At 37.1% G+C, this 67,395-nt stretch overlaps 13 protein-coding genes, 1 non-coding gene and 1 pseudogene across 20 annotated transcripts; 6 read left to right on the top strand and 9 right to left on the bottom strand.

Annotated features, from left to right (window-relative positions):
- Nucleotides 1–6,624: 6,624 nt before the first annotated feature.
- LOC111794176 lies at nt 6,625–6,760 on the bottom strand. Its single transcript, XR_002815066.1, has one exon. It is a non-coding gene; the product is annotated as a small nucleolar RNA Z247 (small nucleolar RNA).
- Nucleotides 6,761–9,229: 2,469 nt separating this feature from the next.
- LOC111793203 (cytochrome P450 71A6-like) lies at nt 9,230–11,478 on the bottom strand. Its single transcript, XM_023674980.1, has 2 exons — nt 10,532–11,478; nt 9,230–9,979 (listed from the first exon to the last, which is right to left on the bottom strand). The coding sequence occupies exons 1-2, from the start codon at nt 11,429–11,431 to the stop codon at nt 9,350–9,352; spliced, it is 1,530 nt and encodes a 509-aa protein (XP_023530748.1). The 5' UTR covers nt 11,432–11,478; the 3' UTR covers nt 9,230–9,349.
- Nucleotides 11,479–12,210: 732 nt separating this feature from the next.
- LOC111793205 (elongation factor Tu, chloroplastic-like) lies at nt 12,211–14,091 on the top strand. The gene has a single exon (XM_023674982.1). It carries the CDS (start codon nt 12,371–12,373, stop codon nt 13,793–13,795), a length of 1,425 nt encoding a protein of 474 aa, XP_023530750.1. The 5' UTR covers nt 12,211–12,370; the 3' UTR covers nt 13,796–14,091.
- Nucleotides 14,092–18,171: 4,080 nt separating this feature from the next.
- LOC111793200 (pentatricopeptide repeat-containing protein At3g48250, chloroplastic) lies at nt 18,172–20,575 on the top strand. Its single transcript, XM_023674978.1, has one exon. It carries the CDS (start codon nt 18,210–18,212, stop codon nt 20,121–20,123), a length of 1,914 nt encoding a protein of 637 aa, XP_023530746.1. The 5' UTR covers nt 18,172–18,209; the 3' UTR covers nt 20,124–20,575.
- A 1,264-nt stretch (nt 20,576–21,839) lies between these two features.
- On the bottom strand, nt 21,840–22,414 carry LOC111793221. The gene has a single exon (XM_023675003.1). The coding sequence runs from the start codon at nt 22,376–22,378 to the stop codon at nt 21,995–21,997; it is 384 nt and encodes a 127-aa protein (XP_023530771.1). The 5' UTR covers nt 22,379–22,414; the 3' UTR covers nt 21,840–21,994.
- A 315-nt stretch (nt 22,415–22,729) lies between these two features.
- On the bottom strand, nt 22,730–26,234 carry LOC111793204 (annotated as a pseudogene).
- Nucleotides 26,235–26,661: 427 nt separating this feature from the next.
- LOC111793202 (plant intracellular Ras-group-related LRR protein 9-like) lies at nt 26,662–30,140 on the bottom strand. The gene is made up of 3 exons (XM_023674979.1): nt 29,264–30,140; nt 27,969–28,135; nt 26,662–27,709 (listed from the first exon to the last, which is right to left on the bottom strand). The coding sequence occupies exons 1-3, from the start codon at nt 30,029–30,031 to the stop codon at nt 27,064–27,066; spliced, it is 1,581 nt and encodes a 526-aa protein (XP_023530747.1). The 5' UTR covers nt 30,032–30,140; the 3' UTR covers nt 26,662–27,063.
- Nucleotides 30,141–31,848: 1,708 nt separating this feature from the next.
- LOC111793377 lies at nt 31,849–32,289 on the bottom strand. Its single transcript, XM_023675219.1, has one exon. The coding sequence runs from the start codon at nt 32,287–32,289 to the stop codon at nt 31,849–31,851; it is 441 nt and encodes a 146-aa protein (XP_023530987.1).
- Nucleotides 32,290–40,720: 8,431 nt separating this feature from the next.
- Nucleotides 40,721–46,780, top strand: LOC111793197 (copper methylamine oxidase-like). 2 transcript variants are annotated; one of them, XM_023674974.1, is made up of 12 exons: nt 40,721–41,299; nt 42,307–42,416; nt 42,515–42,820; nt 43,124–43,236; nt 43,336–43,666; nt 43,776–43,991; nt 44,108–44,344; nt 44,834–45,019; nt 45,372–45,512; nt 45,844–46,112; nt 46,243–46,324; nt 46,424–46,780. In XM_023674974.1, exons 1-12 carry the CDS (start codon nt 41,056–41,058, stop codon nt 46,556–46,558), a joined length of 2,370 nt encoding a protein of 789 aa, XP_023530742.1. In that variant the 5' UTR covers nt 40,721–41,055; the 3' UTR covers nt 46,559–46,780. The 2 variants fall into 2 exon arrangements, with proteins under 2 accessions (XP_023530742.1, XP_023530743.1); XM_023674975.1 differs by lacking the exon at nt 40,721–41,299 and adding an exon at nt 41,789–42,159.
- A 1,235-nt stretch (nt 46,781–48,015) lies between these two features.
- On the bottom strand, nt 48,016–49,748 carry LOC111793210 (myb-related protein 308-like). Of its 2 annotated transcripts, none has more exons than XM_023674989.1 (3): nt 49,547–49,748; nt 49,235–49,364; nt 48,016–49,152 (listed from the first exon to the last, which is right to left on the bottom strand). In XM_023674989.1, the coding sequence occupies exons 1-3, from the start codon at nt 49,677–49,679 to the stop codon at nt 48,384–48,386; spliced, it is 1,032 nt and encodes a 343-aa protein (XP_023530757.1). In that variant the 5' UTR covers nt 49,680–49,748; the 3' UTR covers nt 48,016–48,383. The 2 variants fall into 2 exon arrangements, with proteins under 2 accessions (XP_023530757.1, XP_023530758.1); XM_023674990.1 differs by lacking the exon at nt 49,547–49,748 and adding an exon at nt 49,456–49,498.
- Nucleotides 49,749–52,526: 2,778 nt separating this feature from the next.
- On the top strand, nt 52,527–55,703 carry LOC111793206 (histone deacetylase 6-like). Its single transcript, XM_023674983.1, has 6 exons — nt 52,527–53,183; nt 53,461–53,901; nt 53,987–54,129; nt 54,336–54,423; nt 54,537–54,664; nt 55,360–55,703. Exons 1-6 carry the CDS (start codon nt 52,641–52,643, stop codon nt 55,412–55,414), a joined length of 1,398 nt encoding a protein of 465 aa, XP_023530751.1. The 5' UTR covers nt 52,527–52,640; the 3' UTR covers nt 55,415–55,703.
- A 299-nt stretch (nt 55,704–56,002) lies between these two features.
- LOC111793216 lies at nt 56,003–57,294 on the bottom strand. Its single transcript, XM_023674997.1, has one exon. It carries the CDS (start codon nt 57,067–57,069, stop codon nt 56,269–56,271), a length of 801 nt encoding a protein of 266 aa, XP_023530765.1. The 5' UTR covers nt 57,070–57,294; the 3' UTR covers nt 56,003–56,268.
- A 1,634-nt stretch (nt 57,295–58,928) lies between these two features.
- On the bottom strand, nt 58,929–66,204 carry LOC111793219. Of its 4 annotated transcripts, XR_002814893.1 has the most exons (6): nt 65,880–65,961; nt 64,001–64,120; nt 63,835–63,910; nt 62,028–62,267; nt 59,965–60,101; nt 58,929–59,653 (listed from the first exon to the last, which is right to left on the bottom strand). XR_002814893.1 is itself a non-coding variant. In XM_023675002.1 (5 exons), exons 1-4 carry the CDS (start codon nt 66,176–66,178, stop codon nt 62,208–62,210), a joined length of 555 nt encoding a protein of 184 aa, XP_023530770.1. In that variant the 5' UTR covers nt 66,179–66,204; the 3' UTR covers nt 58,929–60,101; nt 62,028–62,207. The 4 variants fall into 4 exon arrangements, 2 of the variants coding, with proteins under 2 accessions (XP_023530770.1, XP_023530769.1); XM_023675002.1 differs by having other exon boundaries at nt 58,929–60,101; nt 65,880–66,204; XM_023675001.1 differs by lacking the exons at nt 58,929–59,653; nt 59,965–60,101 and adding an exon at nt 60,643–60,727 and having other exon boundaries at nt 63,835–63,925; nt 65,880–66,204.
- On the top strand, nt 58,953–61,903 carry LOC111793215 (protein LATERAL ORGAN BOUNDARIES-like). 2 transcript variants are annotated; one of them, XM_023674995.1, is made up of 2 exons: nt 58,953–59,289; nt 60,328–61,903. In XM_023674995.1, the coding sequence occupies exons 1-2, from the start codon at nt 58,973–58,975 to the stop codon at nt 60,899–60,901; spliced, it is 891 nt and encodes a 296-aa protein (XP_023530763.1). In that variant the 5' UTR covers nt 58,953–58,972; the 3' UTR covers nt 60,902–61,903. The 2 variants fall into 2 exon arrangements, with proteins under 2 accessions (XP_023530763.1, XP_023530764.1); XM_023674996.1 differs by having other exon boundaries at nt 59,172–59,289; nt 60,332–61,903.
- LOC111793218 lies at nt 64,800–66,211 on the top strand. The gene is made up of 2 exons (XM_023675000.1): nt 64,800–65,527; nt 65,681–66,211. Exons 1-2 carry the CDS (start codon nt 65,095–65,097, stop codon nt 65,902–65,904), a joined length of 657 nt encoding a protein of 218 aa, XP_023530768.1. The 5' UTR covers nt 64,800–65,094; the 3' UTR covers nt 65,905–66,211.
- Nucleotides 66,212–67,395: the final 1,184 nt, after the last annotated feature.

Genomic DNA, 67,395 nt, shown 5'->3' with positions numbered 1-67,395 from the left:
TGATTACACTGATACTTTTAGCCCTGTGATCAAACCGTCAACAATCAGGGTCATTCTTTCGCTAGCAGTAACCAAGGGCTGGAATATGAGACAAGTTGATATCCAAAATGCATTTTTGCATGGAATTCTGAAAGAGGAAGTGTACATGCGACAACCACCAGGATTTCAAGACTCAGCCAAACCAAAGAATTACATATGCAAGCTCAAGAAAGCCCTTTATGGCCTGAAACAAGCCCCAAAAGCTTGGCATTCAAGGTTGACTGGAAAACTTATTGAGTTAGGCTTCAAGGCTTCAGTAGCTGATTCATCTCTTTTTATTCTCAAAAACAGAGAGATAACTATCTATATGCTCATCTATGTTGATGATATAATTATTGTGAGCTCCTCTGATCAAGCAACCGAAAGGTTGATTCAGAAATTGAAAATAGATTTTGCAGTAAAAGATTTGGGTGGTCTTGAGTATTTTCTGGGTATTGAAGTCAAGAAAACACGAGATGGTATCATACTGTCACAGAGACGATATGCCTTAGATTTGTTGAAAAGAGTAAACATGGAAAAATGCAAACCTATGTCTACACCAATGGGTTCTGCTGAAAAATTATTCAGAGAACAAGGAATACCCTTATCAGCTGAAGAACAATTCAAATACAGAAGTACAGTGGGAGCACTACAATATTTGACAATGACTAGGCCTGATTTGGCATTTGCTGTCAATAAAGTGTGTCAATATCTTCATACACCTACTGATGCTCATTGGGGTGCTGTGAAGAGAATTCTTCGTTATGTTAAAGGCACACTAGCATTAGGAGTGAAAATTCAGAAATCAACCATGATGTTGTCGGGGTTTTCTGATGCTGATTGGGCTGGTTGTCCCGATGATCGACGTTCAACTAGCGGCTTTGCTGTATTTCTTGGAGCAAATCTAATCTCATGGAGTTCCAGAAAACAGGCTACAGTGTCAAGATCAAGCACCGAAGCAGAATACAAGGCCATTGCGAATCTTACTGCAGAAATGATTTGGATCAAGTCATTACTGAAGGAACTGGGCGTGTATCAATCAAAGGCTCCTCGCCTCTGGTGTGACAACCTCGGAGCTACATATTTAACTTCAAATCCAGTATTTCATGCTAGAACGAAACATATTGAAGTTGATTTTCATTTTGTTCGAGAACAAGTAGCACGTAAAGCAATGGAAGTTCGGTTCATTTCATCAAGTGATCAAGTAGCTGATATCCTGACAAAACCACTGTCTAAAACTCCTTTTACTACACATTGTAACAATCTCAACATGTACAAGACTTGTTGGGATTGAAGGGGACTGTTAGAATTGGTCAATCCATTAGAATAGCTTGAAGTTAGTCATGCCATAAAGATAGGCTTACTTCGTTAGTTTCCTATGAAATCGGATCTATTAGTTAATCTTTTGCCAATATAAATAGAATATGTCCTCAATAGTGTGAGGCACAGTTTTGCATAAACTTGATATCCTTATGGCGAATATTGGAGGCAGATAAGAAGTATTGGCGTGCTCCACCTTTTGAGCAACAACAGGGTCCAATCATTTCGTTGTGTTAGAGAACAAGAAGTCAAAGCCATGATCCACAACATCCAACACAATCCCCTTTCGGTTAACTTGACTGAACTCTTCTCTGGACTGACCAACGACGTGATTTGCAGGGTGGCTTTAGGGAGAAAATATGGGATTGGTGAAGACGGGACGAAGTTTAGGTCCCTTCTCTTGCAATTTGGGGAATCAATGGCGAGTTTTAGCATTCGAGACTTCATTCCATGGCTGGGTTGGATCGATGGCATTACTGGGTTAGACGTCCAAGCGAAGAGGGTAGCCAAAGAGCTGGATGTTTTCTTAGATAGAGTGATTCAAGATCATGTCCATCCGGAGAACAGAGATGAACACAATGACTTGGTGGATACTCTACTCTGTATCAAAACAGAGGACTCCGTTGGTTTCCCTCTTGAAATGGATAGCATAAAAGCTTTAATCTTGGTAAGGCCCCGCCTCTGTTCTTCTCAAGCTATCAACTTATTACTTGGCTCACTTTAGTTTGGTTGTGATTTTGATTACAGGACATGTTTGCAGCAGGCACAGACACGACATACACAGCATTAGAATGGGCAATGTCAGAATTGTTGAAACACCCAGAAAGCATGAAGAAATTGAAGAGTGAGATGAGGGAAATAGTGGGCGAGAAAGGGTATGTGGAGGAGGAGGATATAGAAAAGATGCCTTACTTGAAGGCAATAATCAAGGAAACATTGCGGCTACACCCACCAATCCCACTTCTTCTCCCCAGAGAATCGATTCAATACGTTAAGTTGAAGGGATACGATATCAATCCCGGCACTCGGGTAATCATCAATGCATGGGCCATCGGAAGAGACCCAGAGGTGTGGGAAGAAGCAGAGGAGTTTCGACCGGAGAGGTTTATGAAGAGTTCGATGGATTTTAAGGGTCAGAATTTCGAGTTAGTCCCATTCGGTGCAGGGCGCAGAGGGTGTCCTGGAATTGCGTTTGTGACGCCAATAATTGAGATAGCTTTAGCAAATGTGGTGCATAAATTCGAGTGGAAGTTGCCTAATGGAGCGGCTGGGGAGGATTTGGACATGTCTGGATTGCCCGGGGTAGTCATTCATAGGAAGTTTCCACTCGTGGCAATGGCAACTCCTTGTTAGAGGCACCCGACACCAAACATGAATTGCTTACTGTCCACTCACACATCAGTTGTGGGGTTTTATTGTACTGTGTGGTTATATCATAAACTATTAGATAAGTATGTTAGCGGGTTTCAATTCATGATCTCTTGCATCCATCGTAACACGCTCATACTGTATGGGATGTATAAGAATGTTGGGAATCACCATATCAAGTTTATGCAAAACTGTACCTCACACTATTGAGGACATATTCTATTTATATTGGCAAAAGATTAACTAATAGATCCGATTTCATAGGAAACTAACGAAGTAAGCCTATCTTTATGGCATGACTAACTTCAAGCTATTCTAATGGATTGACCAATTCTAACAGTCCCCTTCAATCCCAACAAGTCTTGTACATGTTGAGATTGTTACAATGTGTAGTAAAAGGAGTTTTAGACAGTGGTTTTGTCAGGATATCAGCTACTTGATCACTTGATGAAATGAACCGAACTTCCATTGCTTTACGTGCTACTTGTTCTCGAACAAAATGAAAATCAACTTCAATATGTTTCGTTCTAGCATGAAATACTGGATTTGAAGTTAAATATGTAGCTCCGAGGTTGTCACACCAGAGGCGAGGAGCCTTTGATTGATACACGCCCAGTTCCTTCAGTAATGACTTGATCCAAATCATTTCTGCAGTAAGATTCGCAATGGCCTTGTATTCTGCTTCGGTGCTTGATCTTGACACTGTAGCCTGTTTTCTGGAACTCCATGAGATTAGATTTGCTCCAAGAAATACAGCAAAGCCGCTAGTTGAACGTCGATCATCGGGACAACCAGCCCAATCAGCATCAGAAAACCCCGACAACATCATGGTTGATTTCTGAATTTTCACTCCTAATGCTAGTGTGCCTTTAACATAACGAAGAATTCTCTTCACAGCACCCCAATGAGCATCAGTAGGTGTATGAAGATATTGACACACTTTATTGACAGCAAATGCCAAATCAGGCCTAGTCATTGTCAAATATTGTAGTGCTCCCACTGTACTTCTGTATTTGAATTGTTCTTCAGCTGATAAGGGTATTCCTTGTTCTCTGAATAATTTTTCAGCAGAACCCATTGGTGTAGACATAGGTTTGCATTTTTCCATGTTTACTCTTTTCAACAAATCTAAGGCATATCGTCTCTGTGACAGTATGATACCATCTCGTGTTTTCTTGACTTCAATACCCAGAAAATACTCAAGACCACCCAAATCTTTTACTGCAAAATCTATTTTCAATTTCTGAATCAACCTTTCGGTTGCTTGATCAGAGGAGCTCACAATAATTATATCATCAACATAGATGAGCATATAGATAGTTATCTCTCTGTTTTTGAGAATAAAAAGAGATGAATCAGCTACTGAAGCCTTGAAGCCTAACTCAATAAGTTTTCCAGTCAACCTTGAATGCCAAGCTTTTGGGGCTTGTTTCAGGCCATAAAGGGCTTTCTTGAGCTTGCATATGTAATTCTTTGGTTTGGCTGAGTCTTGAAATCCTGGTGGTTGTCGCATGTACACTTCCTCTTTCAGAATTCCATGCAAAAATGCATTTTGGATATCAACTTGTCTCATATTCCAGCCCTTGGTTACTGCTAGCGAAAGAATGACCCTGATTGTTGACGGTTTGATCACAGGGCTAAAAGTATCAGTGTAATCAACACCAAATCTTTGCTTGAATCCTTTGGCAACTAATCTTGCTTTTAATCTTTCAACTGACCCATCTGCTTTTCTTTTCACTTTATACACCCATTTACTATCAATGAGATTTATTCCAGGTTTGGGTGGAACTAGATCCCAAGTGGCATTTCGTTTTAGCGCTGAGAGCTCATCATTCATTGCTCCTCTCCATCTTGGATGTTGCATGGCTTCCTGCAGGTTTCGAGGTTCAGTAGCAGTCTCTATGATCGGAGTTGTGATAGTTACAGCGCTTGCGAATTTTCTTGAGGTTTCTGAATATCTGATAGTTCCATCAGTGAATTGTTTAGCTTGTACAATGTTATTTCTCAACCTTGTTCGCATTGGATGTTGACTAGCTGCTTCAGTTGGTTGATCAGACACATGTTCATGAGTTTGGTTTTGAGCATTGATCGAACTGCTCTCAGCTTCATATTCTGCAATTTCCTCTGAACTTCTTGTATTATCTGCAGAAGATAAGCTGACACCAGACAAGTTGTCACTAGCAATATTATCAGTTTGACCATCATTCATATGGGAATTACTAACAACTGGTTCAATATCTGTAAGAGCATTTTCAGTGTAAAAACTAGCAAGTTTGGCTAAGGCTGGAAGTAGAACAGGATGATGTGGATTTGTGGTTTTGTTTGGTGGCTTAGATTCTTCAAAAGGAAAAATATTTTCATCGAAAACCACGTCTCTAGAGATGTAAATACGTCCTGTACTTCTATTTAAGCATTTATATCCCTTATGAGAAGAACTATAACCCAAGAATATACATCTAGTAGTTCTGAAACTCAGTTTCTTGTTGTTGTAAGGCCTTAAATTAGGCCAGCAAGCACAGCCAAACACCCTAAGCATGGAGTAGTCTGGACTTTTACCAAACAATTTATGAAGTGGTGTGTCTTGTTGTATGGTTCGGCTGGGCATTCTATTTATAAGAAAGCAAGCTGTGTTGAAAGCTTCATCCCAGTAGGATAGAGGCATGTTGGCTTGAGCGAGTAAAGCAAGGCCAGTTTCTACAATGTGTCTGTGTTTTCTTTCGACTAACCCATTCTGCTGGTGTGTGTGAGGACAGGAGATATGATGTTCAATGCCTGTGGATTTGAAATAATTGTGTAACCGATGGTATTCACCCCCCCAATCTGATTGGACGGAGCGAATTTTGGTATTTAGCATAGTTTCAACATGTTTTTGAAATTGAAGGAACACAGACTCAACATCAGATTTGCATCTCAGAAAGTAAATCCAAACATAACGACTAAAATCATCAACAAAGGAAACATAATATTTGGAATTATTTACTGACGCAATGGATGGACCCCATACATCAGTGTGAATTAATTGAAGGGGTGCTGTAGATACATGCTGAGAAGAACCAAATGGCAATTGATGTGCTTTCCCTAATTGACAAGCATTACAAATTGAGGAAGAGGGAATATTAGTATCTATAGCTAAATTATTATCTTGTAGAATTCTAATGGTAATTGGAGATGCAGGGTGCCCTAGCCTTCTGTGCCATTGTTCTTTCGAAAGTTTGGCTGTCAGCAAGGCTTGACTGAAATTATGCGGTAGAACGTATAGGCCATTCTTACATCTACCGTGGAGCAGGAGTTTCTTCGTGACTCGGTCCTTAACCAAAAAATAGTTTGGGTGAAATTCTACAACAGCATTATTATCAGATGCTAGTCTTTGTACTGAAATTAGGTGCTTATTGATTTTAGGAACATATAGGATATGTTTCAGAACAAGAGATGAACCAGAAATTAATGAATTCCCAATATGAGAGATAGACAAACCTGCGCCATTTGCAACCTGAATTTGGTCGGTGCCAGTGTAGCGTTCTCTGGTGGTAAGCCTCTCTAGGTCATTGGTGATATGATCTGTGGCTCCAGTGTCAACATACCAGTTTGTGTCACTAGTGTATCCACTTGTTGCCAAAGCTGCTTGTTTGAGATTATTTTCGGCTTGATATGCCTGATCAAATCTGTGCCAGCATTGCAAAGCATCGTGATTGGGCTTACCACAAATCTGACAGACAATGCCTGAGCTGCTTTGTGTCTTTGATGGTTGACGTCCAGGATTGTTCACAGTACGCCTTGATTGTCCATGACCACTATTTAACTGACGACTACGACCGCGACTACCTCGACCTCCATTGGCACCTCCACGAATGGATATCCTATTGACATTGTTAGCAGATGAAAGTTGCTCAAATGTACCCTTACGCAAGTGCCGCATCTCATAGCTCAGCATGTGAGCATACACGTCGCTGACAGTGTATACATCTGTTCTGGTTGTAATGCTTGTGACTAGAGGATCATAATCTGGACCAAGTCCTTGCAGCATGTAGGCGATGAGTTCTTCATCCTCTATTCGCTTGCCAATGGCAGCAAGTGTATCACCAAGATGTTTTACTTTACGAAAGTAGTCAGCAATTGTCATGTCCTTTTTCTGGATAGTAGAGAGTTCCATACGGATCTGCATTGCTCTTGCTCGAGATGTGGAAGCAAATTGTCGCTCCAGCGTAATCCAGGCTTCTCGTGCAGTGGTGATTCCAACCATCGTGCTGAGAACCTCCTCAGTGACTGATGAGTTGATGAGGCTGAGTACCAGCTGGTCCTGGGGGTACCAGACTGTGAACTCAGGGTTGATGATAATTTTGCGATTCCCTGTTTCTTCACTTGGTTCAACGGCGATCGTCTGGCTTGGTGCAGGCATGGATCCATCCACAAAACCAACAAGGTTTTGGCTACGCAAGTAGGGAAGGATTTGGGTAGACCACAGTAGATAATTTTCTTGTGTAAGCTTAACACTAATCACCTGACTGATCGACGGAGAAGACATTGTGTTGTTTGGGATTGACATGTCTAACAGCAGAGGCTATGGATCTCGTGGATCTTATTTCGGCTCTGATACCATATCAAGTTTATGCAAAACTGTGCCTCACACTATTGAGGACATATTCTATTTATATTGGCAAAAGATTAACTAATAGATCCGATTTCATAGGAAACTAACGAAGTAAGCCTATCTTTATGGCATGACTAACTTCAAGCTATTCTAATGGATTGACCAATTCTAACAAAGGAGACATCGATATATCTTTTGACCCATAAAGAAGCTTATCAGCCATTCTTGATTTGGGTCGATTGGCAAAGATAAGGTCGTGGGTCTTCATGATATCACGAGCCAGTTGGGGAGAAGAGACCACGATGGTGGGCTTGGCGCCCAAGTGAAGGAGAAACAGAGGACCATAGCGGCGAGCATAGTTTTGGAGAGTGATATGAGGAAGGCGGCCGAGCTTCAAAAGGTGGCCGAAGATTGGATGCTTTGGCGGAGATGGTGGTGAGGCTTTTGATGTGTTTTGATTGGAAAGCAGCCATTTTTGGAGAAGGAAGATCAGGATAAGGACGAAAGCAGTGAACGAAATTGGATGAAGAAGAAGAGTCTGAAGAGTTTGAAGAGTCTCCATTGCTCTCTCTCTCCCTCGCCTGATTTAGAAATGGAAAGATGTGGCTGTGTGTGTGTGTGTGTCTATATATATATATATATATAATGATTTAAGGAATCAAATCCGAGGAAATTGAGAATCTAGGCTTTAGAATGGTCACCCCATAATAAACGCTCTTATGAGACTATATGGTGTCTTACGTGTCTTACTTAAGGGGTGAGTTGGCACCTCTTAGGTTCATAAAGTCACCCATGTTGAAGACGCGACCCCTTCACCCTTATCCCATCTAGCTAATGGCTTGTATTACGTGGGTCAAATTGTCCTTAGAACAAGAGATTTGACAAGGATGCCTAATTTAACTAACGCCATTCATTTGTGGTATGATGGAGGTAGGGATGTTCTGATATGTGCTCTAGGTGATTGATAGATTTTATCTCCCCGTTGAGCTTGTTTGATTGTGTGATTTATGTTATAATTTTCATGCAACGGTAGATACCTTTTTAAATAATATATGTGAACAGGTAGACATGATTTATATGTTAGAGAGGATTGATAGAAATATTTTCCTAATAGAGAATGCATCAAGATCACAGTTAAGATTAGGGCGCTATATCTAGTCAGTTTACATGCAGAACTAGAGGTTAGACCTATGTGCATCAAAGGATTGGTTAAGCCGAGGGCTAACCTAGAATGTCCTGTAAATGAGAAAATGGAATTTAAACCGCATGAACACCCTAAGAACCTAGTAGACCTCCACAATGTATTAACATGATTTAAGTACCCTACAGAATCACGAAACTAGTTAAGTAACTATTGAGTGTAGAGTCAGGACAGGGTTGACGCTCTAATCATGTTAAACCAGTTCTCGAAAGAAATTAGTGACTACAAGGGTAGTTAGCTCAAGACATGGACTCCTATTGAGTGTAGAAACATGCGAACCTGTAAACTAGTCTTGGTTGGACTAGGGGCTACACGAGAAGGTGTCAGCATGAGAGCCCCTATCGAGTGTAGAAACGAGTCAACGCCGACGTTGCAACTTCGTAAATCGGTGTTGGAAGAGATTAGGGACTACGCAGGTAGGTGATTTAGTATGAACACGTCTATTAAGTGTAGGAACAAGTCAAGGTCGACGCCGTGACACCGTAAACCAGTCTCAAAGAAGGATTAGGGACTACACGGATAGACAATCAATTGGAATTTCAAGACCTACACAATAGCTCAGAGCAATGTAAGAGTGAGCTCAATCTTCTTATAGACCAAAGAAAAGTCAGTGGAAATCTACTCGAAGAGGAGCCTACAAGTAGGTTGATTACTGAGTATATTTTTGTACTCACCATTCTTTCACTATCTTTTTCAGGTATCGGTCGAGGTGCGAAGGTACTCGGGAACTGCACTGTCACAGAGGAATGTCGTTCTAGAGCGTCAATCCGCTTTTATTTAATAATATTTTATAGAAAGAAGATCAAACAAGAAGATAGTCGATGAGAAGTAGATAAACAGTTGATGTCCACGTACTATGAGTTGTACGACGTCGAGTCCCTCTGACAAGAAGTTGCGATTGCCACAAGTGGATACTCCCTATGAGTGGCTAACCCAAACACTCCAGACATGTCCAAATCCTCCCCGGCAGCTCCATTAGGCAACTTCCACTCAAATTTATACACCACGTTAGCCAAAGCCATCTCAATCATTGCCATTGCAAACGCAATTCCAGGACACCCTCTTCGCCCTGCACCGAACGGGATCAACTCCAAACTCTGACCCTTAAAATCCATCGAACTCTTCATGAACCTCTCCGGTCGAAACTCCTCTGCTTCTTCCCACACCTCTGGGTCTCTTCCGATGGCCCATGCATTGATGATTACCCGAGTGCCGGGATTAATATCGTATCCCTTCACCTTAATGTATTCACTCGATTCTCTGAACAGAAGCGGGAGTGGTGGGTGTAGCCGCAACGTTTCCTTGATTATTGCCTTCAAGTAAGGCATCTTTTCTATATCCTCCTCCCCCGCATAGCCTTTCCCACCCATTATTTCCCTCATCTCACCCTTCAATTTCTTCATGCTTTCTGGGTGTTTCAACAATTCTGACATTGCCCATTCTAATGCTGCGTACGTCGAGTCTACGCCTGCTGCAAACATGTCCTGTAATCAAAATCACAACGTTGATAACTCGAGAAGAACAAATGCTGGGCCTGTTATTAGGAGTGAGTTCCACATTGCCTAATTTAGTAATGATCCATTGGTACGAGTCATTTTGGGGAAACGCAAAGCAAACCCACTAGAGTTTATACTCAAAGTGGACAACATCGTACCATTGTGGAGAATAGTTATTCCTAAAATGTTATGAGAGTCATGCTCTTAACTTCCTCACGTCAATATAATACTCATGTGTCGAACAAAGAAGTTGTGAGCCTCGAAGGTATAGTAGTGTCGAACAAAGGGTGTACTTCGTTCGAGGACTCTAAAGAAGGAGTCGAGCCTCAATTAAGAGGAGGCTATTCGAGGGCTTCAAGAGAGGCTTTATAGTGTATTTTGTTCGAGGGGATAATTTATGGAACGATCATAGGTCTATAAGTAAAGAATACATCTCCTATGAGCCGTTTTGGGGAAGCCCAAAGCAAGGCCATGAGCTTATGCTCAAAGCGGAGAATATCATACCGGTGTGGAGATTCGTAATTAGTAACCGGGCCTTACCAAGATTAAAGCTTTTATGCTCTCCATTTGAAGGGGGGAACCAGTGGAGTTCTCTACTTGGATAGAGAGTAGAATATCCACCAAGTCCTTGTGCTCTGCTCTGTTCTGTAAATGAATATGATCTTGAATCACTTCATCTAACAAAATGTCCAGCTCTTTGGCTACCCTCTTGGCTTTGGCGTCGAACCCAGTAATGCCATCGATCCAACCCAGCAATGGAACGTAGTCTCGAATGATAAAACTCGCCATTAACTCCCCAAATTGCAAGAGAAGGGACCTAAGCTTCGACCCATCTTGACCAATCCCATATTTTCTCCCAAAGGCCACCCTGCAAATCACGTCGTTGGTCAGTCCAGAGAAGAGTTCAGTGAAATTAACCGACAGTGGATTGCGTTGGATGTTGTCGATCATGGCCTTCACTTCTTGTTCTCTAACACAACAAAACGATTGGACACTGTTGTGGCTCAAAAGACGGAGCACGCCGATGCTTCTCATCCGCCTCCAATATTCACCATAAGGAGACATCGCTATATCTTTTGACCCATAAAGAAGCTTATCAGCCATGCTTGATTTGGGTCGATTGGCAAAGCTAAGGTCGTGGGTCTTCATGATATCACGAGCCAGTTGGGGAGAAGAGACCACGATGGTGGGCTTGGCGCCCAAGTGAAGGAGAAACAGAGGACCATAGCGGCGAGCATAGTTTTGGAGAGTAATATGAGGAAGGCGGCCAAGCTTCAAAAGGTGGCCGAAGATTGGATGCTTTGGCGGCGATGGCGGCGAGGCTTTTGATGAGTTTTGATTGGAAAGCAGCCATTTTTGGAGAAGGAAGATCAGGACAAGGACGCAACCACCGAACAAAATTGGATGAAGTGATGATTGAAGAAGAAGAAGAGTTTCCATTGCTCTCTCTCTCTCTCTGCTTTTGCCTGAACAGAGAGGTGGCTGCATATATAATTGTTGGATTGGATGATCAAAGACTCCTAATTTAGAGAATGATCATTAGTTTATGGTCCTGAACACTATTATATCATTACGGAGAGTTGTGTTCATCTAACACAAGGAATCAAACCAGCTTTGGAAGACAAGATATATATATAAAAAAAAATTTCTAATTTTAATCTTAAAAATCAAATAACAAGAAATAGAAAAATAAAAAAAAAAAAAGTAAAAAAATATGAATGAAAGAGTATAACCGTCACGTTAACTATAAAAATAAATTATACCCTTTATTATTATCTGTTAGTTAAATGGTATATGTTTGCTTCTTTAATAAGTTAGTTTCAAATTGTTAAGATATTTGTTTTATATATATAAACATATTAATTTTGAAACTTATTTTTGAAGGTATTTTTAAGAGTATTTTATTACTTTAACCAAAAAAAGAAATAATTAAAAGCTTACTCGGATGGAGAGAGTTGTTAGTTTTTCTTTCCTAAAAAAAGAAAAGAAAAAGAAAACTATAATTGTTATATCGTTAAAATAAAATAAATAGCACGGAAAGTGTATGCTACCGGAGGTGCGATAGGAAACGGGAGGTGGTGATAATTGTGGAGTAAAAAACGACACCGCAGCGCAAAAGGAGTGTTTGGTGATTTTAAAATTGTAAGAGGGAGAAAATAGGAATTTCAGAAGAAGCCCTAGGCGCCCTTTTTTGGAGCAGTAGCGCACAAACTCGGGGGTACCGAAGAGTTGTGGTGGTGGCAGAAATGGATAGAACGCCCATTTGAGGCTCTCTTTCGTCTTCCCATTTCTACAAGATAACGCTCCATCTCTCCTCACTCCTTCAAATCTATCCATTCCCTTCTTCCACAGTTTCTCTCTCGGATTCCTCGCTCTTCAATGGCGGCCATTTCCTTAGCTTCCGCTCCCACTTCCACTTCCTCCAAGCTCGCTTTCCCGCATCCCTCTCCTTCGCCCTTTTCCTCCAAACCCTCCTCTATCACCAAGCTTTCTTCCTCTTTCTTGAATCCTTCTTCTCTTCGCCCTCTAACCTTCACTTCTTCCTCTTCCGCCACTGTTAAACGCTCTCCTTCCTTCACTATTCGCGCCGCTCGTGGCAAATTCGAGAGGAAGAAACCCCATGTCAATATCGGCACAATTGGGCATGTCGACCATGGTAAGACCACTCTCACCGCCGCTTTAACCATGGCTTTGAGCAAAGCCCCAAAGAAATATGACGAAATTGACGCCGCACCTGAAGAGCGAGCTCGGGGTATTACGATTAACACCGCCACCGTTGAGTACGAGACTGAGAGCCGACATTACGCCCACGTTGATTGCCCTGGCCATGCTGATTACGTCAAGAACATGATTACTGGTGCTGCTCAAATGGATGGCGCAATTTTGGTTGTTTCGGGCGCTGATGGCCCAATGCCACAAACGAAGGAGCATATTTTGTTGGCTAAGCAAGTGGGTGTCCCCAATATGGTGGTGTTTCTCAACAAGAAGGATCAAGTTGATGACGAGGAGCTTCTGGAGCTTGTGGAATTGGAGATGCGTGAGTTGCTTTCGTCTTATGAATTTCCAGGTGATGATGTCCCAATTATTGCTGGTTCTGCTTTGTTAGCTTTGGAAGCTCTAATGGCTAACCCCAATATTGTTAGAGGCGAAAATGAATGGGTGGATAAAATTTTTGAACTTATGGATGCTGTTGATAGTTATATTCCCATACCCGAAAGACAAACAGATCTTCCATTTTTGCTTGCTGTTGAAGATGTGTTCTCTATTACTGGTCGTGGTACTGTGGCGACAGGGCGTGTCGAGAGGGGTACCGTTAGGGTTGGAGAGACAGTGGATATTGTAGGATTGAGGGAAACTAGAAACACAACAGTAACAGGGGTGGAGATGTTTCAGAAAATTCTTGATGAAGCTTTGGCTGGGGATAATGTAGGATTGTTGCTTAGAGGTGTTCAAAAGGCTGATATCCAGAGAGGGATGGTTTTGGCCAAGCCTGGCACCATCACCCCACACACCAAGTTTGTTGCAGTTGTGTATGTGTTGAAGAAGGAAGAGGGTGGTAGACATTCACCCTTTTTCGCCGGTTACCGACCACAATTTTACATGAGGACGACCGATGTCACCGGTAAGGTGACTTCGATTATGAATGACAAGGACGAGGAGTCAAAAATGGTTATGCCAGGAGACCGAGTGAAAATGGTTGTTGAACTGATAATGCCAGTGGCTTGTGAACAAGGAATGAGGTTTGCCATCAGAGAAGGTGGAAAGACTGTTGGAGCTGGTGTGATCCAATCTATAATCGAGTGAGTGGTAAGGAGAAACAAACTTAAATTGTGGAAAATCAACTGAAATGTTCGTTACTCCTTTAAGTTAGGCTAAATTTGAACCAACATCAATGATTTCTTTTCTTCATTTTCTGTAACTTTCTGGATTTTCAATGCCATATATTTGTAGTTTTGTTATTATCTTGTTGGTTGGCGCGGACATGTCCCGTGGCTGGACACTGTTTTTATGATGGTATAATTTGCAGATACCTTTTTGTCCCCTCTCTTGTGCTGCTTAGTTTTGTGGAGGTCTTTCAATGAAGCATCTGCATTTATGCATTCTACCATTCCTTTGTGATAGTTCTTCTTCGTTTCTCTCTGAAATGGTACCACAATGATTTGTTGTTGCCATCGTTATTGTTTGAAGGTAAAAGCATTCAGAGGTAGCTTCATTTGTAGCTCATCAATAGCATTGAAATTCTTGTTTTTTGATATTGCCATGAAGTTATTGAAGAAGGCATTAGGTTGTTGGGCTTTTGCCGATGACTCTGTTTTCATAAAAGCTATAATCTATCAATTGCTCTGCCTTCACTGAATTACAACACTGCTAGTTTGGATGTTTATGTTACTGTTTGTGGGTGTTGCACAGTGGCTTTAGGCTGGTCATACTTGCGGCAGTTAAATTGCTTGAAGGTAAAGGTGTAATTTTTGAAAGTTTTGATTACTGTTCTTATGTCTTGGTTGAGTATTCGTTTTGCTTTGTTCTCTTCTTTCAATAACTAAGCTTTTTCTGATTTTACCATTCATTGAGACGGAAGGATACGAGATTCTCAGTTCTTGTATTGGTCTCTCGCTATTCTCACAATATTCACCAGAGACACTACAGATTGTACTATAACTGAACTGAGTACAAGAAAAGAAAAAACATCTGGTATGCGTTCAACACTTTTCAACCCAAATGTGAACTTGGAAAACTTTGATCCAATTGAAACATGTTTGGAAAAACATCGTCACCTAGTTTTTGTAAGAGTCCAAGTCCATCGGTAGCAAATATTGTCTTCTTTGGGCATTTCCTTTTGGACTTCCCCTCAAAATTTTAAAACATGTATACTCAGGAGAGGTTTCCACACCCTTATCCAAGGTCCTCGCACCCTTATATGGAATTCTTCATTACCTTTTCCAACTGATGTCGGATCTTGCAATCCACCCCTTTAGGAGTCAGCGTCCTCATTGGCACACCACTTGGTGTCTTTCTTTGATACTATTGTTATCTTTGAACTTTCCTTCTTGGGTTTTCTCGTTTGGTGAGAGGTTTCCACATTCTTATAAGAAATGCTTTGTTCCCCTCTTCAACAACGGTGGATATGTTTTGTTCTCCTCTCCATCTAATGTGTAATATCAAAGTTTCACTTTCAGGAATATTTTGTCCCGGAATATCACAGCTTCACTCCCATGCTAGGTATTAAAAACGTGTACTAAGATGAAGACCAAAAACCTGTAGCTATGCCTACGAAACCTTATGACCCAAATTGGACATGAAGGGCCTATTTGGGGAATTTGGGGCCTATTTGGGGAATTTGAAGCATTTGGAGAAAACAACAAAGTTAGGTTAAAAAATATTCAAATTGGATGAAATTTATACACACTTTCACTAGAAAACACTCTGAGGGTGGTTTATTTTTCAAAGTTTTTTCATTTCTTGAGCGAACATACATGGAAAATTGATTCTTACGGGGTCTTTATCTCACAATTGTTACAATGGTTAGATACCTATGAGTAGCTTTAAAATTGATTCAAATGGATACTAAACATATCTCTCCTTTTTATTCTTCATTTTAAAAATTGTGCTAGGTTTCCATTTATCCTGGTTTACTCTTTCATACCCGATCTAAATAGTAAATCTAAATAGTAAATCTAAATAGTAAATCTAAATAGTAAATCTAAATAGTAAATCTGGGCTCTGATGTATGTATTGAAAAGAAAAAGAAAAAGAAAAAGAAAAAAAGAATATGGTTGGGTGAAAAGGGAAGGTCATGGTTGGCTTTAAACAGAAGCAGAATGGGCGGGCAGGTAAAGTCCTACTCTTCTTTCCCTTCCTCCACTTTCATTTCACTCTTCCTTCCTGTTTGTTTCTAAGTTTGATGCATTCAGACCTCGATATATATATGTATATATATATGTAATAGAAAATGACCTTTTCCAACTCTCCAATTTCAACACAAATTTTGGATCTTGTCTCTATGTTCCAACTCACTCTTCCTGCTGTTCTTCCTGTTCTTCCTCTTTCTCAGTGCGCATACACACACACACACACACACACACATCCAAACCAACACAATTCACTTCTTTCTAAAACTCTAATAAATACCAACAATTATTCAATATCATAGCTTCTATTACATGTGACATATAGATACTACAACAACAACAACAACAAGATTAAAGGACATACATAGATTTATACATATATATTGTCGGACCAGGGCGCTCGATTCCCCCTACCTTGCTTGGATGAGCTCAGGCAGCTGCTACACCAATTCTCCCCCGCCAAGCACCTCCAAATTCTTCAAACCATCCTCCATTGAGGGCTGGAAGAAGAAGAAGAAGAAGAAGAAGAAGAAGAGAAGAAGAAAAGGGCAGCGCTCCATTGCAGAGAGAGCAGAGAAGGAGAACATGAAAATGGGTTTATATAGTGAATGAAATTATTCCCGCATGCATATTGGGATTGGCTTTACAATGTTAGAGTGGGTTTAAAAGGGATGGAGGGATGGTGCCCTAAAGATGTGCCTCTATACGCCCTCCTAAAACCAATACCAACTTTCCCCTTTTTCTCTTTCTGTCGCTTCTTTCCAATTCTTTCTTGCTCTCCTTCCACGCTTTCCCTCCTCATATTTCAATCATTTCCTCCTCTCTTACTTTCACACCTCCCTCCCTAATTCGTAATCCTTCCTTTCTAATACTTCAACCTCACTGTTAGCAGATATTATTCGATTTTGTCCATTACTATAGTCGTCACCCTCATGATTTTTGAAACGCATCTGCTAGAGAGAGATTTCTATGCCCTCATCAGAAATATTTCATTCTCCTCACAATTCACCCCCTTGGGATGCCAGCTCCTCGTGCTTAGTATCTAGCTCTGACACCATTTGTAATAGTCCAAATCCACCACTAGTAGATATTGTCCGCTTTGACTCATTGCCCTCACAGTTTTAAACGCGTAAACATTTTTGTGTAGAAATCTCTCCTAAACAAACGCGTTTGCAAAACTGTGAGACTGAGGACCAAAACTGACAATATCTACACATTGGCTGGCGGATGAGTAGAGGGTACGCCCTCTTCACGTTATAAGCTTACTATTCACACATATTGGCTGAATTATGAAGAATGATAGTTGTGTCATCTCCTACAAAATGTAGGGTTTATGATCAGAATCCATTGTGTTTCCACCAAACCCTAAATCCAAAGACCAGAAGTGCGTCCAGAGCAATGGAAAAGGGACGCGTAAGAGGGGTGTCTGGCATGATGGGTAAGCATAGGCAGTGTGTTAAACCAAGCTTTGCAATGAAGTCAATGGAGGTGGAGCCTGTTCGCTGACACATGTGCTGCGTCTGCCGGCCACCAAAATTCCCCACTCACCGGAATTCCCTTATTCTTTTTCTCATTGCCTTTCTCTGTCTTTTTCACTTTTTCATCTCCCATGTTTTACCTTTCTAAGAAATTATACCAATTACGAGTTTACAATACATCAACTTTAGTTTTTTTTTTTCTTTTTTTTTTTCTTTTTTTTTTTTGAATGGGCCAATGCCGCTACGCTCTTTTGAGTTGGCATTGATATCCATTTCAAAATGGCTCGAGAACAAAGCTCTTGTGATGTATTACTAGTAAGCGTATTGATGATAACTTAGTTGGCATCCCATACTATTACCTTGTAGGATCAACAAGCTAATTTTTACCGATAGAGAATAGGAGACTAAAGAAGTATAGCATATTGATGCCCGAGACTATAACCTTATAGGATCAACAAGTTGGTTTCTACTGATAGGGAATAGGAGACTAAAAAAGTGTAACATATTGATCGAGACTGTAACCTTATAGGATCAACGAGCTAATTTCTACTTAGCATATCGTATCACGATCAAGCTCAAATATAAGCTATTTGTACCAAAAGAATTGAGCTCCACCCACTCACTCACCAGGGTAGATTTCAATTAATTTAATTTGTATTTTTTTTTGAATAAAAATAAAGATTAATTAAATACAATTTAGCCTTAAAATGTATATGAAATGAAAAATTAAAAATAAATAATAATAAATAGTGAACATACCCGAACCGACCCGACCGACCCGACAGCGATAGTGGTGAAGCCGTGCCGTTAAACCCTCAAAGAACCCCAACTCGGAGATCTTCTTCATCTGAACATCATTTGGAACGCCGATTGGAGTTTCCCTGAGCAACCATGGCGAGAAGAAAGGCAATTCTGACTTCCCTCACGCTGGCAAACTCGCTCTTTTCGACTCGGTCGAGCCATTCCCAGGTGACTCGGTTTTTGCCCTCTTCTCTTTCTCATCAATCCCGCTTTCCCCCTTTCACAACAAATCATCGTATAATGTTTTTCTCATCGAAGCCTCATTCGCTTCTCGAGCTTGTTTTGGCCAACGATTGGTCGGAAATTTTAGAAACAGAGTTAGAGACTTTAAACCCTACACTCACACACGAAACTATGGTCTATGTCTTGAAAAGACTCGATAAAGAACCCCAAAAGGCCTCGGATTTCTTCAACTGGGCCTGCGGGAAAAATGGGTCTACTCAGAGTTCTCCGATTTATAGCATTTTGCTTAGGATTTTTGTTCAAAATGAATCGATGAAGCAGTTTTGGATTACGTTGAGGGTCATGAAAGAACGGGGGTTTTACCTTGATGAGGAAACTTATTTGACCATTTTGGGAGTCTTGAAGAGGGCAAAGAAGGCCGCTGATGCCACGGCTTTGACTCATTTTTACAATCGGATGCTGCAAGAAAATGCCATGGATAGTGTGGTGCAGAAGGTGGTTAACATTGTTTTACAGTCAGAGTGGAATAATGATGTTGCTGAAAAACTTGAGGGGCTTGGTATTGTATTATCAGATAGCTTTGTAATTAGAGTGTTGAAAGAACTTAGAAATTTTCCATTGAAAGGCTTGAGCTTTTTTCATTGGGTTGGTTGTAGACCGGATTATGATCACAACACAGTTACATACAATGCAATTGCTAGGGTTTTGGGACGGGATGACTCGATTGAGGCGTTCTGGGGTTTGGTTGAAGAAATGAAGAATGCTGGTCATGAGATCGATATCGATACTTACATAAAGATCTCTAGGCAGTTTCAGAGGAGCAAGATGATGGGTGATGCTGTCAAGCTTTACGAGCTTATGATGGATGGGCCTTACAAACCCTCATTGCAGGATTGCAGTGTGCTTTTGCGGAGCATCTCTGCTAGTGATAATCCAGATTTGAGCTTAGTGTTTAGAGTGGCCAAGAAATTCGAGGCGACAGGGTACAGTCTCTCCAAAGCTGTTTACGATGGAATCCATAGGTCATTGACAAGTGCGGGAAAGTTCGATGAAGCGGAGAATATTGTAAAGTCTATGAGAAATGCAGGGTATGAACCAGACAATGTTACATACAGCCAATTGGTATTTGGACTTTGCAAGGCTAGGAGACTTGAGGAAGCCTGTGAAGTGCTGGATGAGATGGAAGCACAAGGATGCGTTCCTGATATCAAGACTTGGACCATTTTAATTCAAGGACATTGTACTGCCAACGAAGTCGACAAGGCATTAGTTTGTTTTGCAAAGATGATAGAGAAGAATTGTGATCCCGACGCCGATCTTTTGGATGTTCTAATTAGCGGTTTCCTTGGCCAGAAAAAGTTAGATGGTGCTTACCAATTGCTGATTGAGTTGGTGAATAAGGCTCATTTAAGACCATGGCAGGCAACATACAAACATCTAATCGAAAAGCTCCTTGAAGTAAGGAAACTTGAGGAAGCTATTTCTCTTCTTAGGTTAATGAAGAAACAGAACTACCCACCTTTTCCTGAACCATTTGTTCAATATATCTCCAAGTTTGGTACAGTGGAGGATGCTGCTGAATTCTTGAAGGCTCTGAGCTCCAAAGAATATCCTTCCATGTCTGCCTATCTTCATATTTTTAATTCATTTTTCAACGAAGGTAGACATTCTGAGGCCAAAGATCTGCTCTTTAAATGCCCACATCACATTCGAAAGCATAGTGAAATTTGTAAGCTCTTTGGATCTGCAGAAAGCAAAAGCACTACTCCTACTACTACTACTACTACTACTCAGTCGTCTCCCAATCCAATTGGAACTTAATCATCACGATTAACAACACATCGGACGCAGTTTCAGTTAGGCCGACGAGGATTAAGTCCACAGACTGGAGAAGTCCAAGCTCATGAATGCTTATATCTGCTCATGTAGCTGTTTTGGTTTGCAAAAAACTAGCAGGCCTGCAGTTGGTGGAGGGAAATAGTTGCCTCCTCGTCTTCGTCTTTTTCGATTCTTCCCATCAGTTTGGATCATTCACTCATCATAATTTATCTGCCTGCTGATATATCTAATTTCGTACCGCAGCAGCAAATAGCGAGTTTTTTGGTTTAGGAATGAGAATAATGACTTGTCTCTCTTCCCTTTTCTTTTGGTGCCTGTTCTTCTGTTTACATTCTTTTTGTAATCCAATGTTGCCATAAACGTGTGTTATGAATACTTCATATGCTCCTTAGCACATGATGTTAATGTATGAAGGGTTTGTCATTTTTTCTGTTCCTGTTTAGTTCATCCTATGCAAATATGCCCTGATGCTTGTTTTAGGCATAGAAATACTCTTAAATACGATGTTTTTAGCAGAAGTTCTTTGATGTTAGTGTTACGATTCCGCATGTCTAAACTGAATTTATGTGGATCTTAAGGAGAATCCTTTGGCTTAGTTTCGTCAATCATCCATGGCCATTTCTTTTGCTCTGAACAGGACCATTTCAATACTACTTACAATTGATCCCCTGTTTGTCTGGTTCAAATTGAACTAAGCAGTGTAGAGGATTCCATTAAAGAATTCCTAGTCAATAGAAATGCGAATCTCTGTGCTGTTCTTGATCCACTGAATTGAACCATCCTATACGATATATAATCAAATTCAGGATCTTTCAAGCTCCTATCTCAATTGAAATGGAGAGATTTTGATATTGAGACAAGGATTGAGAATTATGGTTGCATGGTTGATATTCCTGGTCGAGATAGCCTACTTGAAGAAGCCCATCAGTTCATTGACAGCATGTCCACTGCACCCAATGATGTTGTTTGGAGGACACTTTTGGCTTCCTCCAGAGCTCATAGAAATGTTGAAATGGCAGAAAAATCTTTGGAACACATAACTCGATTGGAGCCTGATCAGTAGAGATTACCTTTTCTGTCAAATCAAATACTTATACTTATTTGGTCACTGTGAGATCCTACATCGGATGGAGAGGAGAACGAAACATTTTTTATAAAAGTGTGGAAACTTCTCTCTAGTATACGGGTTTTAAAACCACAAGGCTGACAACGATGCAGAGAGAGAGAGAGTAATAAAAGAGTAACAAAGAGTGTGGGAGGCGTAAACTAATGAAAGTCGGATGGAAGGAAGGAAGAACTCATCCGGTTCTTCGTGCGTGTGTTTCGCTTCCTTCAACCCTTTTCATTTCTTTTATATTTACTTTCATTCACTCTCATTCTTCACACCAAATTTTTAATGCCTTTTTTCTTTTCTCATAAAATGACTCACTAAGCTTTACTTACCTCTTCAAATTTCCTATTCTATTTATTAATATTAAATATTATGTTTCTTTGTATCTCAATTTTTCAATTTTTGGACTATGCTTTCTCCTCCAATATCAGTCTTATGCCTCAAAATCTATTAAATTAAATATATAATTTCATTTTTACTTTTCACATTAATTTTTTATTCAACATTCTAAGAAATTTTTTTTTTTATTCAGCGTTCTACAAAATTTATATTTTGAAACATCTATAAAAGAATCTTATATAGAAACATGTACAATCAAATCTTAGACTAGCATTTTCTGAAGGCTGCTACAAAGTGACTATATGGCTCAATCTACCACCACTATCAAATAAAGTAAAATTCCCCCAATTTCTCTCTCCGGACAAAATCAAAAACCATTCTTTTTCTTCCATGATTGTTGAGATTAAACAGAAACAGAGAGTGAATCGATCTCCATCGACCGAACCACGGCGACGAAGCTGAGGACGGCGGCGAAAGCAACAGCAACAAGCCCTCTTTCTTTAACCAACACGGCGCCCAAGTACATGGCTACATCAGCGGTGATCTGTCTCCCCTGTTTCACCAAAACCCGCCGTCGGTTTCCTGCGAACGCCAACAGCACCAACACCGTGATCCACGCCACCATGGTGGCTCTCGCGGCCACCACCGCCACTCCGGCAACCACTAGCAACCCCACAATTGGAACCCATCGCCCCATCAAATCAAAATTAAGAACGACAATACACGAACCTGAAAGCAACAGAAATATCCCCGACAGCAAAACTGCCTCCGTCACCGGAGTCGACATTCTTCTGCGCTTTGCGTTACAGAGCAATCTGATGAGAGTATGTGCTTTTTATGCAAACTTTCCGTTTGTTATTTGTTTTTATATATGAATTATTATGACAACTCAAATGGATATTAATTGAATCTTGGATTTTGATTGATTATTTCAAAGTTGCTTCAAGATTGGTGCTTGGGAAAGGAATTGGCAGCCATGTGCTGCACATGGGGAGGTGCTCGACCTCATTATGTGGGGGCCAATATATCTTTTCAAGGTACAAAATTAATTTCTGCCTTCAATTCATAAAATATTGCAATTTATAGTACATGATATTTTTATTTCAGCGATTTTTTTTTTTTTTTTTTCTTTAAAATATTCTTATAAAACTAATATTTAGTGAAAATTGAATACACACTTATTTTGACGAAATTAAAATTTACGATTAAATTTGATATAAACCCCTAAAATTAGGGATATAAGATGCTTTATAATAAGGTTGCTACTTGATAATTTGCTTTAATTGAAGTAGTAAGTCAACTGCTAATTGCATAATTTGGGGACTACTCTCTGCATGTGCCCACATATTATTAATATAAATTTCATTTTTTTTTTCTCTTTATGTCCTAAAGTTTTATATTAATGAAATCATATATTTATTGATTGTGACTAATTAGTGTTGCTAACTAGTATAACACAACTTAAATGGATAAATGATAGGAAAGTAAGTAAGTTGATCTGATCTAATAAAGAAGATCAAGTTGTTTAACGCTCAAGACATTTGTACAAATCAGCACTCAATTCTCATCTGAGAGGAAGGCTTGAGCCATACAATAGTCTTTCCTTTGCTTTGCTTGCCTGATGGAAGAAGCTTTATATATGAGTAAATACAGAAAAATAAATTTTAAAAATTAAAAAAAAAAAAAAAAAAAAAAAAAAAGAAAAAAGGAAAATAGGAAGGAAGTATGAAGGACCTGGTCCTCCCAGTTTGTGTTAAAAGTAATGAACAAAAGCAGAATGGATTGTAGACAACTTCCACATGTAATTCCCATCCATAGTCCCTGTCATTATCCATAATATCAAACTTTCTCTTTCTTTTATTTGTTACTTTTTAAAATCTTAATTTTCAACCAAATTCAAACGAGAGGTTAATAATAACTATAATTATTTTAAGGTAATTAATAATTAGAGAAAGAAAATAAGAAATAGTAATATATATACCTTCCCTCCAAAATGCAACAGAAAAGTGAAGATTATAGCGCAAGGTAACCCAAGTAGGTAATATGCTCCAAGGTTCACCCATGCCCCTATCTTCTGCCATCCACATCCTCTAGCTATCCCTGAATACCCATACCCATTTATTAATAACAAATTACACCCAATATCTCTTACTAACTAGGTACCACAAATACAAAAAAATAATGTATTTGTAGCACCTAGTTAATATATAGAAAAAACTGACGTGTCATATAATAAATACGAAAGTCAGATAAAGAATTTTAGAAAAAATTTCGGGAATCATATCGTACCTGAAAGGACGCCTTGGATGGCATCCATAAAGTTGGAAGTGGCAAGTATTGGCATTATCATACTCAAATATTTCACCACCTCTGCTTCATTGGTGAACACATAACCCCATTTCGTTCCTCAAAGCAATTAGTAAAATTCCTAATGCCATTCCTTCGGCGACCCCAAAAACCACCACTACCTTAGCTGCTAGCCTAGCTGCCGTTGCCTTCCCTGCCCCTAACTCATTCGACACTCTTGTGCTTCATTCATAACAGCAACATTACAGTTTCAGTTATATCATACTATAAATTTAGTCTCCAAAACTTAAAGTTTGTATCTATTTGGTCTCCAAATTTTAAAAAAAAAATTCATAAATTTTCAATTCAAATTTATAAACATGTAATTTATACCTCACTACACTGCCGAAGCCATAGGTGATTCTGAAAACCAGCGAACTTGTGCTCAAGCTGCAACCAAATCATTTCACTCATAATAATTATAAGTCTACTTGATCATTGTGCTTACGCAATATGTTGACTACATTATCTAAGAATAACTGAGCTCAAAATTAACTTACAAAATGATGCTTTATTTGATAAACCAAGTGTTTAGTCGGTACATACAAAATTAAAAGTTTTAAACTAGCAAATATAATAGACCCAACCTGATCGACAGCATCGACGTTTCCAACTCCGGATTGGGAAGAAGCCCGGACATGAGAACTAAAAACTCGTACGACCAGTACTCCAAGCTGCCATTCATGAATTAAACAATATTATATCATGAAGTTTGGAAATGTTTATGTATGAACGATTAAAGAGTGTTCGAGTTGCAAACGATAAATAAGTTGGGAGATACCGACCGGATCAGTTACTTTACTCACCATACCATGAGTGAAGAAGGAATCGCCAAAGCCAAGAAGCCAACCAAATTCTTGATTCCATCTATGGAGAAGCCAGTCCAAGTCTTCTGACATTGAGGAGAAAACTTGATGTACAGACCCAAAACCAGCACATTGATCCAGTAAGTTATGGCAGAGGACAAAGCAGCTCCTCTGATGCCAAATCCAAATCCAAAAACCAAACCCCAACAAACAAAAAGATGGATCAAACTGGAGGCTCCGGTGGCAATCAGCAGTGGAGAAGTTAGATTTTGAGTCTGTAAGAATCTAAGTTGGCACTGAAGAAGGCCATAAGGGATGATGCTGGGGATTAGCCACTTGCCATAGATTCCAGCTTGCTCTGAAATGAGTGGGTCTTGTTTGAGAAGGGTGAAGATTTGTTGGATTGATGCCCACAAAAGGGCTATGGGAATGCAGATAATTGAAATGACTACCATGGCTCTTTGCATGTGGATCCCAAGCATGTGATATTGTTTTGCTCCATAGGCTTGTCCACATAGTGTCTCTAATGCACTGCCCATTCCTAGCTACAAAAATGTGAAATAAAGAAACAAAATTTTGTTGATTGTGAGAGTATTGATTGAACATTGGATTTCCATATGTTAATTCAAACCTAAAATGAAGAGGAGTTGAAAAGAAAACAATTGGCAATGGTTGGCAGTACAAGAAGGGAAGATGAAAGGAAGATAAGCAGCATACCAAGAGACTAAAGCCAGTGACTCCAGCAAAAGAGAATGCCATTGAAGCACCAGAGAGTTGCAGCTCTCCAAGATGGCCAATGAACATGATCGATATCAGCTGCAAACTATACTGCAAAAAGCTCACCAAAACCAGAGGACCCGCCAGCCCTATCTGCTTCCTTATCTCAGTCATCACCTCCTCCCATCCCTCTCCATTATCCAACCCCTTCAAATCCCTCTCACACTCTGAAACCAAATGCGCTTCATCGAGCTTAAGCAACTGTGTGTTGAAATCTGCATCCATCAAGATTAAGCAGGCAGCAGACAGAAGTGTCAATTTCCAAAGAATGCAAAAGAATAAGCAAATAGGGCCACAAGAACACAATCCCAAGGCACTGCCTTTTAAATTGAAATCATGTCAGGTAGTTGCCAGTTTTAAATTAATAAGCAAAAAGGGCCACATGAACACCGAGGGGGATTAGTTTAATATAGAGAAGTAAACGCAATCACCACGTCATAAATAGCAATTGTTTATAGTGACAAACATGAAGATGGGTTGCGTGAGGAGGCAGAAGCTTCATTTATTTGACACTAATAAACTATAATAAAAGTTGAGTGAAGGAGACTTATCTGAGAAATGAACAGTAGAATCTCAGTAGCATTCACTTGGCGATATGCATGCAGTCGCAATGTGAAGCCTTGGATTGCAGGACAACGCAGTAAAGAAAAGGCTGAATTGTTTCATTTCGGTGGCAGTCCAATTTTGAAACGCAGACAGACTTGAGTGTTCAAAATTTCACGCCTCTGTTTTGAACACAGCCGACAATATGATTAACCTTTAAATCACTCCAACCAGGATCAAGAAGCCTTCGAATCAATCACTCACATTTTACACCTAACTAAAAGTAGTTCATTTCTTTTATTTATTGGAAAGGCCAACCAAAGCAGGATCCGCTACAATGGATCTAATTATGAATGAAATCAACGTTTCCCTGTAGTTTATACACATACAAGATCTCTCTAGATTACACAAAAGTCAATCTGTGTTCAAACGTGACAAAGTGATCAAGAATATGTATATATACATGAAACTATCAAAAGACTAAAAAGTATATGTTTTCTTCTCTTCTTTCTTTATCCTTTACACGTACATATATTTCATACATGATGTGATAGTAATGTTAGAAATGAATAGCCAAAGATAATCGATGGCTTCAAAGTGTAAGGAAAAGAAGTTGATTTAAACTAAATATCGGAGTGAAAGAGAGTCATTCAGGTCAAACTGGATGGGAAAATATGGTTATTAGTAAGGAGAAATGTACAATACGGCCAGTAATGAACCGGGGAGAAATGTAAGTAACCCAGCAAATTTCCCTCACTGTTCAATTGCCGTAGACACGCTACAAAAACACACAATAGCAAACTCATCCAAGCTTCAAACTCCAACAAAAATTGCTTATAATTGTGGCTTGTTATGAGTTCTCATGACATTATAAAGAATCTACTGAACCTGATCGAGGCCTATCATCAAGGACCCAAAATCAGTGTGGGGTGAAGGAAGCAAGGCCGTGATAGGTAAGAGGTGTAAGGATTGTAAAAATGGGTGTAAGAGCTCCATCACATTATAGCTGCTGATCAAGAAAAGGGTCTTTCGGACTTTTAGGAGATCCAACAATTCCAGACACGGTTTCTGTAACCCCAGAAACGTACGTCTTCACCCAAGAAGTGCTTCGAGTCAGCCATCCAGTCTGTCCTTGTTCTTCCACTGCAAGAGTTCTTTTGCTATCTTCCTCCTCAAGAATTTCTAGCCACCTCTTGGACATGAATGTCCTCACAGCATCCGGTCCTTTGTTTACGACTTCCATGGGTGGAGTTTCAAGAGGATTTTGCTCCAAGTTTAGTTTCTTTAAATTCTCAAGATGGCCAAATGTATCGGGTAGAGAGTGAATCTGGTTATTGCTAAGATCAAGTTCCCTAAGGCTGGATAAATCACCGAAGGTCTGTGGAAGTTCATTAAGGTCAGTAAAGTTACTGCTTAGGTTGAGATACTCGAGTTCAGTCAATTTCCCAATTGCCTGAGGAAGGCCATGAAGCTCGTTGAAATGAGCATCCAGGTAACGCAAAGAGCTCATACCACAAACAGAAGAGGGAAGTGAACGTATTTTGTTTAACTGGATAGCAAGCTTCTGCAAATTCACTAGTTCATGGCCAATATTTGTTGGCAAGTACGTTAGACTGTTGAAGCTCACATCTAACTCCACCAATGACCTACGGATTCAAGACGCAATAATAGAAGTCTTAACTTTGCAGCAGAGAATTCATAATAAAATCGCTGAATATATTTTTAAAAACGTGTGAAATGCGGGTACTGTAGAGTCATGGAGAAATGCTAGAAAGATGACTTTTTGTTCAAAAACATGTAAAGTGAGGGATTTAAACGCTCTTGATCAAAGGAAGCAATTGATCTATGATCATATTGGCAAAATGATAGAAAGATGTTATTTCTTGCGTAGGTAAAATCTTGTACCTGCACTGGCATATTGTGTCAGGAAGGGCGTGCAACTTGTTCCCGGAGACATTCAGGAGTCTCAGCTTTTGCAATAAGCCAATTGAGTCAGGCAATGTACCCAGAAGATTGGATGAGGCATTCATCTCTTCTAGATTTTCTAAGCCGGATATCGAATCAGGGATAATCTGCAGTAGTTGTAAATGCAAGTGAAGAAGTAAAAAATATAATTGAAGAAACAAATCATACAAATAAATATTCGTGCATCTTCAATTTTTAATATGGCCAACTCAAATCCAAGTCCAATACTGACAGACCTGTGAAAAGCACATGCTAAGCATAGCAATGGAAGTTGAGAAGAGTATTATACAAAAAGCAAAAATAGCCCAACCACATATTTAAGATGCGAAGCATTAATAACTCAAATATTGATCTAACCTATACTTCAGGACAATCTCCTGCCATCTGCACCAATTATTTATAGACTTCTCTCCATAGATTTCAAATCATCATCATAGCAATGATGAATAATAAGACCATGCATAGTTTTCAAGTTGTTAAAAGTCCCTAGTAGACTTCTTGAGAATATAATCTTTCTACCAAAGACCACCGTTCTTACATAGCGTTGTCCGTTGGATTCTATGCATCTTGGCATAAACCACCCATATCCAGCCCCCATTTTTTACAAGAGTGCTCTAAATGCCCTATAACTAGAGGACCATGACAAAGGGGAAAGAAATTCTTGGTCCTTAACATCCCAGTGTAAATTTCGATTGAAGGGCCTGCTAAAAGCACCATTGTACTAGGATCTAAATGGCCATCATTGACAGTAAAAGAATTTACAATCAGCAGAACTTCAATGGAATGGCCCCCATCCATCTATCCCATCTCCAAACAGGAAGAAAATGATATCCTCAATATATTGAAATGTTAAACCAAGAGTCTAATAAGTGATTCAGATATCAACCTTAAGCACATCATTATTACAAAAGCAAACAACACTGAGGAGCTAAAAACCAGCCTTGAAACATACTGCACACAAGTCGATGTTAACGAAGACTTCTCAAACAGTCGGAACGATAAGCCATAGTTAAACCAATCGCGTGTTTCTAACAAAGATTCTAATCGTCATATAATCTACAAAAGCCCCTATACTCATATGAACTAATGAAGCCTTCAATTCAACATACTTTCACACACAAATGGTTCATTTCAAGAGCAGGAATTCATTATCGGTCGCTAGTATAATCTGTCACAGTGTGGTGATGATTCGACTACAGATGCAAAGAACAAGGCATTGAATGCAGTAAGCTAACCTTGAGTTGATTGCAGGAAATATCAAGCACAACCAATCCCCGAATACGTCCAAATTCTTCAGGCAAGAACCGCAAACGTCGGCCAGAGAGACTAACTCGATCAATTTGCTTCTCATTTGCCTCCTGAAGAATCCTCGCAACATCCTCATTGACCTCCTCGTTGACTGGATCCAAGCGTTGTTCCTCCGGCAGCTTTCTCTCCGCAGACTCGTAAATCTTCACCAACCTCTCCTCAGCTTCCTTCAACATCTTCTCATACGCCTCGTGCATCGCATCCAATTGCACAATCGCCTTATACACCTGCTTCTCTTTATCCGCCGCCTCCCGGCACTCGTTCTCTTGCTGAGGAAGATGAGCCCTCCACTCGAGCAACTCCACATCCGCCGGCCTAGACGAAAGCACGATTTCCTGGAGCTTAGCAGACAACTTGGATTCTACATCAGCAAGCTTAGCCTTAGCAGTATCGACAGCCTCATGGTCAGGTCTCTCCCCAAGGTTTTTGAGGACGGATCGGGTCTTAGCGACATCAGATATAGCGCTGGTCATAGAAGCCAATAACTTAGGGTCCGATAAATGAGGCATGTGATCAACGATTCGGGGGGAGGACGAGGAAGGATGGGGGGAATGATGCGGAGCGTTGCGGGACATGGGAGATGCAGGCTGTTCGATGTCGGTTTCGGTGCGCGGCGATCGAGGGCTGAGAGAGGGGATTCGGGCCAGGACATAGGAAAGGATGGGGAAACGTTTGGGGTTGGGATCCATCGCCATGGTGAGTGATCGAAGAACAATTGATCGGAGCAGAATAAGAAAGAGAGTAAGAAGAAGAATAAGAAGAAGAATAAGAAAAAGAAGAACAGAAACTGGAGGGAGCGGAGATATTACACTCAGCTCGCCGAAACCTTCACACCCGGATTCATCCACGTCATCCAAGTTCGTTACAACTGTAACAGCGGGTAATAATAAATTTCCCCATTATCGAGTTATTGATAATTATTAATTTAAAACAAAATTTGACCATTTCTTTCATCGTTAACGCGTCCGTTGCTAATCCTTTCGCGTAAGATATACCGTTATAGATTAGAGGAATTATGGATTTTTATTTATTTTTTATTTGTTTGCTCTATTAATTATACAAATAATAAACACTAAACACTATATATCAAAAAGTAGAGTATGGTTTCTAAATTTTGATAACCATGTTGTATTATAACTTAAACATTAGGTTATATATGATTAACTTTATTGTTGTCAAATTATTTATCTGTTAAGAATGAGAAACATAAGTGAGATACTATTAGGAAGGAAAAACTGAGATACTGTTAAAAATAAAAAACAGAATTGAGATAATGCTAAGAATGAGATCTACTTACTTACTGAGATCTACATTAATTTGTTAATTGGTTGTTACCAACAAAATAACCAAGTTACCATCAAAATAGGAAAAAAATTAATATTTAAAATATATAACTAACTAAATATTGAAAATAAGATAAAATATATATGGTTAATCAAATCGTAAACTAAATATTGTTAATCAAATCTTAATATAAAATATTCCACTAACTAAATTTTGAAAATAAGATAAAATATATTGTTAATCAAATCCTAACCTAAAATATATATTTATAATCACATTCTAATATAAAATATACAACTAACTAAATTTTGAAAAAAAATATATTAACAGACTATTATATCTAAAATTTATACTATAATTAATTTTTATAATATATTTTTTAAATTTTATATCTAAATATAGATCACAAAAAGATTTATCATTTTTATAATATATTTTTTAAAATTTATATCTACCTTAATAGATCACAAAAAGATTTATCGATTGAAATGCACATCAAATGAATATGGCTGTTAAGTTTAATTAGTTGAATGAAAAGTTGAGTATATTTGAATTGTTATTAATTAAAAGCATTTTCGGAGAGTTCCATTATAAAATTCCAATAATTTTGGTGATTAAATTATTCAGAAGCCTCTCGGAGTGTATGAAATCATGAACCAACTTTTCGTGTTCTTTGAAGCCAAGTTTGACAAAATTTCATTGACCCCTCCGAATATGGGTCGACTCGGCACTGGTCGTATTAAAATAATTACACCTTAAAAAAGGAAAAAAAAGGGCATTTCCGTCAAATGACTCCCAAAGCCATCCCCCTTCCTTCGTCCTTGTGATGCCAACTAATATATGGCCAACCACAGCGCAACTGACTCTTCTTATTTCTCTCCAAATTAAATTCATGACCCCACTTTACCCTCCTGCCTTTCTTTCTTTTAACAAATTTTTTCAATTAATTTTCAACGCCCGCCGGGTAACCGGAACCGCGACGGAGATTGAGATTTGAGAATACGAACTCCTTTCGAAAAACTATCTGATGGATTAATCAATTTTCTTTTCAAGCAAACAATTAATGAATTCGAAAGCTTTTTAAAACTATGTTCCAATAATCAACCAATCACAAATCAAAACTAAAAACTATTTTGTTCTGTTTTCGCTTCTGTTTTCTCTTTTGTCATCATCTACCTAGGGTTTGTGCTTTATATGGAGTCTTCGCCTCGAGTTTAGGGATTTTGTATCAGTGCCAGTGAGCGCATGAGTACAGAGACCTAGGGCTCCCATGGCAACAATTTCTTCCATGGCAATTACGCTGTCCGACGAAGTATTTAGTTGGAGGCGAGGGGATCCGACGGATGTATCTGTACGAAGGAGAAGAGATCCGATCGTTGATTGCGTATTGTGGCGAGCTCGGAAGCGAATCCGCGCTGTAGCAGGGAGAATTAGGAAGATTGAAGTACACGCTCGACGGAGGAGAAACTTTTTTCAGAGATTTTGGAGGCGCAAGAATGGCTCTGATTTTAAGAGGATGCAACAACGACGAAGAAGCACGATCGTATTCCTCGACGATATTGGCCAAATCCTCGTCGGATCTAACGGTAATCAACGTTTCCAAGTCTCCGCCTGGCAATTGGCACTTCAACGTAACGGAAGAACCACAGAATTCTACAAGCTTCACCATTAACTCTGCAAAACGGAATTAAGAAAAAAACGAAATACATAAACACCTAGAGAAGAGAAACAAATTNTGAATTAATCAAGCTCTGTTGGTGGAAAGGGAAACGTAACCGAGGAGAGGTCAGGAGAAGAAGAAAAGGAGAGCGGGATGAAGACGAAGAAGAATGTGGGGGAACAGGACTTCTCTTTGCAAACCTAAGGCAGTGATTTTGCCGAGTATTTAAAGGGCCAGAGGAGGTGGACTCTAGTGGGACCCGCAAAGCCCAGTCCAAAATACGAATATTCATTTCAAAATTCGAAGTCCACGTGTCGATCATACATTGGTCCACTGGGGTAAGTAAGCCCTCGTTTTCAGGCTTGAAATTTGGGTGAAGGTTCTCTTCTTATTATGCAACGTCTTTTTTCCTTTTTAATTTCCCCCCCTTTTTACTCTTTCCTATTTTCATACTAATTTTAATTCTGTTTTTAAAAAATCAAAAGTACATATATTTTTATCAATCAGATTCCTTTTTCAAAATTAAATCAGAATTAGTTGCTAATTATATTATTTAAGTGAAATGTCACATTTGCCCCCGAGCTCACCATGAAACGTAAGCACGGTATAAAAAGAATTATGTAATTTTACGATTTAATTTAAAGGGCAAAATTCAAACCCCAAACATGCAACATGCCACCGGGGCCTACTTCAAACTGTTCTTTATACAAAATCACGAAAATATTGATTTTTTTTCCTTTTTTGTTGCAGATAAATAATCCAATCTTTAAATCATAAATTATAATTCAACTTTTTATTAAAAATAAAAATAAATAATATGATTCGAGGAAGTCTAGATTATTTGATTTTAAATTTTAAATTCAATTAATGGAATATTATTTATAGATTATAAACATTCAACTGTCAAAATTGGGATTTTGTGAAGGAATTGATTCGAAATCTGTAAGATATATGGAAAGTGGTGAGAGAAGAGAATAATCAAAATTAACGTAACTAAGTTTGTTTAATAGGACAAAGTAATATAATTAAAGCTGCTTTTTTTAGTTAATATATTAAATTAAAGAGGAAAAGAAATAAAGTGAAGGACTAATCGATATTTCACGTAATTCCATCCACGTGGCACTCATGTAATGGTGCTGCGTTGTCAAACACTCTTTTGTTTTTTCCTTCTTGGTTAAATTAATCCATATATTTCAAATAAATAATAAATATTATTTACATTAGTCTTAACTAACATGTACGGGCTTTTTCCTATGAGGAGGATAGGGACGTTAACTGGCTCGAGAACCGACTATCCCGAACTACCCAATTTAGACCATAAATTTTAGGTTGGATTACCTTTTACTTTTTGCTTCTTTTTTTGTTCTCCAAGTTTGTGTCGTGTTTGAATTTATGGAAAATCGAAAATTCAGTTTAGTTGCGAGTTGACGTGGACTCTCGACCAACTCAAAAGTAAAGTTACAACTCAACCCTACTCTATCTTTACCCTATTTTTAAGATTGTTATGAATATTAATAATATTTGACGTTTCTAACCAATATTACTGATATTTATACCCTACAACTCAAATCAATCAACCAAAAAATATATGGCTGGGTTGTGAACGGGTTACTTTCAGTGACCCAACTAAGATTTCTTTTAACCCAACCTGTGTACACTCTTAGACGAAAAAATTCAGTAAAATGTTGGAGAAACAAAATATATAAAATTACAAACATCAGCTAAATATGAATTGAGATAAAAACTTTATTTATAAATTATTTGATAAAGATTTGAACGTTTTGAGAAGTTGTCCAAATTGACAGGAAAGAGTTTCTTTGCCCGAATAAAAAAAAAACCTATCTACAAAATTATATCATATCATATCTGCATTAATTAGGAGGTTTGGTCTAATGAAAGTATTTAATTCTAAATTTGTGTAATGGATAGTTGTTAAAGCTTTATATATTGTAATGTATTATAGTATACTAATTTAAGACAAATAATTATATACACACATTTGTTGACTGTTTTGCAAATGATGTACACGTGATGTTCTCGGGTTTGTTTAAGTTAGAATAAAACTTTTTATTCCCCTCGATTTTGAAAATACAAAATTCGTATACACAGATTCCATTCAATAAATATTTTGGACCCACTCGAAATTTTGGATTACTGATTCAATCCATCCAAATAGATTAGATTGGTTGGTTCTCGACCAAAATTTTAAAAAAATTAATTCAACCCAATTTGAACACCGGACACAAATATATTTCTATGATTTAAATTATATATTAAAGTATTGAATAAATTAAATAAAGTATTGAAACATGCGTGAATAGTTGGAGTATAATAAAGAATCTAATGCCACACGCATGGATGGAGCAAAATCAGCCAACGATGTTCGTTGGTGTTATTATAAATGTCGTTGGTCAAATAAATAATTCTATGATTAAATTACAAATATATTGTATATATTTTCAAGATTATGATTCAAAGGGCCTCCAACTTTAGAAAAGCATTATTAGTCCCATAATCTTTTTTATGGTTAATAATGTTTATATTTTATTTTCCACCATCTTTTTTATTTTTTATGTCCATCAAAATAAGAAGATAAAATATTTTATCTTCTTTAATAACGTATTTTATGAGTTGATTTAAATTTTGTATAACTTATTTATATATTTTATTTTCAAAAAATAATAAATGCCTATACCACCCTCGCGTCGAAAGCTGATTCCACGTGGGCTGGTCTATGACACGTGGAGGGGAAGAATAGAGTTGGTACACGTGGCTACCATAAATAAATATTATATTTAATTAAATTTTAACTACGTAAGGGAATTGCATGTGCTGGTATGCAATGCATGCATCCATCACATCCATAGGAGTGTTTGTATTTTACTACTTTATCCTTTTCGATTTTAATATATGTATATATACAACAAAGTTATTATTTTAAATATAATAAAATTATGCATATATAATTTTATAATTTTATAAAATTCGTCATCAGTCATTATTTATGAGTATTTTAGTAAATAAATAATAATAATAAAGCGGAATTAAATTTAGAGGAAAAAGAAAAGGGTGGGTGGACTGGGGGCAAATTCGTCTGAACCTTCGTCGGGATTTGGACTGAGTTTGGGGTTGAAAGTCTAGGACGGTTGCTGTTGGGCCCACGCGAAATGGTCAAATCAGCACAATTCCAATACTGCCCTCCAAGGAATCCCTTTTCTGGTAGCCTACGAGACTAGAACCATCGAGAGAAACAATGGAGATGAGTGAACAAAGAGGACCATAGAGATAGTGTTGGTTGATTATAAACTCATGATCATTCCTTAAATTAGTCGACGTGGGATTTTCATCCAACAGTATAGAAACCTCTTCTTAGGGGCGTCATTTTAAAATTTTTGAAATGAAACTCGAAAGAGAAAGCCTAGTAGATATTGACTCAAACTGTTACAAATAGTATTAGAGTCAGACACCGAGCGATGTACCAGGTAGGAGGTGGACACGAGTTGGTTGGGCTCGAATTTTAGATGTGATTGAATTCGTCGAACCTTACAGTTCTCATCCCATGCGTAATGGGCCTCAGAGCCCATCATCATCGGCATCGACCCAACAATTTCATTACTTTTCATCTCCATGAACATGGGCTAATTCTTTGTGGTTCATTACCGGCAGTACAGTTTCAAATTCTAAATTCAAATTTAATATTTTTAAATTGGAACCCATAAAATAAAATAAAAATTATTATTTTTAACTCCTAATTAATATCAATATTTAGACTATTTAATACAAATTTTTATTATTAATATTTTGATTAATGCATGCTTAATTGCGTTTTAATTAAGTAATTAAATTATTTAATTTTCAAGTTAATGTTTAATAATGATTACTTATGTTTATATTAACTAGTTAATTCACTTTTTATTTATGATTATGTTAATTTATTTTCTTACATTTAATTAATTAGTTAATTAGAGTTCTCATAAAAAGTATTTAACAGACATTAATTATTTTGCATTGATATTTAATACCCATACCCATATCCATTTACAAGGAAATAAAACTTATAATTCCAGGGTTATCTGTGCATTTTGAAGAGTACAAGGGTTTAATTGTAATAATAATTTGAGGAGCGGTTGATCTAATAAATATGTGGTCGTAACAAAGACACAACTTAGGGTTTTTTTATAATTTTTTAAAAATAATAATTATATTGTCAAACTCAAATGGGAGCATTAGAATCCCCTGTTTTAAAAAAAATTAAGACCAAAAAAATACATAATTTATAACAATATATTTATATATATTTTTTTTAATTTCTCAGCCATTATTGAAATTTTTTAAAGTTTAAAAGTATTTTTTTTTAAGTTAAAAAGTATTTTTATTAGACTAAATTGGTATAATATTATAGCCCTAATTGTCATTATTATTGATTTGAAAACTTTATTTTGTCCTCACACGTACATATACTTTTATATTTGCACGTAGACTTATATTTAAATATCCGAAACTTTTATTTATTTTTCTTTATATATTACTATATATATAGGTTTAAATAATAATAATAATAATATTATTATTATTATTATTATTATATGTGTTATTTATCGTGAACCCACTCAACCCAATAATTCATATATATATATATATGAATTTATGTCTGGTCAGCTAAATAACCTATTCATTGAATAATTTTTATTAAATAAAACATATTTTCTCACCACAGGTTCAATCGACATTATTTTCAATAACAAATTTTGACTAAATGTCGTCAACAATATAACAATTAGATTTTTTTTTTCTAGGTTCAAATCTCTTAATTTGCTCACGTCTCGTGCTTCTAGAGAAGTCTATAGCTGAGGTAGGATGGAAAACCCTTCCCTTTTTCGTCTTTGTCTCCGTCCTTACCTCTTAATTTGAATGATTGAATTAAAAAGTCTTTCCCGTTTCTTTTTATTTATATTTATATATATATTAAAAAATAAATAATATAAAAATATATGTATATTTCATATTTTAAAAATACAATTTCGAGCATCTACCATTATAAATCAAAACTATATATCTTTTTTTTTTTTTTTTAATCTCTCGCTTAAAACAACATTTATTAAATATATATATATATATATAGCAAGTTGGCGCATTTGATATATTTAGGTGTCCAGTTCAGTATGATGTGAAAGGCATGTATCTTTCCACTGTCAAGGGAGTTCCTCTCCGTCGGGATTGTTCCTTATAATTTACAAAATATATATTTTTATTAAGTGGGTTTGGTGGCTACAAAATATCAACATTAAATCCAAATATTACAAATAATTCTAATCACCGCCACTTTGGGTTTAGGCTTTGTGTGTATATATAATAACATCTCAATATTTAAAATATATCTCATTTTTATGTTGCTTTCCTTATTTCAAATATTTATTATAAAGTTTTATTTCTACTCCAACCCCAAAACCATACAATATATCCCAATTCTTTTTTTTTTTTTTTTAATAATGTTCCACTAAATATCACCAATATAAAACTTTAATTTTTNAAAAAAAAAAAAAAAAAAAAAAAAAAAAAAAAAAAAAAAAAAAAAAAAAAAAAAAAAAAGTAGAAACATACAAAAACATTTGATTGTTAGTATCTATGTTATAAATAAAAAAAGATAGTTGAAATTCAAGTGTTCAACACTAGAAGAGTCAACAAATAATTAAAAAAAAAAAAAAACAAAATTACTAAATTGCACTTGGTAGGGCTTTGTGGGGATGGAGGTAGGTGGGTAGTGGAGATGAGTCAGCTTCGTAATTTAACTATTATAAGTGAGCCATCACAATCGAGTTTGGAACTCAATTGTACTCCCAATACCAAATTATTATTGACTCATGGGTTCGTCTCGAGCTCTTTATCGAAGTCTCGATGTGAAATTTAAGACGTCTCGTGAATTTCGAACGCTACCCATTATTTTCAGATCTGACTTATTATTGGTAACATATATCATTATTTTGAAAAGAGGGGAAAAAAATATTGGAAATAGTTGATATTATTAAAGATAAACTTGGAAGATTTAAATGATTGGATATAAAAAAAGGAAAAAAAACAGCGTGGGAAATGGGAGTGGATGCCAGCAAGATATTATAAATGACACGTCAGCAAAGAACTTAGTTCCAAAAAAGGTATCAATAATAGAGCATGAGAATGTATTATTAAATTTATTTAAAAAATATATAATAATAGAGTGTATTGGTGATGATGCTGCTGCTGCCCACTGGATTATAATTAACAACTCTTTCTCTCTCCTCTTTCTGATTCGGATTTGAGTTTGCTGCGTCTCGGTATCATCTACGCAAAGGATAAGACCCTAAACAATCTCCAATATTTCATGTTTTTTTCTCCTAATTTTTTATTTAACTAATATTAATTTAAAATATAAAAATTATTTTCCTTTTAGTTTTCAAAATTTTAAAGTTTTTTTTTTAATATTTATAAATAAAAATTAACGGAACAAATAAATTTATGAGTGAGAATAGTATTAAAACGCTCAGATATTTTAAGTATTGTCATCGTCTTATATTAAAAATAGTACTAAATAGCCTTTAACTTTATCTTTTATCTAAAAATTAATTTAAATGTTTTAATAATACCCACTAACTTAATTAATACACATTGAAAATGGTTAATATTTTATATAAAAAATACTATTAATTCTAAAAAAAAAAAACGTTTAAAAAATATATATTTTTAAAAATAAGTTTTCAAAAGTTTCATTATTATTGTCTTTTAATTTTTTTTAAAAACTTCAAAAACATCTTTTTAAACTTTTTTTTAACCGACTTTAAAAATATCTTTAAACTTTTTTATAATTTGAAAAAACAATTTAAACTTTTTTTTTAAAACTTCACAAACACGTCTAAACTTTTCTATAAACTTAAAAAATACAATTTTTTTATAAATTAAAAAAAATATATATTTTTTTTATAAACTTCGAAAATACTATTCTCATTCATACCATGTTTCAAACGCAGACTTTTATAAGTAAAATTAAAAAGTTTGGAGATAATCTATGAGATGTCGATAAATTATCTTTTTATTCATATATTGAGGGTAATAATTTTTTTGAACTTTTTTATACAAACGTAAAGTTCAAGGGTATTTATAAAACAACGTACTATCAATTTCTGTCTAAAACTAACGGTAAGGATAATTTTGATATATATATATATTAATGCTTAAAGGTAAGATTGAAACTTTTGAAAGTTAGTATTTTTTTTAGACAAACTACAAAGTTTAGAGATATTTTTATTAATTTAGCGTGTAAGAATTTCTTAAACTAGGACCAAAAGTTTCTGTTTTAAAAATACAAAACTAAAATAAATATTTTAAAAGTAGGCCAAAATTGAATTTTTTTTAAAATACCAAGACCAAAATGATGTCGAAAAAGAAAAAAAAAAGTTAAAAATTGTCGGATTAATGAGATTTTAATTACTATTTCTATAAACAAAAAAATAATAATAATTATTCGTTGGAGTTGTAGACTATTATTTTTACATGGTATTTATTTTAGTTATAATATTATTGTATCGAAGCTATGGCTAAAAAAGAGATTATAAAATATATTAAAGGGACGACGTTACTACATGTCATAAAGTTATTTACAATAACTTTGCACTTACCTTATTAAATATTCTATTCGCTTGTTTCATAAGTAATACGAATTAAAATATTAAAATATTTTAAGATTATGTCAATTACTATTTGACATTTTTTTTTTTAAATTGTATTTGTTTACACATTATTTCTTAAACTTTATTTAAAAAAAATAGATAATAAAATACATTAAATTCTAGCTATATGAGTGTGGACCCATTTTTCATTAATAATCTTATTAAAAACTAATTAAAAGATTTATTATGGAATAATAAATTAAACTAATACTTATAAATGCTGAAAATGTTAATTTTACTTTAAAAACCATTTGACAGCTAAGAAAAATAGATAATTAGTGGCTACAAAGCGTAAAAATATGTTAACAACAATTAAAAGGAAATATTCCTGAAGCCATAATAATTACATGAAAATGTAGGGTCAAGAGTGTGATAATTCTAAAATGATGTCCTTATAATGCAAATAGTAAAAAAAGAAAAAGAAAAAAAAAATTAATTGTGGTGACCCAATGCCCCTAATGACGAACTCTTTTGTCTATTAGCAAAAGCTGAGGCCCCTATCAGCTATCACTTCCTCTCCCATTTCGCGCGCCACTTATCTAATAGACTTGCCCCTATCGCTCCTTTTATCAATTTTAAACTTTTAATGCGCATTATCATAATTATCGGTAATAATTAAAATTTTTATTTTTTTATTTTTATTTTTATTTTTTTAATCAAAATTGCTAACGAGAGGGGAGCGCACGTGGTGTCCACCTGTCACGGACGCCTATAAATATGCCCATTTCGCTCCCTTCTACTTCAGTAACAGTTCATATTTTCTCTTTTCCCCCTTTTTCTCAATCGGGTTTTTCTTCCCTCTCCTCTGAGAGATCGTCTCGTTTCGGTTTGCTGATCTGTTTCTTGGAGAAACCCTGGATTCGGGACGGGAATCTACTTCTTCTGGTTTGATTTTTCTCTCATTCTTTTTGCTTTGTTGATTGTGCTGTATTGAGAGGAGTTGGCATCGAAGAGAGTCTGTGTGTGGCGGCGGAGGAGAAACAGAGAAGGCAGGGTGCCAGTGATCTTGCTGTATGTCAGTGGATTGTGTTGAGACTTACTGTTGCGGAATTGGCAAGCTCAAGAATCCTTTGCAATGGCCTCAGCTTCGAAAAAAGCGACGTTTTCAACTGATGCTTGTTGCCATGCGAGTGGTGCCGGTTCTACTTCCGTTCCTCGAGAGGCTGCGCCTCTTGTTGCTTCCGCCAATGCCGTCCAAGATTGGAACGTGCCCTCGAACGATCGCGCCGACGATCGCCGTACCAAGAATGTTGCCATGCCGTCGTTAATTCGTCCTGTCGATGCGATTCCTGAATCTTCCACAAATGCTTCCGCCAAAGGCACGTTTCTTCTTCCCTGTCTCTTGTATTTCCATGATTTTTTGTTCTTCTCACGCTTATCTCCCTGATTGATGACCTGGAATCTCGACATAAAGCTGTGCTTGATATGACGTTCCGTGACTTTGATCTATTTTATTGTTTTTTCCTTGGGGGCCGAAATTGAGATTTTATTGTCATGTCCTTGTCGTTTAGAGCTCCGTAACGTAAATGCATTTACTGTGAGTTTATTATATTTCCGTCGGTGTAAGCATCGTTTGTTTTGTATGCTATTATTGAATCATTTGGGGGAAGGGAGAGAGACTGCGTGTGGGATTTCGCATTATCCTTTTCTGTGACTTTGGAGGCCGTAGTTACCACTTGCTTACCCTATCATACATTGTCTAAAATGTCGAAATTTACCACTTATGGGACCCTTCTTTTGCCTTTTCATTTATGGCCTCAAATTCACGACCTTTTATGAAAGTCAATTATGCAGGTGCCATGTGGAAATAAGAATGGGTTGAGCAAGGGAAGATAAAGTTGGATTGGTGAAATCTGACATTTTAGTAGCCACTTGTTTCTTTCTGTTCTTTTTCTGCCCATCCACCATAATGTTTTCTAGAAGCCACTATTTATTTTCTCCACTTCCTCGGTGCTTCTACTTTTTTCCGCATCCTCCTCTAGTTCATCTTATCATTGATAAATTACAGTACAGCTTACTGGATTTGTTCCTTAACCCTTGATTGTTCCCAGCTCCTTATTTCGTCCATTTTATAGGACGAAGTTTTTTTCACTTATACGTGCTCTATTTTTTTTCTTACGTTTTCTTGATCTAATTTCTATGCTCATATCTCATACACTGTTGCTAGTCTGAATTAAAGGTACAGTAGATGATTGATGTTAGTATCTTCCATAGATTTGATCATGATTCCTTTTGTTCACAAAATATATTCCCCCACCCTTTTAATGATGGTACGAGCGTTTCTTGTAGATGATTTCTCATGCATTTCTGTTAATTGGTTGTACAGTTGTTCCCCCTATGTTGAGGGCACAATCAAGACATCCTCTTGAGCCTCTGTCAGCTGCTGAAATCTCCGTTGCAGTGGCAACCGTCAGGGCAGCTGGAGCCACGCCAGAGGTTGTTACTGCTACTATGCAATCCATTTTATGGCTATTGAATTTGGATAATGGAATCTGTGGTATATTGCTTGTGATGAGCTATTTTCATTGTTTCAGGTCAGAGATAGCATGCGTTTTATTGAAGTGGTGCTACTGGAACCAGAAAAACATGTTGTTGCCTTGGCAGATGCATATTTTTTCCCTCCATTCCAACCATCTTTACTTCCTAAAACTAAGGGAGGACCCGTTATTCCCACAAAGCTTCCTCCAAGAAGGGCAAGGATTGCTGTTTACAATAAGAAGTCAAATGAGACAAGCCTATGGATTGTTGAGCTGTCCGAGGTTCATGCAGTAACCCGAGGTGGACATCACAGGGGAAAAGTTATATCTTCTACAGTTGTTCCCGAGGTTCAACCTCCCATGGTATGTTTTTAACGCCTGTTATTTACTGCACGTATTTTCACAAATAGTGTCTTTATCATAGGAGTATTTGCTTTTTGAAAGCTCCAAAGCATCGTTACATTTACTTTTGCCGGTCACTTAAATTGAATGTGAAATATCAATAGTTGTTTGTTGCATTGCGGCTTTGTTTGGGGTGAAAACCTGTTAGGATTGAAAAATGAAGAACAACTTTTCATTTACAAATAATATCAGAATAGTTTTTCAATTACAAGGATATTGAGTGCTTGGATATTAAACTAATTTGCTCATTCCATCCTATTTTAGGATGCTGCTGAATATGCAGAATGTGAGGCTATTGTCAAAGAATATCCTCCATTCATAGAGGCTATGAAGAAGAGGGGTATTGAAGATATGGATTTGGTTATGGTTGATCCTTGGCAAGTATTATCAATAATCCAGTTCATTTTTTGTATTTGTCACGGTTTATCAAGTGCCACACCTTTGTGTCTAATATGATTAATCTCTCTTTGCTGCAGGTGTGTTGGTTATCACAGTGAAGTCGATGCTCCTTGTCGAAGACTTGCTAAACCTCTTATTTTTTGTAGAACTGAAAGTGACTGCCCAATGGAAAATGGATATGCTCGCCCAGTTGAGGGCATACATGTCCTAGTTGATATGCAAAATATGGTGGTTATAGAATTTGAAGACCGAAAGCTTGTTCCACTACCTCCTGCTGATCCATTGAGGAACTATACTTCAGGTGAAACAAGAGGTGGTGTTGATCGTAGTGATCTGAAGCCTTTACAGATAGTTCAGCCTGAAGGTCCAAGCTTTCGTGTCAATGGCTACTATGTAGAATGGCAAAAGGTGGATGTTACGGGGGTTTCTTTTCTTTAAAAAATTTATTTTAAATTTTGCTTGGTTCATAATTTGACTTGATTTTTTTTTTTGGGTCTTTTCTTTTCCCTTTTGACAGTGGAATTTTCGTATTGGTTTCACTCCTAGAGAGGGTTTGGTTATATACTCTGTAGCTTATGTTGATGGCAGCAGAGGGCGAAGGCCTGTAGCACATCGACTAAGTTTTGTGGAAATGGTCGTCCCATATGGAGATCCAAATGATCCACATTATAGAAAGAATGCTTTTGATGCAGGAGAGGATGGACTGGGCAAAAATGCGCATTCTCTGAAGAAGGTTTGAATTTATTTATTTATTTATTTATTTTTGCTCCACAGTCATATCATGTGATCAAGCTATAGCAGTGTCTTTTTGATCCAATCCAATTAAATGTTGATAAATCATTGTCACAGGGATGTGATTGTCTGGGTTACATTAAGTACTTTGATGCTCACTTCACAAATTTCACTGGTGGCGTCGAAACAATTGAAAATTGTGTGTGTATGCATGAAGAGGATCACGGAATTTTGTGGAAGCATCAAGACTGGAGGACAGGATTGGCAGAAGTTAGAAGATCTAGGCGGCTTACTGTGTCCTTCATTTGTACTGTGGCTAATTATGAGTATGGATTCTTTTGGCACTTCTATCAGGTAAGTTGATGGCATTTCTTTCTCTTTCAAAATTGGTACTGACCAAGTCTTGCAAAATTCTTCAATAGCATTTTCGAATAAGATTTTAGCTTTATGTTTAAACAGATGACCTTAAATATACTGCTCGTGACCATGAAATATAGAATCGGGAAACACCCCACACAATGTTGATTTCCTCAAGTTGGGAAAATGAACGCCTCTTTGTTTTGGACAAAAGAACACCCTGGATTAGTAATGATTCTAATTTTCACCGGTGCTTTAAAAATTTAACCTGCTTGGGACAGGCAACTTTTCATATAGCTAAAGAATGTATAAAAATTGTTTCTACGGGAATTATATGTACAGGAATTTTGTTTGTGATTTCAGATGCTAGGCAATAGATATCAGTACAAAGTTTCTATTTTTAGTCTCTTGACATTTTCTCTACCAACGCTCTTTCTTAATTTTTTTCATTAGTGGAGGTTTGCTGATATGTAAATGATATTACAGGATGGGAAAATTGAAGCTGAAGTCAAATTAACTGGAATTCTCAGTCTAGGAGCCTTACAACCTGGTGAATATCGAAAGTATGGCACAATGATTGCACCAGGTTTGTATGCCCCAGTGCACCAACACTTCTTTGTTGCTCGTATGGACATGGCCGTTGATTGCAAGCCTGGTGAAGCTTTCAATCAGGTGCGTCTTTAACCTTGGAAAGTTGCCGAGTGTATATATACCAAATGCGCTAATGGTAAAAAGATATCTAATGGCTTTTGGATTCAATCATTCAAGCTAGTGTCGTATTAGTTTTCTATCAAATAATGTAGGATGGAATGATAATTTTCAGTTTTTTAACTTGGTGAATATAGAAAGATCACAGAGATTTTAGGAATCAGAATAGAAAAGACCAATTGTATTTCATAATGAGCTACATCATGTATTAAGGCTTTCATCCATGAATGTTGTGAAAAAATCTTATACATAGTTGATTTCACTACATCGGTCATCGTTCTTCTTATATTAAGACTCCCACTTAACATGCCCGTAGGTAGTTGAGGTGGATTTGAAAGTTGAAGGACCTGGGGAGAACAATGTCCACAACAATGCCTTCTACGCTGAAGAGACATTGCTGAAGTCTGAAATGCAAGCTATGCGTGATTGTAGTCCTTTGACTGCTCGCCACTGGATAGTAAGGAACATTCTTCTGCTGGCTCAATACTTCTAGGCTATTGAACTCAATTTTATGAACAACATTAGGACTTTTGGAAACCAATGTTTTCTATTATATATTGTTCTTTCATTTTCTTTGCTTGTTCTTCAAAAAATGTTTAAAGAAATCATCTATGAAGCTAGAGACTTGTGCATGCCAAATGTAGAGAAGACATGGATATATAATTTTATTTAGTTTTAAGATTTTCTTTATTGCTTTTAGTTTGACACTAAATTATTAGAAGGTGATTTCAATCTGTCTATCATATCATACGGTTGTGACTGAGTAAATATTGGTCCTTTTGTTCCAGGTGCGAAATACTAGGACTGTTAATCGAACTGGGCAGTTAACAGGGTACAAGCTATTGCCTGGTTCAAATTGTTTGCCATTAGCTGGTTCAGAGGCCAAGTTTCTTAGAAGAGCTTCTTTCTTGAAGCATAATCTTTGGGTGACTCAATATTCACGTGATGAGATGTTTCCTGGAGGGGAGTTCCCCAATCAGAATCCTCGCGTTGGGGAAGGATTGTCTACATGGGTCAAGCAGAATCGCCCCTTGGAAGAAACTGATATAGTCCTTTGGTCAGTTTCCTTTCTTCTTCTGTTTCCTCGTTTGACATATTAGCTCAGCTGCTTATTTAAGATTTTCTGTGCATGTTTTTGCATTCCTTCCTTGATGTCATGTTAATTTTCACCTGTTCTTTTTGTGCAGGTACGTATTCGGGATCACGCACGTTCCTCGGTTGGAAGACTGGCCTGTTATGCCTGTGGATCACATTGGCTTTTTGCTCATGGTATTTCTATCTATTTCTGTATCTTGTGCAAAGCATTAGTGTCAATTTATGGTATAGTTTTCCTGATCCTTTTTGTTGTAATGTTTGTGGATGATGCAGCCACACGGGTTCTTCAACTGTTCTCCTGCTGTTGATGTCCCGCCCAGTACTTGCGAATTAGATTCAAAAGACGCCGACGCTAAAGAAAATGGAGTGGCGAAACCAATTCAGGCCCCCATTATGGCAAAGCTTTGAACTGTGTGATCATCACTGCTCCTTTCCTTTTAAATTTTATATTCTATTGTCCGTTCTTAAGTCCAGTGGGTTGCTTCCCCTTCCCCTTCCCCTTCCCCTTCCCCTTGTTAATAGAACAATATGTGTCTAGTTTTCTAAACACTTGAACGTTATCAATATGCATATTATGATGTTGACAGTAATGGCATCTACCTACAAAGTCTAGTTGTTTTGTTGAAAGTTTGTGTGAGGTGTCCTGTTTTTCTATGGCGGCAGGCAAACCACATATCCCTCTTCTTGTTTTCTCTGCCTCCATAAACCCATACAAGGAATGTCTATCCTTCAAAGATTGATATCACTCAGGATTTTCTTTACTTTTCTTTGATCTCCATGATTGTTCAAGCAAGGGCACAGCAGGCATCCTTTGCCTCGTCAATTAAAGTCAAATCTTAATTAGGATGGATGGTGTAACTTTTCTTCAACTTTGCCATTTAACTTTCAGGGGAATTTGAAGGAGCAGCCAGCCAGCCAGCCACACACACACACACCTCCATCATTATATTTGTTGCGTAATCAGTGGCTCCTTGATTACAGCAAACAATTTGATTTAACAGTCCTTGAAACTTTGTGAAGCTTTACATATAAGATAAGAAGGCCGGAAAAGGCAGAGGCTTTTCCCTAAAGTTAAGGACACCATCACTGTAAGTTAAAGTCACTGTCAAATAGAACTCTCTCTTTTAGTGCCTTTCCTTACTGACTCATATTTAGACTATCTTCTTGTCGGCACACTTAATTTATTACCCAAAAAAGTTCGCATCGAATTGGGTGGTTGGATGGATGAATTTGACCAAATTGGCAGAGAAACCTTTTTGAAGACTCTTTGTTTCGGGACCAAACTTTAAAAAGGCTTACATGAAAAACAGTTTAGCAGAGCATATGATTCTTATATGTAATGATTTTGCTTCTAATCTTGTATTTCAGTTGACCTTCAAAAAATTAAAATTTGAAAGAAAAACATATCAATCATTCATATGACGTAGCAAAAGTTGTGTGTGTGTGTGTGTGTGTTGAAAAGAGAGGGAGGGTGGGGGTCGGTTTGATTTGATTGGTTATTATTGAAAAGAAGAATTAGCAGTTCCATCTTGTCCAACCCAAATTGTACCTGCGGTTGGTTCTGCCTTTTCTTCCCACCCATTTTTTCTCTCTTCATTCAACGAATCACAACCCATAATAATACCATCATATCCAATTCACTTCCTTTAAGGATTCGTAGAAACAATTGTTGTTCATCTTATTATGATCCACTGAACCAACAAACCCCAACAAAATTGACACAAAATCAACAATGGAGCTCTGTTACGCTTACATACAGAGTTAAAACATACTCTTTCTCTCTCTCTCTCTCTCTCTCTCTCTCTTACTTTTAATTGTCGTAGCAGCAGGTGTCTGTAGTGTACCCAGAAAATCAAAACGAAACGTACAGCAGAATCTCCTCCCTCTCTCCAATAATGGATCATACAATACAAACCAAGTATTACACCTTTTTGGAGGGCCTCAATACTCCTAATTCATGCCCATCAACATTCCACAACTAACTAACACATACTGTTTGTATGGAATGGAAAACAACCCATTATCGCTTACATTCATTCTTATTACAACAAGATGAAGCATAAGCGATATGGTTTAGTTTTCTTTTCACTCATTCAATCACATCAAATGCCATTTCATTTCAAGCCTCTCTATGGGAAACCCTCTTTCACTATCAACAATCTCACTGTTAACAAAAATTAAAAAAAAAAAAAAAAAATACTGAAATGCAATCTCTGGTGGAAGAATTTACATTTCATATCTGATGGAACACTCCAAAGCTCCCTCCTCCTGCGTTTTCTGACATTGACATTAAGGGATAGCTTCCAAAATTTGACGAGTTATTTTGAGTTTGAATCATCTTTGTTTCTTCCCTTGAAGAACTTCCCTTCATCAATTCCATGTTTTTCACTTCATTTGTCTGAAACTGAAACAAACTCTCCAGTTTGTTCTCAGCTTCCCATGAATATCCCCCATTGTTCAGCTTCCCATGGAACCCTGAATAGTTGCTCACCACCGAGCTATTGCTTGAGCTCTCTTTCACTTCATTCATGAAGAATGAGCTCAACCCAGATGCTGAATTCTCTGAAAAATCTGTTCTTGACGTGTTCCCATGTTCAGAACTCGAATAACTTGGCATCCCAAAACTTGAACTTGAGTACAAAAAGTTTTGGTCACATGATCTGATGCTGGACTGGTGTTGAATTGGAGCACCAAAGTATGAGCTGAGAGAGTCGAATTCAATCTTGTTTACAAAGTGGTGCGATGAGTCTTCTATTTGTTTGTAGTGATGATTTGAATCATTTGAAGAAATGGTGAGGTTGGAGATATTCCCATGAAGATGATGAGGCGCTGCTCCCATTCTTGGCTTCTGATCTTGCATGCCTTCCATATTCTCCTCCAATGGCTTGTGGGTTGCCGGGTCGATTCCTTGCTTCATCAGCTTCTTTTTCAGACATGAATTCCAAAAGTTCTTAATCTCATTGTCTGTTCTTCCTGGTAATTGAGCTGCAATCTGAGCCCACCTGCAAAAATCCCACATAAAAAGGTTCAAAAAACAGAGGCGGAAAGATCCATTTTGGTGCGTGATTCGAAATTCTTATGCACCTGTTGCCTAAAACTTCATGGAGACTGATAATGAGATCCTCCTCTTGCTGTGAAAACATCCCTCTCTTCAAATCAGGCCTCAAATAGTTTATCCATCTCAGCCTACAACTCTTCCCACACCTTTCCAACCCTGCAAAAAATCAATCAAACAGTAAGAAAAACCGATCAAAACCCAGAAATGGAAGAACCAAAGAAACCCAAAGCAAGGAGTTTTATATTACTTCTCAAAATACGAACAAACCCAAATTAGAGAGAAAAGCTTTAAAGGGTTCAAGTTTTGGTCTGTTCTGAGGAGATGAAAGCAGGACGTACCAGCGAGCTTAGGGACAGAGCTCCAGCAGCCGACGCCGAAAGTGGCAATGTAATTGAAGAGCTTTTCATCTTCCTCGGGCGACCAGAGGCCTTTGCGGAGTTTAGACTTCAAGCAACAAGAATTGCGTCCCATCAGAAAGCGAAAAAAGCAAAAGGAAAAACAGAGGAATTTGGAGGTGTACAGAGGGAGAGTGGCAGTGGGTTCTAAGTCAGGGATGTGGAATTTGATTTGAAGTTATATATTTTGTTTACATGTTTTTGGATTAGGAGTTGCCCAAATCACTCCACTCTAATCATACTTACCATTCTTAATCATACTTACACTTTAAGTTAACCACTCAAACAAAAAGCAATCAAGTGGGTTTTACGCAATTCTGCCCTTCTTTGTTCCACATTTCTCACTTCCTTTCCTTTCTTACATATCAACTCATTCATAAATCATAATTATTATTTTAATCATTTAATCATTCTTCTAATCTCTAACAAATCATAATCTCTAATACTATGTCAGATCTTGTAGGTTCTGAAACTCTCTCCCTAACGTAAACGTCTTAAAACTGTGACGCTGATAACTATATATAACGGGTCAAACCAAACAATGTCGGCTAATTTCTTGATGTAGTTTATTTTAGTTAGATGAACTTATTGGAAAATAAACTATTTTTTAATAGAAAAAACGTCATGATGAATAAATTTAATATTATTTATCTCGAACTTTGTAAAAAAACACTTTGTTACTAACACTTTAATAAATTATTGGTAGAAAGTTTTATTTTTGAAATTATAAACTATACATATTTTATGTGGTTATGTTAAAGTATTAATAATTGAAAAATAAATTATTATTTAAAAATAGAGGATGAAAATGAAATAAATATATAAGTTCATAAATTACCGTATATTTGAAATCATAATCAGTATTTTAATATTAGAAAAATAAAATCATTTTCCCTCTTTCTTCTAATCACGACCAGCCGACATGTCGTCCGATAGTCAAAGATGAAATAGCAAAAGGGAAGCCAGAAAAACGAGCCACGAAGCCAAACACGAGTCGTCAGTGACTCAATGCGTGCCAGCTAATATTAGCAGTGAAAACAATTTTAAAAAACATGTTTTTTTGTTAAATTATTTTTTTAAGAATAAATTTAAAACTATATAAATTATTAATTATGAAATGGAGCCGACCGACACTATTACATCAATCGATCCTGGGCCCACCCTCCTCTATTTTTCAATTTTGACTTCTAACATTTAATATCCATTAATCATTTTCCACTTTTATTATTATTATTTGCAATTTCTTCAATTATAACATACATACATCTCTTACAAAAATATTACATTCCGGAAAATAAATAAAATTACTTTTACCTATTCGCTTGGAGAAAAAAAAGTAGGGACCCACTAATACACGTGGCAAACAATACGGAGCAATAGATGGCTGAACACCTGGTGGTACAAGAAATTACAACGAAGCTTCAAACTCAATGATTGGTTGGAGGTCTGGTGATGGTCTCTGAGACTGCCACGTGGAAGAGAGAAAATTAATTAAAAGATAAATCTTATCTCTCTTCCTTCACGAATCGCAGCCCACCACTCGTGTACGGCCGCCCTGCTCTCTACATTTTCTGTCGGTCTTTTCGATAGCAATCATTCCCTGCTCCGCTACTACATCACTACCAATATTTTACTCCAATCGTCCTCTCTCCTTTCATACGACTTTCGACTTTGACCCTCATCCAACGATCACAAATACGTGATTGTATTCTGCCCATTATCTATTGCCTCCTTCACTCATCTTATATTAATATAATCATACAGAAAAGTTAGGATTTGTTTTGTTTTTGGATAAAATAACAATATATAAATTAATTACGCACCTAAATATTAATAAATAAATAAATAAAGTGAAGAGAGTTGAAAGATTTTATTTTCCAAAATTAGAATTATATAGCATATATTTTTCTCCCCTCAATAAATAAACGCAGTGATTATGGGGCCACGAAAATCGTGGTTCACACGTGAAAAATAACATGTCGGAATATAAATGTTATGTACACGTACATTATATTCCAGCATTAATTGTTTCAATAATTTTTTTTAATTTCTTTTACAGATTTACGAGAAATCATTTATTATAAAATTATCCGTCCGTATCCCAAAGCTTGATGTTTTTAATTTTTAAAAAGGGAAAAAGAAAGTTGCTTACAAAAATTAATTTGGTGGTTATTTAATGTGTATATTTTCCTTTAAATAAAATAAATATAAAGAATATAAAATTTAAATTTGATTAAAATTAAATTAATCATTTCATATAATTAAAAGCTGTACCAATCAGGAAAAGTATATCATGATTTTGAAAACCCTTTAGCATAATTTTAATCAGTAACCCTTTTTCCTTTAATTTTTTTTATTTTGGACAATTTTGATTTTGCCCGAGAAAACTTTAAAAATGTTCTAGAAGGAATTGAACATCGTTTTAATTTTTAATTTATTTTTATTTTCATAATTTAAAAAAGCATGTAATTTATATATCTTATCATATAATTGGAGCGAGGTAACTTAAAAAATAGGTAAAGAATGTATTGGGCTTTTAGGGTGTAACTAATCCCCACATTTTCCAATCAAAGTGGAGGCTTTAAATTACTTTGCCTTCATTTTCAAATCACTATAAAAGCTTTTTCCCCAAACAAAAAATAAAATAAAATAAAAATCCTAATATATCTCACGCTGGTTCAAACTCTTGAAGCTCCAACTTTTCAGGGGGCCCAAATTTGACTTCTTGTTTCAGCCCAGCCCAAACTTGATATGGGCCTTATGAGTTTCTTTATTTGTGGGCCTTCTCGTTGAAGGCCCATTAGTCTATTATGCATTAGGAATCATGGGCTACAGTTTGGGCCGATTTTGAGGCTTTGAACGTATTGATCGGCCCATATTTAAACTGGTTTACTCACGCCTGTTGTCCGAGTTTTCGCTGAATTCAATCTGCTGTTGGTTGTTGTTGCAGGTTCTTCGTCTTAATTCTCTGTGTTTTCACTTTTCTTCAATCCGCAAGTGGAGTCGTCGACCGGGCGGCGGCGAAGAGAGGGTGGCTATGGCGGATGATACTTACGGCGGCGCTTCACTTCCTTCAGGTCCTGACGGCCGGAAACGTCGAGTGACCTACTTCTATGAGCCCACAATTGGTGATTACTATTACGGCCAAGGTCATCCGATGAAACCTCACCGTATTCGCATGGCCCATAACCTCATCGTTCACTACGGCCTCCACCGTCGGATGGAGATCAACCGGCCTTACCCTGCCGGTACGGAGGATATCCAGAGATTCCACTCCGATGACTATGTCGATTTCCTCGCCTCCGTGTCACCCGAAACGCTGTCAGATCACTCCTTCTCTCGCTATCTCAAGCGCTTTAATGTTGGTGAGGACTGCCCTGTTTTTGATGGCTTATTCGGCTTCTGCCAGGCCTCTGCTGGCGGCTCCATTGGTGCTGCCGTCAAGCTCAATCGTGGCGATGCTGATATTGCTATCAATTGGGCTGGTGGGCTTCATCACGCTAAGAAGTCTGAGGCCTCCGGTTTCTGTTACGTTAATGATATTGTATTGGGCATCCTTGAGCTGCTGAAGTATCACAAGGTAATTGTGTTCTCTTAAGCTTTAGTTTTGGCCAACTGTGCTGGATACTTAGTTCTTCGAGTTATATATTTTTCCAAATTTTGAGTTTTTTTAGTTTATTTTCTTGCACTTCGAGTATGATTGATTGTTTAGCAATGAGGGACTTGTTGTGATTTGGCCGACTGAATTTTTTTTTTCTCTTCAATATTTTTGACCAACGCATAAGATCGTCCTGTTAAAGCTTTAGCTAGCCTCAGCTGTGCTTCCACTTTCTAAGTTGCTAAATATAATTTTGCAGCGTGTACTATACATTGACATTGACGTCCATCATGGTGATGGCGTGGAGGAGGCATTTTATACTACTGACAGAGTAATGACGGTCTCCTTTCATAAATTTGGGGATTTCTTTCCTGGGACAGGGCACATTAAGGATGTTGGAGTAGGGTCTGGTAAAAACTATGCCCTTAATGTCCCCCTAAATGATGGAATGGATGATGACAGTTTCCGTGGTCTGTTTAGGCCACTCATTCAAAAAGTTATGGAGGTGTATCAGCCTGATGCGGTTGTACTCCAATGTGGAGCTGATTCATTAGCTGGTGATAGGTTGGGGTGCTTCAACTTATCTGTGAAGGGCCATGCAGATTGTCTTCGTTTCTTGAGATCGTTTAACGTTCCTTTAATGGTGTTAGGCGGAGGAGGATATACTATCCGCAATGTTGCTCGCTGTTGGTGTTACGAGGTCTGTCTGGTCTTCCTTGTGTGTTTAATTTTACATTCTTGTGGTTAAGATACTTCGTTACGAGTGGGGGGTTTTGTGTCAGCAGACAGCAGTTGCTGTTGGAGTTGAACCAGACAACAAATTGCCTTACAACGAGTATTTCGAGTATTTTGGACCTGATTATACTCTTCATATAGAACCATCCAACATGGAGAATCTAAATTCCCCTAAAGACATGGAAAAGATAAGGTGACTTGTGACTTTGTGTTGGTTTGATGCTTCTTTCATATGAACATCGTGTTGGCAGAAATAGTGTGAGCAACGGATAACCCGTATTTACGAGAATAGATCACTTCTTGCTCATTCATTTTATATATTAAGAACTTGTATGCTTTTGTGCTGTCTTACTGAAAATTTTAATATAGATAAGTTGCCTCCTGTATCACTTATTCTAGGAACACCCTGCTGGAGCAACTCTCTAGACTCCCACATGCCCCCAGTGTACCTTTCCAGATGACTCCTTCCTCCGAAGTTCCAGAAGAGGTGACAAACAACCTGAACCATACTTTACCCTGCACATTGCTTCATAATTTCTGTTTTTCTTTTGTACTTTCTTTTTCTCTCTTGAGATTCATGCTGGTTTCTTTGGATGTCAGGTGGAAGAGAACATGGAACGTAGACCCAAACGCCGCATCTGGAATGGTGAGGATTATGATTCTGATGCTGAAGAAAACAGAAAGCGACCAAATAACAGTGAAGGGCCTGGTGTAAATAATCTGACGAGGTAAAGGCTTAAGCTCTATTTACTTTCTTGCACTATTTTACTTTCTTGCACTATTTTACTGTTGCTGGAGAGGATGAGTATAATAGCCTAAGCCCACCGCTAGCAGATATTGTCCTCTTTGGGCTTCTCCTCAAAGTTTTTAAAACGTGTTTACTAGGGTGAGGTTTCCACACCCTTATAAAGAATGTTTCTTTCTCCTCCCCAACCAACGCGGGATCTCACAATCCACCCCCCTTCGTGGCCCAGCGTCCTCGCTGGCACTTGTTCCCTTCTCCAATCGATATGGGACCTCCAATCCCCACCCCTTTCAGGGCCCTGGCACACCGCCTCGTGTTCACCTTCTTTCGGGGCGTAGCCTCCTTACTGGCACATCGCTCATTGTTTGGCTCTGATACCATTTTTAATAGCCAAAGTCCACCGTTAGCAGATATTGTTCTCTTTGGGCTTCCCGAAAGGTTTTTAAAACGCATATACTAGGGAGAAGTTTCCACACCCTTGTAAAGAATGCTTCGTGCTCCTCTCCAATCAATGTGGGATCTCACAATGAGCGTGTCTCAACACTTATATTAAATTCTAAAGATGGTGTACTACATATATCTTGTTGTGTACTGCATATATCTTGTGCTATATTGAGGCTTTTCAATTTTTGCAAAGAACTTAGCTTTAATATCTGAATATCAGTACACGTGATGCAGGGACGAAGTAGATGGTATGGAGGAAGATAAGAACATGGACCATCAACCTCGTTGACAAATACTATGTGTAGATTTCTCGACGACCTAGAAGTCTCACCAGTTTCGTAAGAGACACTTAGGATCAAGTCATAGTTCTTAAAGCCTGGGTTTTGTCTTTTGATTAGGCATTGGAACATACCGATAATATTATTTTCTCGACATGAAATTTAGAATTTGTACACAAGGAATACGTAAACAGGAATCAAGGGCATTTACATCGGAGACTTTTGTACAAATATTTTGGAGTTCATAAAAACTTGGTGTTATTCTCTGGTGTTTATGAAATATACTGTTCATAATTAAAAGTTCTCATCACCATACACTTTAACTGCGTACATTTGCTGAATGATTATGCCTACTTTGCTGCATGTGTGTTTTTTCGACATTATTGCCTACTTTGCTGTTATGTTGTCCCCTTGCCAACGTCTGCAGTGCTCAACACTAATCGCCCTTTTCAAACAGCAGCCTTACCTTGCACAACACTCCATCTCACCTCACCAACATCATTGAACCTAGCTGTGCTGGTGTCCACATGATAGACACACCGACTGACCCGACTCGACCTCAACCCAAAACTAGGAGTGGTTAGCTTAGATTTTAAGTTGGGGGCAAAGAAAAACTTGAAACTTTGTCTTGGTCACTATGGATCATGATTCAGTGATGTAAAGAAACTAGAGCTACTAAGAATAAGGTAAAACATTGGCAAAAGGCTCTGCAAGATTCCTTGAAATTATAGGTGTTTTCTGGCTAGCCTTGGAGATGCTACCACTGTTCTTCTATTCAATATCCGTCCCATCTGTATCTTAGCCTTTATTTGGAGGACATGTAATGAAAGGAGGGAAAAAGAAAGTAAGATAAAAAAGTGAAGACCTATAGAAAATGCCTGGCTTTCCATGCTGCTGATTCTGTCGCAATTGGCTTCACAATATAGCGCCCATTGTTTGAACTGCAAGAGCTTAGCCTGCCAGTTATAGTGCCATCAGAACCCGAATAGTCCATGCAAAATCTCCTCTCCTTTTCATGCCTCTTATAACCAGCTCTCTTCCTTAGACTCTGTTTCTTCAAAATAGAGCTCAACTTCGCTGCGCCATATTCAGCATTCACCGGCGTCGGCATCGCCTCGAGACCCATCAACTTGGCTACAACTCCTGGTTTGCGCCACACGACACTCTCTCCAGCTATCGTCGATGGCAACCGCAAGGCTGTTTCTAACGTCAAATTGAACTCGTTCTCATGAATTCTCCCTCTGAGAGCATACTCACAGCAAACTGATTTCCTCCCACCCTTTTCAGCAGCATCCCTAAATGAAGATCGATACATTGCATCCTTTCCATCGAGGGAAAACCGAGGGTACTGATTCAAGGCATTCCGTGCAGATCGTAAGATATCCGAGTTGTTTACGCACGACATTCTGCCTCGCATCTCATCGTAGTTGCAGAGTTTAGTCCTTCTTGCCGTCTCCTCCTCCAGCTCCAGCTGAAGAATCATCTCCTCCAAGGTTGGTTGGTTTTGTGTGCAGGGCATGTCGGGCGAGGCAGGGAAGGGATCCTGGTTGGTTTTGTGTTGGTTGAGCGTGGAGGTGGAGCCGTCGCCATTGCAGAAAGTTCTAAAGCCTTTTCTCATCTTTGCAGCCAGAGAGTTCTTGAAGAGAAAGAAGGATAACTCCTTCATTTTGGATCAAAACTTGGAGGTATGATCCGACTCTTCATTTACTTTTTTTCCATATTTTTTTTCTTTGTTTGTTTTGAAGATATCTTGAATTGTGAACACAAATTGGTATAGAACTGTGAGTTGAATGAATGAGAGCGGTGTGGCCTCATGTTCAAAGTGAGCACATAGTGTTAATTAATGGCAGTCACGTTCCGTTTTGATTAAAGATGTTATCTTTCACAAGTAAGTTGATGTAGCATTCAAATGCCTTTTTCTGTAATCTCTCGTCAACTTTCCACTCTCATTCACTTCTCTTAATCCTTAATAATGAATGGGCTAGTTTGAATTAAATGCATTGCTTACATTAGTTTTTCAAAACTTTTATTAAAAAATAGAGAAAATTCATGTTGATTTGAGTTTTAATACCTCCAATTATCATAAAAAAAAATAAATGAAATTTCTTGTAGAGATCGAGATTGAAATAGGAAGAAGACTTTTCATCCTCCTATCTCGTTCGGTAGACATCGAGAGGCCTTATATAATCAACTAACTAAAATGTCAAAAATTTAAACTCCCACGACTTGTATTGTTGAACTAAAAAAAAACGCTACCGGTTGCAAAATTCTCACGAAAAAGATAGAACTTTACAAAAGGGCTTATTGCCTATCTGTCAAAGAACATATAGGAGTAATAGATGGATGATTAGGTTCCTCCATGGAATAAGAATCAGAATCTTGTCTGGTGGGCCCTCATTGGGCCTACACTCATATATAACTTTGGGCTTACTTGCCTAGCATTAGCCATTAGGGTCTCTTTTTAAAACTAGGTTAAGCCCGATGACTCTCCTTCAAAATATCAACTATTCAATGGGATCCACATACAGACAACTCATTACTTCGGAGCCATAAAGCAATATGATTAAGATTTACATTAAACCTAATCAACCTTAATTAAAATATAATATTATTTTGTAATAATAATTCCCATGTTAGACTTGCTCGATAGAAAATTTATGAAAAAACAAAAAAAGAAACTTAGAATTGTACGATCCATCTGTCAATCTAAAATCACCTCAATCTATATCGTAAACAAGAATTTGTCTTAAAATATGAACTCGAGTATTGAATGAACACGTCAAACTGTTTACGGGGCCGAGACCATTCAAATAATTGGAAGGCATGAAAGAAAGGGAGTAACCCTAACCCATCCACATATATTTTTCAATATTGAAGTGAACATTAGAAAGAAAGAAAAATAAAAGAGACCCCACAGCCTCTGCCACTCTCACTCATCAGTTCTACAAACCCACCTCCCTCTACTACACTTTTCCAGGAGAGCCCGCCTGGACACCCACATCGCCCTAAAACCCTAACCTAATTCTAACATGATCTTCATTTCCTTAACAACACCCACCAAAATGGTGAAGATTTGTACTTCTAATCTCTTAATCGAGCATAAATGTCTTAATTAGTCGAATTCTACTTGAACTAACACAACGATAAATGAAGTAGTTTCTCCCGAATCCAATGAACAATGTCGATTGCGTGGGACTGTTTACAATAATCACGCCAAGCCAAGGAGAAAATTCAAAACCCAGTTACAATTTCATGATGGATCATCATATAAAAAACACAAACAAGAGGCATATGATATTCTAACTAAAAACTCAGTCTTAACCTAAAATTCAGGTAAAGATGGAGTATTTTCACTCTCACTCGTACTCGGAACGCTGTATAAACAATCATTTTTGGTCCAAGAGAGGGTATGTCTATGAATTGAGAATAGATATGAAGAGAGGGGAATGTATAGGAGTACTGAAAATACACATAAAATGGTAGCTATGAGTGTAATGGAGTGCATGAGAATAAAAGAAAGAGGAATAAAAAAAAGGGAGACAATCCCACATATCTGATAATATTATTGGATGCAGGGTCATAGTCATTCTTTAGTTAGTGTACCCACCATTTATTATTATCCTTGTCTTTTGCCTCCATTCTCTTCTCCCTGCTGCTTCTTCCCATCCACTAAATATACTCTTTCCCATCTTTCCTCCACTCAATGCAACCCTAAATTTCTCTATCTCTCTCTTTCTTTCTTCATCTTCTTTCTCCACCTAGGGTTTTGCTTCAGCTCCATCACAGCTTTGCAGAGCTCTGTGACTCATAACTTTGGTTTATCAAAGGGAAAGGAAGAAGGGTTTTATATCTCTATCTCTCTCTCTCTCTCTCTCTCTCTGGAAAGGTAAAAGGGACTTCCTTTTTTTGTTGTTTTTAATTGATTCTAAGGAAAAGGAAATGACCTAGATCACACAACAGAGGTAAGTTTATGTAGCTCTATTTTTTATATTATTATATATATATATATATATTATCCCCATAGGTAAGAAAAAGGCTAAACAGAGAAATTAATCTAGACCCTTTGACGAACATTGGCTAGGTAGAGCTTATTTAGGGCTCTTTCTTTCTTGTCCATTGTGTTATTATATATATATATTGATGACTTTACTTTGTTCATCGGTCATGTCTCATCTTCTTCACCTGATTGCAGAAATGTGAAGCCTTTCTTTGTAGCTGCACGCAACCTTCTGCTTTCTTCTCAGTTTACACTTTGAAAATAAAAAAGATCAGAAAGAGAGAGAAAAGGAAAAAATAAAAATATAGACAGTATATGCAACCAGCTGCTTCAAAAAAAATCCAGTGATAATATAACTTATGGGGTCAATGAGTTGTAAAAATCTAGGTAATGGAAGAAGAATGAATCATAATTCATTCTTGGAAAACAAATTAGGGTCTAATCGAACGAATCTAACTATTTCTTTTATAATGATTGTATTTGAACCTCTAATCTCGAGAATATCTAGTTAGGGTTGAAGATGTGAAGAACAGTAAAAATATATATATATGTATATATATATACCTGCAAATAGGCAGATATAGCAGAAGATGTTTGTCTGCAAATTTGATTAGGGAGTTGTACGAGTGTCTGTCCATGGGAGAGTTTTGTGTGAGTGCGCACGCGCGTGACAGACAGATAGAAGGTTTGGATCTTTGATTCTGCGCACATAAATGAAACTTGGGGATCAGCTACCAAAAATTCTCAATTACTTTCTTCTGAATTTCATCTGACTTGTTCTAGAAATTCCTTTACTTTTATTTACTCTTCACACATAGAATGAAATATAAACAAAAGAAGCAAAGGCTTTGAAGATGTTTTGATTAAAGAACGCAGAAAGACAGCAATGATTATTGGTATTGATGTTCTTACTTTGATTTGGTTAAGGAAGATGGCATCATCAAGTTGTTACAACTCTCCATGTGCTGCTTGCAAGTTCTTGAGAAGAAAATGCATGCCAGATTGCATTTTTGCTCCTTATTTCCCACCAGAAGAGCCTCAAAAGTTTGCCAATGTCCACAAGATCTTTGGGGCAAGCAATGTCACAAAGCTGCTCAATGAGCTTCTGCCTCACCAAAGAGAGGATGCAGTGAATTCTCTTGCCTACGAGGCCGAGGCTCGAGTCCGAGACCCGGTCTACGGTTGCATTGGAGCCATCTCCTTCCTCCAAAGGCAAATCCATAGGCTCCAAAAGGAACTCGACGCTGCGAATGTCGACCTAATTCGGTACGCATGCAACGAGATCCCTGATGGCGGAGCGAGTCATGTGGTTCAGCCAATCCCCGACCTACGCCCGAGGGCTTTGGATCAGTATCATACAAGAATTCTTGGGAATGAAGGGTCATCAAGTGGATATTATAATCAACATCCTCCTGCTTTCCCTATGGGCTATCCACTTCCTTGGAATGAAAACTCTTCTGGAAATAACATCAATGAAGGAGGAAGGGATGACAATATTTGAAGATAGCTTTTCCAAAACCTCTCAACCCTTTTAGGGTTGAGTGAAAAACTTCTCTCTTCTCTCGTAAGTCACTTCCCCATATATATATATATATATATATATATGATGGGTTTTTCTAGCTAGATGATTTGGTTTCTAAAATCCCAAAATTTGTCCATTTAAAATCCTAAGCAATTTCGAATGAGTTTATGTTTTAAATTATGAGGGCGTAAATAAGGTTGCTTTGCATGAAGCTAGCAACATTAATGTTTATTATCGTGTGAGGTTCATTTTCTAGAGAGCTCTTTTAGCTTATTATTGTATCAATAATTTTGTATTGCAATTGTTTATGCTTAAGAATAAATGAAAAGAAAAGGAAAAAAAAAAACAATATTTTTATCTCATGTTTGTTGAGTGTTCTTAAAAAAGCAGATTCTCTTAGCCTCATGTATTTATATATTCATATATATATATATATATATATATGCATCTATGTGTAGCTTAGTCGTCCTATTTTTAACCCTATGTAATATTCTCCCCTTCCTTTTCTTTCTACTTTCTTTTGAGAGGACCAGGTAAGCTTTTCTTTTGTAATTGTCAAATGTCAATAACAATTTTAGCTAAATGATAAGGTTTTTAGCTATTTATTTGATTGAGCAAAAGACCTATAAAGAGAAATGCTTGAAGCAGCCCCAACCTTTGCCACCTAACAAATGAGCCTCTATGTTATGGCAAAGTTTTGAAAACTGAAGGAGGGTTGTGAAAGGAAGGATTTGAAAGGGCCATTTTGAAAAGAAAAAGAAAAAGAAAAAGAAATTTCCCGTGGATGGGGTTTTCAGTTTCTTTTTATATTTCAATTTCTTCACCTACCTTTTTACTGTTTTCATCTCCCCATCACAAGTCCCAGACTTTGCAGTAAAAACCCTACACTACTCATATTCACAGTAAAAGCTTATCTTCCTTCTGTACTTTCTGTTTTGTTCTTTATTATTATGTTTTATCCTCGGGCTGATCAGAGTTTTCTTTTTTGTTTGTATATTAATGAAACTTTGTTTCTGCATGGGATTCATGAAAATAATACTAACAAATGAAGCAAAATNAAAAAAAAAAAAAAAAAAAAAAAAAAAAAAAAAAAAGAAAGCCTTACTGATTCCTCTCTGAATGGCTTTCTGGGTTCCGGAGAAGAGCCCTAATTTGTTCATACTCCATCGTCCGAGATGTTTTTCTTCTAAGGAGTATAGTATTTGATTTTGAAGTGTGAAGAAAAGGGCACTGTTTGGGTTCAGAAGTTTGGGGTTTGGGATTTGTGAGTGAAACTGTAGTAATCTTAATAATCTTGTAGTCTGCAGACAGATGGGGAGAGACGTGGTGAAGAAGTAAACAGAAGCTGAAATTTGGCAGAAACTTCATAAGCCTTTCATCATATAAGGACAAATATCACCAGACCCTCCCTTTCCCTCTATTTTTGACCCCACCACAACAATTCTTCTTCATCTTTTTCCCAATATTTTTTTGTTTTATCTCAACTTTTCCCAATTCCAAATTAGGAAATGTGTAATGGATCGTATTGATTATTAGTATATGACTAAAAAGAATCAAACTACAACAAAAAATGGTATTATTAACACTAAACAACTCTTAATTTGAGATTGTGCAAGAACTAATACATATATATTATACTATCATTTTCAATATTCTTTTATACAAACTTAAAAGATATTGAGCCCAAAGAAGTAGCCATTTTGGGCTAACCATTGGGCCTCTTGTTCCTTCCATCATTAAGGAAAATTGTAATTAAGAGCTCTGTAACAAAATGGCTCACATTTTCCCATATTTATGGGGTTTTAATCCAGATTCCCACTTAATTTTCAATTTTTTTCAATTTTAAAATTTGGTGAAATTTTGTTTCACACGTCCAAATCTAACTACATCTTCTATCATTTAAGGCTCTCACTTTTGTCAAATAAAATATGTAATAACTATTGTGTCAGTGTGCATATGAACCATGTTGATATCCATGTATTTAGAGACAAATAATGATTAATATAACGAAGAACTTTTTTTTTTTTAGAATCATATTATAAATATTAGTATATACAAAGACATAATGTGTAGCTATTTTATCTACATCATCGGTATACATACCCTGATACGGTTCAATTAATGTATATATGTATATATATATACATTTAGATAATCTATCACATCATTTTTCAATAAGATAAGGTTAACTAATCATTATGTTTAATAATAAATAAAGCGTATAAAACTATTGATTAAAAAAAAATAACTTTTAGACGCTTCCAAAATGACTATCAAAGATTGTTCTTAATTTCTCCTTACACTTAATATCACATCATAATCTACACTGCTTTAAAAGTCAAACTTTTTCAGCAACTTCCAAAAAGTACATCCACCTTAGAAAATAGTATATAAGCTCTAAAATCTTCCGAATGAAAGGGAGATGAATATTCCTCAGTCATGAATAAGATACTTGTTACTGTCTCAAACATTCACGATTTAATTTTAAAAAATTTCTAATACTATGGTAGACTTAATCCTTTTAAAGAACATTTATACTATTTTATTTTTTATCTCATATTATAATTAATTTTTTTCTAACAAATAATAAATGTAGATAGTTTTTCAAACCGTATAATACTATCGATTCCATGCGTAATTATTGAACTTAGAAAAAAAAGGCAAGTCTCTTAAGTCCTACCAAATTGTGATACTCTGAAGCTAAGGATAGAGGTGGATACACATAGACCTCTATCTCACCTTTCATAATCTCGATTCACACCCACACAAGAAATATATAATATACACACAAATATATATATATATATATATCAAAATCAAATCTCATATACAAAATATTTATTCGTCTTAGAATTTAGTATCACATGGGTGTAAGGCATTAACTAACAAGAACAATTATAATGAGCAAGTACCTGTTGTTTGTGCGACGGGGGGCACCATTCACTTTTTCTTTTTGTCACTGTAAGTTGGCCACCACAGCCCTCATCGCTACGCCAAAATGAACTAATTAATTACTTTAAGAATTTATGGGTCCGGTTGAAAATGAAACAATTTTGAAACTAAGAAATTTACTCTTACCAGTTTAAGGCAAACACGTAGCCATCACAGCAGGTCGCCGGAAAGAAGCTCAAAATGCATTCTTGAGTGGAAGTTTGGTTCCAGCTCACCATCAGTGCAATCGTTTTCAGCCAAGGAATCCTATGACAAAATTAAACCTAATCTTTTATGGTTTGTCGGTAACCATCCCAATTCAAATTTGTCGTTATTTCGCCTCAGAAATGTATGCCCATTCTACTCTAAGTTACTGTGTTTAGTATTAACCATTAAACCAATCTATTCTTTTACAACTCATTCCCATTTGGTGCAGAGGTTGGTAACGCAGAATTTTCCAGTTGCTAAAAGTGTGAGCAANTTTTTTTTTTTTTTTTTTTTTTTTTTTTTTTTTTTTTTTTTTTTTCTGAAGAATCGTCTAAACTAAAAGAAATTCTAGTTATTTCTTTCAAGTTCAATGATACGTTAAAGTGGAGACTCGAATCTTTAACGAAGAGAGCATACGACGATATAATAACTTAATAAATTGAATTTTGCTAAAATAAACATAAGAAAAAGTTCAAACGAAGTGTCCATCGGCTATGATATGTGTGGACAAGAGAAACTTACCTGTCATGCAATAAGCGTAGAAAGAATTAAAAATAAAAAGAAAAGAAAAAATGTCCAAGTACAACACCACTATTAATACTTTTTCCAAGTTTCAAAGCTTGTAGGCCCTCTTAAAAAGTGCCAGAAATCTACCTAAAGTTACCAAATAATATGAGCGTGATTAAGTTTTTTGTAAAACTTTCTCATGTGAGTTAACACATATCAGATTCTTAATTCCAATGGGGTCACAGGTCAAATCTCCCTGTTTTTTCATGTATAAAATCATACAGTGACAGCCGTTCACGAGTCTCATAGACATTTCCACTAATCATTAACTCTGAGAGAGCTAGCTAAGTAAGAGCAGGGGATAAGCGAAGCCAATATAGATACCTCAAATGCAGCTCTCTTATGGAAGAGCTTTTGGACAGAGTTCACATCAAACACATCTTTGTCCCTCAATTTCTATCTATAAGACCAGCTTGAAAACAAACTCGGCAACCCAGAAAGGCTGAAGAAGCAAAGGCTTCACTAAGATGGGTGTGTGCTCAAGCAAGGGTGGGAGCAATATTTGTGATGATGATGTTGGAGGATTGAAAGAAAAGATAAGGCTGCTTAGGGAGGAAGTGAGAGGAGTAATGTCTGAGATGGATAAAGAGGTCAAAGCCCATGAAAAGGACATGGTGATGTTTGCATTTAAGGAAGCAGATTGGAAAACAGAGAAGAAGAAACTCAGAGAGGAGGTGAAGATGTTGAGGAAGAAGGTAAAAGAGAGGATGACAGAGATTGAAGAGGGAAATTTTGGAGAGAAGACTGCAACAGAATGGGAGATTGAAAGAACTCCAAATACCATCTTTGAGCAGATACAACAGGAAAGAGCACGCAGAGATGAAGCCATTGAGAAATGGAAGCAACTTTATCACGCTATCAAAATTGAGCTCGATGACCTAATTCAGAGAACACATAATGGTATGCCTATTGTAAATTTCCTTTTGTTTCTAAATTTTGTAGTCTATATATATATCTTAACTAGTTAAACTATGTTCAAGTTGAGAATTTAAGATTAGTCGAGCAGATTTGGATTTTCGATCACTAACAGGCGCTCAATACTTGCTTTGATAGGAGATGGATTGTACTGGGGAGCGAATGAGAGAACAGAAGCACTACAAACGGAATTGCTAGCAAAGGAGGAGACCATAAAGGCCCTCAAAGAACAAGTGGCTTCAATGGAGCAAGAAAAATATAAGAGAGACACAGAAATTGACATACTGAGGCAAAGCTTAAGAATTATGACCAGTAAGAAGGAAAAACAGATAGAAACCTTCCATAGCTGCGTTTGTAAGTAGCCTGCCAGTGAAGTAAGGAGCACGAAAACAGAAGTTCCAATGAAAAGCCAATTGAAAGTGTTGCTAGAAGCAAATGCATCCAGGAAGCTGTTACTTTTGCACCCCCACCCTTAATTTCAACCCAACTGTTATTTTCATAATCATTCCGTTGGGATGGTCCAATAGGTAAACTTTTTTGGTCTATAGACTGCAATGTTGAGAAAGTTCCAAAAACAATGAGAAAAAAGAGGCTTATCCTGACAGGAAGAAAAAATGGCGCATCAAATGTTCTCATTGAAATTTAGTGATAGATTAATCTCTTTCGATTCAAATTTACAATATGATGATAACTATTGGTCAAGTTCTACTCAATATCAACAATCTATCACACAAGAAAATCTAACTTATAGAACAATAATGACTATGTACTTATAAGATCTGAACAAGAAATGTGAGACTATGGCTCTACCAATATCGTCCACGAATCAATTTTGGTGCCCAACCTTGTAACATATGAATCATATTTCTCTTCGTGCAAAAATTTATGAGGCCAACTTAATTCTTAGGATCAATAGGAGAAATGCTTCAACTTATGCTAATGTCATCTGAATCATATGCACTCTAATCGCAGTTAACATGAATGATAAAATCCATCCGTAAATAGCATCGCAATAGTTATTTTGGACATTTAGTCTAAACCAAACTCACCTTCGTTTCACCAGATCTGCAAAACAAATCGCTGGAGGAAAATGAAACTACCAAAGCTAGCTCTCGGCCGTCGAAGGATGCATCGCGTTCGACATTGCTTGCGTCGCTGGTTGTATTTTATCGACCATCATGAGAGAAGAAACGTACTGAAATCGCCAAAATGGATGCCTCGAGTAAGGGCATTGAGGCTTCGCGCCAAAAGTCGTTTAGTTTTGGGTGATTATAGTGAATTGCAAACTAGGTTTTATTTATAAATATGGTAAATCATTTTTTAAATAAGATTTTGTTATTCTTATTTTACCCTCTTTTTATATATATATATATATATATATATATGACTCTTCGCCTCCTTTGTAATTTTTCCACCTGAGATCTTGAGCGCAAACCTTAAGTCCTTCGATCCATATTCAGGATCTAGATTCCATATTTTTTGACTCTGCAATCGTCTACGATTCCTTACAACATAGTGTGAGACTAACCTAATTACTTGAAAAACATGTAAAATATTCCGTAAACAGTCTACCGCCTACTTGTAGGTTATTTATAGTGTCCATGGCTGAGGCTAAGGTACCATAATCTGGACTTTAACAATAGGTACCATAATCTGAACTTTAACATAAAGATTAAGTATAGAGTTGATTCTATAGAACTTGGTCCTAAGGACCTATGTTTCGGGTCTTGAGCCCTTAAACTTGGTCAGCGTGTTACCTAGTTCGGGCTTATACACCTGTATGATCCCTTGTCTTATAATGGGTTTAAGAGAGTGGACCCCAACCGATTATTCACTTCCACTCCTTACACAAT

The sequence above is a fragment of the Cucurbita pepo genome, chromosome LG04 (genome assembly GCF_002806865.2).
Source record: "Cucurbita pepo subsp. pepo cultivar mu-cu-16 chromosome LG04, ASM280686v2, whole genome shotgun sequence".
Taxonomy (NCBI): domain Eukaryota; kingdom Viridiplantae; phylum Streptophyta; class Magnoliopsida; order Cucurbitales; family Cucurbitaceae; genus Cucurbita; species Cucurbita pepo.
Note: the sequence above shows the minus strand (reverse complement) of the source record. Positions and strands in the feature narration are given on the sequence as shown.

Bases quoted from the DNA above. Each gene is read 5' to 3' on its own strand.
- LOC111793219 (XM_023675001.1), bottom strand. From the start codon at position 66,178: ATGAGAACATTTGATGCGCCATTTTTTCTTCCTGTCAGGATAAGCCTC. The intron at 63,926-64,000 runs GTAAGAGTAAAT...GTAATTAATTAG, and splicing joins TACGTGTTTGCCTTAAACTG to TTCATTTTGGCGTAGCGATG. The intron at 62,268-63,834 runs GTACTTGCTCAT...GCCAAATTTCAG, and splicing joins CCCCGTCGCACAAACAACAG to CTTCTGTTTACTTCTTCACC.
- LOC111793215 (XM_023674995.1), top strand. From the start codon at position 58,973: ATGCAGGGTCATAGTCATTCTTTAGTTAGTGTACCCACCATTTATTAT. The intron at 59,290-60,327 runs GTAAAAGGGACT...GATTTGGTTAAG, and splicing joins CTCTCTCTCTCTCTGGAAAG to GAAGATGGCATCATCAAGTT.
- LOC111793200 (XM_023674978.1), top strand. From the start codon at position 18,210: ATGGCGAGAAGAAAGGCAATTCTGACTTCCCTCACGCTGGCAAACTCG.
- LOC111793218 (XM_023675000.1), top strand. From the start codon at position 65,095: ATGGGTGTGTGCTCAAGCAAGGGTGGGAGCAATATTTGTGATGATGAT. The intron at 65,528-65,680 runs GTATGCCTATTG...TTGCTTTGATAG, and splicing joins AATTCAGAGAACACATAATG to GAGATGGATTGTACTGGGGA.
- LOC111793205 (XM_023674982.1), top strand. From the start codon at position 12,371: ATGGCGGCCATTTCCTTAGCTTCCGCTCCCACTTCCACTTCCTCCAAG.
- LOC111793206 (XM_023674983.1), top strand. From the start codon at position 52,641: ATGGCGGATGATACTTACGGCGGCGCTTCACTTCCTTCAGGTCCTGAC. The intron at 53,184-53,460 runs GTAATTGTGTTC...ATAATTTTGCAG, and splicing joins AGCTGCTGAAGTATCACAAG to CGTGTACTATACATTGACAT. The intron at 53,902-53,986 runs GTCTGTCTGGTC...TTGTGTCAGCAG, and splicing joins CTCGCTGTTGGTGTTACGAG to ACAGCAGTTGCTGTTGGAGT.
- LOC111793377 (XM_023675219.1), bottom strand. From the start codon at position 32,289: ATGGTGAAGCTTGTAGAATTCTGTGGTTCTTCCGTTACGTTGAAGTGC.
- LOC111793202 (XM_023674979.1), bottom strand. From the start codon at position 30,031: ATGGCGATGGATCCCAACCCCAAACGTTTCCCCATCCTTTCCTATGTC. The intron at 28,136-29,263 runs GTTAGCTTACTG...CAACTACTGCAG, and splicing joins TTTCCTGCAATCAACTCAAG to ATTATCCCTGATTCGATATC. The intron at 27,710-27,968 runs GTACAAGATTTT...TTGAATCCGTAG, and splicing joins GACACAATATGCCAGTGCAG to GTCATTGGTGGAGTTAGATG.
- LOC111793197 (XM_023674974.1), top strand. From the start codon at position 41,056: ATGGCCTCAGCTTCGAAAAAAGCGACGTTTTCAACTGATGCTTGTTGC. The intron at 43,992-44,107 runs GTTTGAATTTAT...TCATTGTCACAG, and splicing joins ATGCGCATTCTCTGAAGAAG to GGATGTGATTGTCTGGGTTA. The intron at 44,345-44,833 runs GTAAGTTGATGG...ATGATATTACAG, and splicing joins TCTTTTGGCACTTCTATCAG to GATGGGAAAATTGAAGCTGA.
- LOC111793210 (XM_023674989.1), bottom strand. From the start codon at position 49,679: ATGGGACGCAATTCTTGTTGCTTGAAGTCTAAACTCCGCAAAGGCCTC. The intron at 49,365-49,546 runs GTACGTCCTGCT...GATTTTTTGCAG, and splicing joins CTCTGTCCCTAAGCTCGCTG to GGTTGGAAAGGTGTGGGAAG. The intron at 49,153-49,234 runs GTGCATAAGAAT...GGATTTTTGCAG, and splicing joins CATGAAGTTTTAGGCAACAG to GTGGGCTCAGATTGCAGCTC.
- LOC111793203 (XM_023674980.1), bottom strand. From the start codon at position 11,431: ATGGAAACTCTTCTTCTTCTTCAATCATCACTTCATCCAATTTTGTTC. The intron at 9,980-10,531 runs GTAAGGCCCGGT...TTTTGATTACAG, and splicing joins GCATAAAAGCTTTAATCTTG to GACATGTTTGCAGCAGGCGT.
- LOC111793216 (XM_023674997.1), bottom strand. From the start codon at position 57,069: ATGAAGGAGTTATCCTTCTTTCTCTTCAAGAACTCTCTGGCTGCAAAG.
- LOC111793221 (XM_023675003.1), bottom strand. From the start codon at position 22,378: ATGTCGACTCCGGTGACGGAGGCAGTTTTGCTGTCGGGGATATTTCTG.